This window comes from Nyctibius grandis, chromosome Z, assembly GCF_013368605.1.
Source record: "Nyctibius grandis isolate bNycGra1 chromosome Z, bNycGra1.pri, whole genome shotgun sequence".
In the NCBI taxonomy this organism is placed as follows: domain Eukaryota; kingdom Metazoa; phylum Chordata; class Aves; order Nyctibiiformes; family Nyctibiidae; genus Nyctibius; species Nyctibius grandis.
In genome coordinates this window covers 64,461,005-64,518,652 of record NC_090695.1, presented here as the reverse complement: position 1 = coordinate 64,518,652, position 57,648 = coordinate 64,461,005, and the positions used below count along the sequence as shown (strand labels likewise).

Below are 57,648 nucleotides of genomic sequence, written 5' to 3'. Positions count from 1 at the left end.
AAGTTAGGTTGTCCTCCTCCCAACACCAGTAAACTTTCCACTACTGATCAACTTAGACCACTGCAATCAGGTATCAAGGATCTCTGAGCACATAAAAGCCATCACTCAGACTGTAAATCAGTCCACCACAACTTGAGCAGCCAATTCCTGCTGCTTGTGAGACACCCTCGAAACCTTTTCAAATACCCAACCTCTCCTACAGCCTTATGCTTCACCCAGGGGCTGTGGTCTCAAGGTTGTATGCAGGCTGACATCTAATATAAATCTTGCGTGGGTCTGCACCTCTCTAGAGCAAAAATCAGGTGGGCTTGTACCAGGCAGCCTGTGTGCTGCGAGTGAAGAACGGGGCAATGGAGGGCTCTGGGTGGCCTTTCCAGGGGCCTCCCAGGAGCCTTCCTTCCCTCTCTGGGAGGTGTGGACCCAGCTCACCTGCGTTAGCCGGCAGTGATGGCGATGGAGATGGCACTTTCCCTGATGTCCTGGAGGCAGTGGGCACTCGGAGCCACCCCTCGTGCCTCACGCCTCACTCCCAACTGTGACCTCAGCACCCACATATGTCACAGAGCTCGGGATGCCCACTGCAAGGCGGGGGGGGGACAAGAGGCAGGGACAACCCTGTGCCACCAGAGGTGTGGTGGTCCAAACCCCTTGGCGAGGGTTATTTGTCCTTCAGCCTACTGTGGGACAAAAAAACAAATATCTCACACTCTTCAGCTAACACAGGCATCACACACTGGAAATGGCATCCGTACTGGGACACGTACTCCAAAGCGAAGGGGCGTTTATCCCTATAACCAGTAAATGCAACCAGTCCTTGCTCCTTCTTCCTCAAGGAGCTGATCTGCTGCCAGCGTTTGTGTGCCCTGACTAGGGGATGTGCCCTCACGACTTTGGGGGTCACCAGGAAATCAGTAACTTCAAAAGGCAGGGTGGGATGAGAAGAGCGAGAGACACAACACCCAGTTGTGAAGTTAATACAGAGATTACTCTGAATCACTGTGCCTACGGTCTTTGCTCTTCAATTCTCTCATGGCTACGTGCCAATTTTTTGTCTGCTTTCAACTGCAAGGCTTTCAAAAAGTCAGGCCAAGAGAGTACACAATTTGGTCCCAAGTAACTAGTTAAGCATTTGAAGCTGTTGCCAGCCTTTTATGAGCTCAGTTTAAAATTACATTTAGGGAGGCTTGAAGCATCTTAGATAAGACAGACACTGAAGAAATAGAGGAGGATCATCAGGAAAAAAAAAAAAAGGAAAAAGCAGTATCCTAGTGAAATAATATAAATAACATATATAAACAGACATGCATACACACTATTCCCGTTCCCGAAGCAAATGCACCACTAACAAGAAATTCTTAAATTATGAAAGGATATGCTAAGTTGCTTAAATCTTAAATCTTCAGTTGTAGGGAAGTGATTTATTCCGTATCAGTAAAATGCTTAGCGGCAAAACAGAGAGCAGAATTCAGTGTTCTGTTCAAATACTTACATAAATCTGCAGGAAAGTTGGAAGACAGATTTGTTACCATCTTCATGGAATCAGCATTCTTTATTTAAGGAAAACCACTATTTTGACGAGACTAAAAAGGACAAAAAAAAAGAAGTTAGGGCATCTGTAATACTGAAGCAATGCAAACTAGCTCTGCAGAATAGCAGAAATCCAGGAGAAAAGATCAATGTCTAAAACTCTTTTGTAGGCAAGAAGAATATTAACTTCTGCTGTTATGAATAAATGAATTCTAAATTATTCTTTGTCTGCTAGATTTTATGAACTACTACCATAATCACATAAACCTCCTTTTTTCACATAAAGCTGTGTGTAGTATAAGACTTGCCTTTCAGTGCCATGATCACAGAAACTGTTTGAATGAAGACATTAAAGCAGTGAGATTCCAATTACCGTATGAAACACACTAAATCTGTCAAAACGAGCTTCTTGGATTACTGCTAGGCCCAGAAAACCCCAAACGATGGAGGATGAAGGTGAATCAAAACTCACATGTGGCGCTGTACCCATTCCACAGGCCCCCTGTTTGATCCCAGGGCATGTCCTTTTGCAGGCAAATTGTCCCTTTCCTGGTCTCCAAGTCAACAAAGAACGAAGTTTTATTTAAAATGAGAGTCAAGTAGGAGAATGTAATACATAGCACAAGTTTGAAAGGCAGTGACTTTAGCTGTCTCACTGAATGAGTATAATCTGTCTGATGCAGATGTATGGGGAAAGAGGAGCAAAAAGAGCAACGTGTTGGTGCCTGGGCTTAAAAGAGTTTTAGAGAATAGCTGAAGAAGGACTAGAATCTTGCACTGACAAATTTGAAGCTACTTGTCAGAAATCAACATAATGCTGAAGAGTCCAGGCATTCAGCTGTTCTGTGTAAAAATATTTTATGGGCTTTCTTTTCAATATCTTCAGTTCTTCAGTGCATCTCTTATTTATGTCAGGCACGCACACACACATACACAAGCAGGAAATCTTTTACGGACATGTAGACCAAACTGTTGTTCAAAGGAGTAAATTAGGACAAGTTTAATAATCCTGCACTGAAGTGACTTTCTGTATGCCTCAGTCTAGCCCACGTGAACTCAAGGGTCTCATCCTTGAAAACCACCATGTGGAAAACTATGTTTCTGCATTGTCCTGAGGTCTCTGCTGAGCTGCGGACCCCACAGTGAGCTCACAGAAACAAATCAAGAAAACATCCCCCCTACCCCTGTGCTGAACCACTGATACATCCCTCTAGTAAAGATGGATAATTACAAAAAAACAGATTCTCTCTTTGTCTGTGGGTATCACCTGCCTCTCATTTCAGAGGCCGAGCTCAGGAAGAGTTGATGATTTCTTCTTTGACCTGTGGTCAGTCTGAATCTGCATCTGTCCAGGAAACATGTGCTTTAGGGGGACACCCATGGGATGGTCCTTCTCATGGGAATTTGTCTACGGTGGGTGATGTTTTGTGGTTGTTTCAATGGAAGATGCCCAGTCCTGTCTGAGCCAGGCTCTCTGCATGGCTGGCTGCACTGGTGCAGGACGAAACAAGGTGTCCCCCAGCAATGACAGGGTGGATGATGGGAGGACAGGCACCAAAGCCCACAGCACCGATGCCTAGGAACCATGTGGGAAAATACCAGCCGCATACACAGCCGGGGCATGTTGCCACTGTGGCTGCTGACCCCCGGCTCCCTTGGCTGCCCCAGATGTGACGCTCTGCAGCTCCTGTGGCCACTTTGGCCACAGCAAGGCTGAGGAGGAGGTGAACTGAGCCCGACAGCTGGGCTGCATGGAGCAGCCATGCAGGTGATTACAGTGAGCGTGAAGCAGCACCAGACTGCATTTCTTTCACGTTTCACATCCATTATTATCTCCTTAAGAAACACCACATGCACTCTGCCATCTTTATGTGTTTAGAGGGGGCTGAGGCAGAAATGAAACATTAACCAGTTTTCACTACCCCCCCCCGCTTCAAATACTGAGTACGTAAACATTTTTCAATTTTTCCTCTGTGCTAGTACTACTCTGCCTAGCAGTCATACTGCAGGTCTGACAGCTCATGAAGGCACTAAGCAAGATCGTGCTCAGTGCTTCGTGCAAACGTGTGGTAAATAGAAACTGTGTCACCACTGCCTTTCAGTGCTTTGTACAGTTCCTTATATTGTATAAATGTTATCCTACAGTTTAACTTCAATGTCCTCCTCAAGCTGTATGTAGGAGGACGTGGACTGAAAAAGGTACATAAACAAGTAAACTGAAGGTTAAGACAGTCCTCTTAGCAAGTTGATGTTTGAAGATCTGGTTTTAAAACACTCTCTTATGAGGGTGAGGTCACTCATGAGTAAAGTAAAATTTCTACACTGAGAAAGAAAAGGGACTAAACTGCAGACATAATTTCTGTAATTCCCTGTTCCTGACAGTTCACAGGCAGAAGAGAGCAGATTATAAATGTCTCTCACCTGTACTTCATTGTGCTGAACTCATCCTTCAGCCAAGGAACTCCAGAACACACCATGTTTCTAATGGGGTGGTTTGTGTGTTCCATAGTATTCCTCTGACAGAGAGTAAAGGCAGAGGGATTGTATTTCAACCAGATGTTCAAGTATAGTAAGAATTAGGTAATTTTCTCCCTCCTCAGAGCAGACAGACTGGCCTAGTATCTGGTCCATGCTGTTCGTCCATGACATTACACAAGCCTGTTAAAATGATTACTTTTTACCCCAGTTTCTTTCAAGTGGAATCACTCTATAACATCCACAAGAGAAATGGGGAAGTACTTTTTGTTTTCATTGGTGCTAGGAATTTCTCTATGGCGTAGATATGGAGAGAGAGAACTTGGAGAGGGAGGAAGAAGAGATTAAAAAGAAGTCCTTATGACTACCTGCGTTACAAGGCAGATTTGAAAAGAGCATGTGAATTTACTATCAGCAGAATAAGATTTGTGCATGACCCATTCCAGTGAATTCTCTCAGATCAAATGCTCTGAAATATTTGCAATAACTTTTTATGCTTTAGCAGTGTGTGTTTCTTTTGCCCTGCATATTTACTCAAGCAATAACCTCCAGAATGAAATAAACTTTGTTGGATCCCTGTCTTGCTTTCTGATTCTCACCTATGTGTCTCTTGCAATCATTATGCCATAACCCTTGGGGGAAAAAATGCTTTTGACTTACCTATTCATTGCTAAACATAAAATCTCTATTTGTGTGCTACAGCTCCAGCCAACTATTGGCCACCCACCTGATGAAGCACCTTTTAATCCTTATGTGCTGCAAAGGAAGAGAGGCCTTACAGGAGCAGAAGAAGGTAGGCAGAGTATTTTATGTCATTCATACATTTTCCTTCTTTATGCCGGAGATCTCTCCTCAACCCATATTTCATTTTTCTTGCATACATTTCACACCGTGTTGTGTATTGATATAGCCACTATCATAGCTCAAGCCTGGTAGCTGAAACTGCCAGATGTCACCATCTGTAGTAAGTCATTTAGCAGAAATCCCTTTTTCCATGTGGAAGGGAAAGATTAGTACTTCCTTGACTCTAAAAACAGCATTCTTGCACTTCATAAAAAGAGTTGTGCCCTGTTGCATCCACAGTGCCAAGCTGGTGCTCAGGCTTTCTGTAAAATGCAATTAAAGATGGTGCCTAAGAATGAACTATATATAAGACAGCATTCCAAGTCAAGAATTGTGTGAGGTAACTAATGGGAAGTACTAAGGAGAAGGGCCAGCCTTTAACCCTCCTTCTGTCAAGGAACCTCGTGGTTTCACATTATGCAGATGCTCAATAGTTAGAGCATGTCACCACATGGAGGTCACTCTCTTTTGGGGTGTTCTAAAGTGCCTGTAGCTGGGCTGCATGTGGTTTCTTTGTAATGACCTCATAAGTCAAACATGCTGATGATCCTGAACTCGGAAAGAGTGAATATAGTAGGCGTGGCAACAAAAATGTCTCACATCATGTCTAATTTTTTCATTGATTGAACTGCAGGTGATCAGAGAGAGGCCTTGCCAATGGATACTGAGGTCTATGAAAGTCCATATGCTGATCCAGATGAAATGAAAGCAAAAAATGTCACTCTTGACAGGAAATTGTTAACCTTGGAGGAAGGAGAACTGGGCTCTGGCAACTTTGGTACTGTAAAGAAAGGGTTCTATAAGATGAAAAAGTAAGTGTTTCCTTCTATTTTTGTGGAGTCTAATATGTACAAGCTCTAGTCTTTATTTTTCGGAGCAGCAGTAATCTTTGCATGTCACTTGGGGTGACAGACTCTGTACCTAAGTAATTTGGGCTAACATTCACCCGTTTCTCTCTTCGTACGTACACTCATGCACTCATTTTCTGTACACTCATTTTCTTTTCCTCAATTTGCAGACACCTCTTTGCCTGCAGCATAGTCACACCCCAGCTATTATTTTTGTCTGTAAGGTGGGCAAGTGCCCCTTATGACTATTTTCTCTCCTGTCTCAGGGATAGCAGAGTGGGAAGTCCACAGCCTTCGCCCATAGTTTGTGTGGGCAGTCATGCTACTCAGTATTGCCGATCTGCACAACGTCTCTTTTGAGAAATAGTGTAGAGTGCCATGGACAGCTTACCTGTAGCAAAGAGATTCTCACCTAAAATAAATAGGATAAATACCTGTTTCGTGAAGCTGGAATATTGATTTTCAAGAAGACAGAACATGTTGTGACCTCTTTTATCATGTAATCACAGTAGGAGCAGACTGTTTATACCAGCAGAAGTGGGAGCACCTGACTGTTCTTGCATTTTCGTAGTAGAATGTTATTAGTATGTTGTTTGAGTGCATGGACTGATTGTGTATACACTTTCACCACTTGAAGCTAGAGGCATTTCTTTAACCAAGGTTTTCAGGGCCAGGAAGGATTTTTCTGTTTTCCAGTACAGTCTGAGGGGATTTGAAGGGCTCTGGTCCCAGCTTGTGTATTTGCTAATCTTGTTTCACACCTGAGCTCTGTTGATCTCATCAGTCACTCTTTCACTTACTTGTATGAGCTGAAGGTTGCAGGAGTATGCTTAGTTTCTCAGGATTTCAGAGCACTGCCTTGAGGCCTTGCAATGCTGCATGTTCCAGTCACACCCCCAAAACACCTCAGTGCTTAGAAAGGCCTTTATAGATATTCTTGCCAGAAAAGCTTCATGGCATTGTTGCCAGAGGGGGCAAGAAAATTTTGTCCAGTGTATTTGTTTTCAGGCTTGTTAAGACGATTTTAGGACTATTTATTATTTTCTCAGGTTCTTTCCATTCTCTCTCCTTTGCTTAGCTGTCTTCTGAGCATGTGATAGAGAGATGTTCCTGTTACAGTCGGGTTTTTTCCCCTCTGAATGTCAGTACTGTCTTTTGTCACAGTTTGTACTATGTGCACAGAAACATTACATGAAGATTGTGTGATTTGCACACAGATTTCAGCAACTAATCCCAGAACTGGATTCTTTCTTTGTAGGGGTGCCAAGCCAGTGGCTGTAAAAATTCTTAAGAATGAGAGTAATGATCCAGCCATAAAGGATGAATTACTGAGAGAAGCAAATGTAATGCAGCAACTGGATAACCCATATATTGTCCGAATGATAGGCATATGTGAAGCTGAGGCCTGGATGTTAGTAATGGAAATGGCTGAACTTGGGCCATTGTTAAAGAAAATTGGCAGAGTCCGGGTGTCTAGGTTTGCTGGTTTTATTAACAACTCAGAGTTGGACCACCACCGCAGTGAATGGTACCTGACTCAAATTCACTACCGGTTTATATAGAAACTAATAATCAATTACATCATAAACATTTCATAAGCTTCTGTTAATAATCCACTAACTATTTCAATTTCTCTTTCTTTCTTCATCAAGAGTCCACAAAAGTCCATTCTTTTCCACTGTTTAGCTGATCTTTATGTTCTGGTTCCGCTCCGACTCCGGTCAACACCCCATCCTCGATGTTCTTGCTGTGATCCGCGTCCTTAATGTTCTTGCTGTGATCAGCGTCCCGTCCTGATTCAGGTTGATCAGAGTCCGGTTCCCACCGCCAGTGTCTCCTAAACATTCAACCTTAAAAACAACTAAAGTTATATTTAAAACCTTATCTATACTAATTTTTATTTCAAAGTGTCCTATATTTCTTTTAAGGTAAAGAAGAGGTTAACCATACATCCTCTTTACTAAAATCATCAGAAGGTAATACTTCTAGGCCTACTCTGCTTAGCTACTCATTAAGCTTTGATTGATGATTTGTTCAGTCTTAGGTCAGGATTACAAAAGGAGCTTTGAGAACAATATTCGTGGACTGTGAAAGCCCACCTGTGTTTATTCAGATAGACTTATATTAATTATTCTATTCACTATTCTATTTCACCCCTATTGATTCTTGTTTCTCTAACTCATAAGAACTTTTTCATTAATCGTGTGGAAATTTCTATAACACCATTGAACAAGTTTTTGCAAAAAAATAGGTAAGTGGATCAGTTGCCTAGTATGATGTGGGGAAGTTCATAGTAAAGATTTATATTTGAACTCCATGAAAAGTCATGAAAATGAACTTCTGACCTCTTAAAAATTCAATTATGATTTTCAGACATGTCACAGAGAAGAATATAACAGAGCTGGTACATCAGGTTTCCATGGGGATGAAATACCTGGAGGAGAATAACTTTGTTCATAGGGATCTGGCTGCAAGGAATGTGCTATTAGTCACCCAACATTATGCCAAAATTAGCGACTTTGGACTTTCTAAAGCTCTTAGTGCTGACGAAAATTATTATAAGGTAAGGTTTGCACAAGACAAGAAAGCTGTATAGTAGCATAGCTTAATAAGGTTATTTTCAGTTGAAGTGCAGTTGTTTTTAAAAGTTGAAAATTTGAAATAATATGTGTCATCCATTATTTTATAGCCTGGTAGTTGGTCACTGGTTTTGGAAATGCGTGATCAACATTAAGAGATCTGTAGGGTGGAAAAAGCTAGTCCCTTCTTTTATTTGCTTACTTCTTTCGTTTACTTTTGGTAAACGTGTCATTAGAAGGTTAAAATTTATGGTGGAAATGAGATACCTCCTAATATAAAAGGGGGAGAATGTCTTTGTTGCAGGTGGGAACTTTTAGGCACTTACGGTTTTCACGATGTCCAAGGAAAATTTAGGCTAGCACACTGTATTATTGACTAACAGAACTGAATTTGGGGAGGTTTTTGAAAGAATACCATTGGTAAATAATCATTTGATCTAAGCAGAATTTGTTTAGTTTGAAATTCATTGGATCTCTGTACAGCTAAAGGGACTGAAATAACTGCCACATTTAATAATATAAAAACATCAATGGAAGACAAAGGCTCTAGTTGTGTCTGCATTTTTTTCTGATATATTGCTCTTGCAGTTCAAATTATTTCTTCCTTCTGCCTATTCCCTTTCATCAGCTGTTTAAAACTAATAAGCCAGACCATGAAACACTGTAGAGGAGGAGCAAGTACATACTCCCTTCTGACGACCTTTCTATGGGAGTAGTAACTGCTGCCAGAAAAGGCAGTAACGTCTTAAATCACTGCCACTAGCCTAGCCAGAGCTGCTTGTCAGAGGTTTGAGAATTGGTATCAAAGGCCCATTCCCTTTACAACTCCACAAAATGCAGTGGGGTTCTTTCACTAGATCTAGCAGTGTGCTGGGGTAGCTTGACACTTGCATTGTCATAACACAGTGTTATGGCATAATTTAATCAAACTGCAGTTTGCCACAAGGCGGTTGCTGTGCTTTGAAATGGAACATCAATTTCAAGTAAAAATGAGACTCAGTGTAGCCACGTGTGTTCGCTCTTACCCTCTGTGGAGAGCCTAGATGAAAAATCTTACTCTTAAAGAGCAACTTTAAATTAAATGCCGTTAAAAATGTGACTCCAGGTCATTTAGCTAAGCTTTGCTTTACCATAGATTTCATTTCAATGCATTATTTTGAAGGTGGAAGATTAGGAACAATTTTGTAACAGTTCTGAAGAAGCTGCTACCCGTTCTCTCTAATGCCAGCTGCATCAGAAATGTTATGGTACTTAGTAAAAATGTGTGCAGATCTAAGTTAACTTGGCTTACATGAATTCTGATGTTGTTTACAACTTACCACTGTCTCTAGCCAGATTTTTTTCCTTTCTGTTGTGACTTATTTTAGGCACAAAGTCATGGAAAATGGCCAGTCAAATGGTATGCTCCAGAATGCATGAATTTCTACAAATTTTCTAGCAAAAGTGATGTCTGGAGCTTTGGGGTTTTAATGTGGGAAGCTTTCTCTTGTGGGCAAAAACCATATAAGGTGAGTAGTTCTATTTGGCTTTTTTTTTCTTGAAAAATTCAGAGCAAATTCAAACCAATGCCTTTTCCTACCTAAAAAGGGTTATTGCAGGCCAAACCAGGCCTCAGCGCCTGTCTGTTGCAACAAATGAGTCAAAGGATAGCCCGAAAACCAACTCCAGGCCTCTATTTGTTTTATGCTAGCATGTGTACTGTGATCATTTGCAACTCTCATGACTGTTCTGGTCCCCCTGTTCCAGGGAATGAAAGGTGGCGAAGTTGCACAGATGATTGAAAGAGGAGAACGAATGGAACGTCCTGAAGTCTGTCCAACAGAAATCTATGATCTAATGAAGTTGTGTTGGATGTACAAGTGAGTGTGATGTGATGCTCTCTCTTTTAACAGAAGTATATTTTTATCTACTTAGTTAATAGCCAGGAAGGGGGAGGAGAGGGGAGGGGGTGTATTTCAAAGTACATCATTTCAGCTGGTGTTTAGCTTACAAACAACCTCCAAACTAAGGAGTCAGTTGCACTTTCGAATGAAAATTATTTTGAGTTATTGAGTGTACTACAAGAAGTTGATTTTGCACAGCTGATTTTGCTGGAACAGTTATATACAAAAAAACAGGGTATCGTAAAAAACAAGTCATTCCGCAAAAACGTCAGTCTGATGTATTTTGAAAAGAAAGTTTGAAATTAAGCAAATATTTTTGTTTCATTTTGGGTGGTATTTTGTTTAACTTTATTTTCCAAGACTTTTTCTTTACTGAAATTTCGAAGTCATATTGCCAAATTATTCATTCCATTCCTCAATAACTAATTGTTTTGACCTATTTTTCTCTTCTCTCATTTCTGAATATACACAAATAGGATCCCATATTGACTTCCTATTAGTGAGAAGCAAAACATCTTTTCAGATCATACCTAATACGTTGGAAACATTTTGTCAGATTGATAACAATTCAGAAGTTAGAATTACAAAATATAGAGAAGGAAAAAAAAGAAAGCCTACCTGATATATTTTTTTAATTAATATATTGCAAAACTTTTATTAAAAATGTTTTATGATTGATCATTTGAAATTGTTCTGTTGAAATTACTTTTAGCTGTAGCAAGGTCTCCATAAAGCACGCAAAGTCTACTGTAATGTCACTTATTCTTCCAGTTCACCATTTGGAGAATATGTGTGTCCAACAAAGGTCTCTGGATTCCATTTAAGGAGCTGTGGTACTTCGCTTTTAGGTACCTTGCTCCTTTGTTAGTTTTATTACACCTAGTACTCTAGAAAGAATGTGGGGCCACAAAATAATTTATACCTTTTGGTTTCATTCAAAGAATGCCATAACAGTTCTAGAGGGAAATGGATCATTTTTTGTTATGATTAATAAGCATATCATAAAGCATGCTGCTTTTTATTTGTTTGTACTCAAATATCTTTGAGATTGGAAAGAAAAAAAATAAAAAGAAGGCTCAAGTCAGGCAGTATAACTATCTCAGTATGTAATGTGTTATTGTAAGGGCTTGTTGTCAGTCTAATTGTGTTCTCCCAAACCAACAGAGTTGCAGATATAGAGGAAAGACACAGTACAGCCTTATAGTGTATGCATAGGCTACTCTCAGTGGTGCTAAGCCACCCTGTATGACTGTAGTACCCATGACAAGGCAGATGTTGCACTGTAAATATTACTTTCTCTAGATTATTACTGAAGTAAATGAAGTAGACATGAAATTGAGCTGGCTTACCATTTCTTTCGTGTAGTACCTTTACCAACCACAAAGTAACAGGCATGATAGTAAATCCACTGACTGGATGCTCTGTAGTGACATTTGCCACTTGGTATTCATTTTGTAGCATCATTTGGGTAGTCTTAATATACTGTGAGCAGCTTTAAATGAGCTATCACTGAGATGACGTCCCAAGGGTTACAAGGCTCATGCACCTTTGCAGCTTTCTCCTTCCTACGCAGTGATACTTGTCATCTTTCCACAGTGTTGATGACCGACCAGGATTTGTTGCAGTGGAGCTGAGATTACGGAACTACTATTATGACATTTCCCACTAACAGCATGAAGAACAGCAGCTTCCTTGACTCCAGCCAGCACCCTCTGAGAAGCAGTTCAGTTTCCGAAACCGAGCGACTGATTTTTGTACCACCGCTTTCAACTTGCAAAGCTCAGAGCTAAGCCCTGTGTGTGTAGCGTTGCCTTTTCTTGCCTTCTGCACAATATCCAGCCCCAAAATAGAGTGTTGAAAGTGGAGAGGCCCCAAAGTGAGCAGCAAGGACATCAGAGCAGGTGCTTGTACTTTTGCTACATTCCATTTAATTTTATTTACAGCTTTATTGGCATTACATTTGTGGTCCTGTAAAACCTATTTAATGTCTTTCATCCCTCTTTCTCTCTTGTATTTGAATGCAGATTGGAATTTAGATTCTTGTTATTAATATTCTTAGCCCTCAAATGCATTAAGAGTTGTTCCAGCGTTACCCCTCCCCAAGGAAGAACAGCATAAACATTTCTCACTGTGAAGGAAATTCACTGTGAAAGCGTGTCAGTGGCTTTGACTGACAGCGTGTTTGATTTTACCCCCAACCCCCTTTAAAACCAAATCATATTCTTCTCGGTAGTCATGTAGGCAGAGGGGAACTGGGAGACGTGAATTTCTAACGTCATCATCTCCTTTCAACATGACCAGCTTCTCTCGTTCATCATCTCATGTGGAAGCCCAGCTGTCCCTCAGGGAGTTATTTTTTTCCTGGTGAAACCTGGGAAGTCAGGGCCTTGCTCCCATCTTGGAACAAAATGTATCAGCACCTAGGACAATGATTCTGGGTTCTAACATAAACTGCATCACTGCATTCCTAAAAAGACAGCTGTACAGTGAAAGGTGACGGAGCAGCACCTTTCTTTCTCTGTGCTGTTTCAGCCTTCTCCAGGGATGTCTTTTCCATGTATCTCTTTGTGTATACCAAAGCTCCTTGTGTTGTGTTTTCAGCAGCAATCATTTCTATCTTTTTCAAACCTTTCTTGAAAAGCATTTGTGAGAATTCACCACACCTTATCACCTCTAAAGCTAGATTTCACCCTTAGCTCAAATATTTTAAAACAGGCATATAGACATCAAGTTTACTTTTGTCCACTTCTAAATGTTAATATTTGTCCTGTTATTAATCCCTGTGAGCATGTCAGGAGAAGGTATTTGTCTTACCACTCTTTTGTAATGCACCTGTGCATCTGTGCGAGTGTAGCAAAGGTAATAACAAATAATGTAATCAACTTCTGATTCTATTTTTACCCTTATGCTTTGTTTGTCCAATCTCATTTTAAATATTATAGATATCAAAATTCCTATCACTTATTCCTCACAAGCAGCTACTTTACTGGCATTTACATATATCTCAGGAGCCTACATACATTCCATCTACTAGTTATAGAGATTTTAGAAGAATATAAAGAATAAGATTTAGAGTTAGATGTGTTTATTGGATATGGCTGGTTAGAACATATGTGTTTAATTGTTGTGTGAACAGATTATTCTTAGAGATGCAGTGATATTTTTTTCTCTAGCAAAGAAACTGTGTGAACAATTACAGTGAGAAAGTGTGAAGTAATTTTCATAAAAGAGATGACTATAAACAAATGTAGGAGCTAGTGTAATTTTTTTTTTCTTTTTACTCAGTTTATGGTCTATTTTTCAAAAAATATCTGGTGATTTTTGGTAGTTTAATCTTGGGTGTCCAGTGCACGACACTTCAGAAACCACGTGCTACTGAAAGATACTGAGTGCAATAGACCACGTTTCAAATGTGACCAAATGTGACTTACGTTGAAGACGATTTATTTTACGTTTTGTTTTTAAGAAGCATTTTTCTACAAGAACAGCTTGTGTAGAAGTTAGCGATAGTTACATGTAGGTGTTTTGTCGCTTTGATCCTGTTGCAGAGAAGTGGTTAGCTCTACATGTGCGATTAGTACATTCATGGGGACATTAGTTATAAACAAATTGCACAAAGCTCTACGAGCCAGCGAGTGACAGTACTCAGTTTCCCTGGTCATTCTCTCTCTCTTTCTCTCTCTCTTAAAGAGTGTTATCAGATACAGGAAAACTGGAAGAATATTTCTTCCTCTGTCTTCTGAGTGAATGTCACTTTCTGGTGTTACTTGGTTATTTTTAACTTCACTATTATGTAACAAAAGTTTACAACGAGAATATAAAGTATTGTGAAATAAATGGATTAGGTTTTAAAATTGAAATTAAAGACACTGTTTTACAAAATATGTTGTTTCAACAAGAATTCTTTAATATTTAAGTGCTTTCTAAATCATGCTGATGCTGTGAAGAGCGTGAATACTTACTGAATTACTGTGGTTGTTGTGGAAGATTGAGATTCCACTATTGACACTGAAAGGTACCTGACATGACAGAGAAGCGTACTGAAGCCTGGGCTGCTTTTGGAGCTATTCAGGACTAGCAGGAAGTTATGCATGTTGTTATTACACCTAAGCCTTTCCAAGATCCTACTTTTCAACAATACTGTGCTGGATCTAGAAGGTTAGAGGTGTCAGGAGTTGGAGCAGTGTATCAGCTATCCAGGGATTTCTGCATTACAGGTATTGTCTATGCAGGATTTAAGTCACATCATAACACCTGGAGCCTCCCTCAAAGGTGCAGGCAACTGTTCTAGGTATTCTGAAATAACAACAGAGAGGTCTTAGTCTTTCATTTAGCTTTTGCTGCAAGCTGAAGTCCTCAGGAAAGCGAAGGCTGGATGGGACTGAATGTGACAATGAATAATAAAAAACAAAGGCCAAAAGATAGACAATTCTTCAAGCAGGTGCCTACCTTTGGGGTGGATCAGCCAGTGACTGACTTACACTGTACTGCTGTGGTGGTTTTCCTGCATGGCAAATCTGGCCTAATTGTTCCACTTTCCCACTTGTGTGGCTGCACCATCAACTGATATGAAGAGGCTTTTGTCTTTTGGCTCTCTGGATTTGGTTGTCTTTATTTTTAGATTGACTCATATCAGAAATGCCATTTGGCAGTGTAGCCCCACAAGTAATTGTCACAGCAGAGTTAAGGGGTAGCACACTGCAGCATGGAGGAAGGGAGGCTGGTGTGACTAAATCAGAGAGGAAGGAGCAGGTGAGAACATGTTAAACGGGTTTTTCATTGAAGGAAAACACAGTGAAATTACAGCTTTGGTTAGGGCTCAAATCTACAAAATCATGAAGTTTTTTTGGAGCACAGGAGGCCATGCACCTTTTCCCATATAGATTCCCCCCCAAACTTAAAAACCCTGGCGCAATCTCCACCTGCTTCAAACACTGTGCAAAAAGGGGACTTTTAATCAGACAACAAAAAATACCCGTAATTTTCACATCTGAAACCATCACGGTCGGAAGCAGAGGTTTGATAAAGTGCGCATCTGAGCACGCTGGAGCAGCGTGTGGCCTGGCCCTGCCAGGAGATGGCAATGCCGGAACGCTCTCGGGCTGATGCACTTGTCTGAGCATTCCCAGCACTATCCCTTTTGCCCTGGCTGGTGCTGTGCCTGTGCGGTATGGAGGAGCTCGTTTGTCCATTTGCTGCTTGCTGCGAAGCGAAGTTCCATGTGAGGACAAATCGTCAATGATTTATATTGTGGATGGTTAGCTGTGGATGATTAACGAAGACTTCTGAGACTCTGTGTCCCTCATCTTTTAATTGATACCAGCAGTGGGAGATTGCAGGCAGAAAGATACAGAATATGTCCCACACGTGCGTAGAAGGGACTGAGGGTGGCATCTGGGATAATAGTACAGGGGAACATTAAGCCAGCAATTGTAATTACCAGACCTAAGTTTAGTGAGGATAGAAAGCTGTAAGTCATGCAGAAAAAGAAGAAAAAGAAAAAAAAAGAAGGAGAAAAAAAATCCACCATCCAACTCTTGTCAGTGAAGAAAAACAGCAATGAAGAAAAACAATACCGGACTTAAAGCGGTCCCAGACTCAGAAGGAAAAGCGCCACTTCAAGAGTCAGTACCACCATTCCCCAGCAGCGTGTCCCAGTGCTACACGCCATGGTGCAGTGTGAGACAGTGGCACAACTGCGTGTGAGCCCCAGCTCTCCCTGCCCGATGGTAGCGGGGAGCAGTCCTAGGGCTGATGGGCAAGACTCAACAGCCAGATGCCTCCTGCTGTAACTCCGGGCAGCTGGGGCTGAGACACAAACGCCTTTACTGGGGCAGTCAGGTAACCTGTGAAGGTTTGCAGCTGGAGAAGGAGGAGAGGAATGAGGGTGGAGCATGCAGCGACTATCAGAAAGACAAAGTGTGCAGGGAAAGAAATAAACTCCTATTAGATGGATTGATTGATAGTGCTGGAATAAAGAGGCAAGCCTATGGCATACACATCTTCCTTCAGCCTTTATTACACCGTGGATTCCTGTGAAACAACAGTCAGAGTGATGTAGCACAAACCTGGCTGAAAACAACAGTTCTCCATCTACCCAGAGCTCTCTGAAGCCAGGCTCGCACTCTGCATCAGTCTCCAAATGGGTATTTCTTCTTTTCTGCCGTATATGTGTTAATGGAGGTGAATACCCACTGTGTTCCTTGGCATATAACTAACTCTGCACCGAGTATAACCTCTGCTTCCCTGAAGCAGTGGAGATGTACGTGTTTTTGGATAACCAGAGAAGCAGAGGAAACAGGTAGCAGAACAGGTAGCAGAGGCCTTTTATAGCTCTCTTGCACAGTTTGAAGACTTTGCTTTAAAAACGTTGCACACACATATATGCACACATGTGCGTGTAGTTTCTCATCATTTTTTTCCTACCTGTGTTCGATAACGTGCTGTCCTACTGCCTCAGTTGTTACTGCACAACCACTGTAGCCGTACCTTCAGATCTTGTTCTAGTTTGTGTGCAGATTTCACCAATGTTATCAAGTGATTTCTGTCTGCCTGGTGTATCAGGTCCCACCTCCAGTAGCCTGAAGCAATGACCAGCTGGCAAAGAAATGTTAATGTTGGTCTTGGGTTGTATTTCTAGAAGACAGCAAGGAAACTGCATGGAAGGGAATGGCTGTGGGGAGCAGGGATACATCAAGAGGCACCACAGAAACAAGCTTACTAAGCTTGCCAAAGAGCAGGATTTAGGGCTATTTTTTCCACTCTACTTTGGAGCAGTTGTAAATTGACTGTTTGGCTTATTTTGATGTCTCTTTTCCCAACAGATGTGTAATTTGGAGCCAATGCTTCCCTGTTTTTCCATGGTAATGACACATGTTAGCCACAGCTGGGTATAAACACCTAGATTATCAATGTCATGGTGTTTCAGCAAGACTTCCACTGTTGCCAGTAAATCCCCCAAACCGGACCATTTATATGTGTGCAGCTACATTTCCCTTCTAGCAGCTTCCACAGCCCTCTTTCTTCTGACTACTATGCAAACACTTGCTTAAATTACAATGGGAGCACCAGCAGCCAGCCTTTTCCCAAAGCCCTCACGCTCCCTCTGATGACAGGAGGACAGCACTGAGAAGTTACGCACAATAAGCTTCAGCCACCGCCAAGAGGAAGGCTCCTAACCTCTTTCTCCCAGTATGGCTGGTTTTCTAGGTAACATGTCCTCTTTAAGAGAGCAAATACCAAATGGTACAGATATTTAGCCTCAGATAGCAGTGGTATAACAGGACCCACCCCTCACACCTTGCACTGGGGAGCGCCTCCATTTTCGCAGGCTCCCAATGCACTAGAGCATAAACTCTTTTTCTTTTCTCTTTTGCAAATGTTTTGTTGACTTAGTCGTTGATACATGCATGCTTTTGGCTATTTTAAAATCTTATATCCACTGGTATTACTGCTTCCCCAGGGGCATGCAGTAATCAGGTACTATTTTTAAACTCTTCAGTCAGCCACGACTTCCTTTTTATCTGTCCACTCTGTAGCTGCCATAGGGAATGAGCACGGCATTCCTCATCTGTTTGTGGTTTCTACTTATAAGGAATAGGCAAGACAAGTAGTGGTTCTTGTTGGTGCTGGAGTACTACACAAGTCAGATTACAGGATGAAGTGCAGTTTGAATCACGTCTCAGAAATTCACCCTCCAGTGTCACATTGTACCCGAGTTAATGCAAACCAGAACTCACACTACACAAGCACAAGCACAAAGCTCTCTGTTCCAAAAGCTCACACAGCTTTTTCCATGTCAGCTGTATATAAATATATATATAAAAAAAGAAACTAATAATAAAACACATTCCTGTGTTTGTTTGCAGAACTTTTTGTGGGCAATTTCTTGAGTCATTTAATTACAAGGAAACTGAGGCCTGAAGAAAGAAATACACTCAAGGTTTGCTTGGTTATTGAAGGCAGTCCTTGTCTTCCTTTCCCCCCAGATGAAAAGGTCCCAAGGTGTTTGAAGTACAGCTAGAAGGAGTGGAGACATCAGATGCCACACCAAGCCTGGACACTGATACAGCTGTAAGACTGCTGGTATCTCTTGCTTGAAAACCACATTATTTGGTGATAGTACTCTGCTGGGCCCATGGAACAGGTACGTCTTTCTGCTTGGCCACCAAGCACCAGCAGGAACCTGCTGATACTGCCTATCATGTGTTAATAAGCATTTGGGGGTGAGGGGGCATGGGCAATACTGGGAGAACCTCAAACCTATCTCTTTGATTACACTGTAACACACACTAGCTATGCTCCCCATATACTGCTATGTTGTGGGGAAGAAATCAATCGGCCGTTCATCCTGGGAAGACCAGGGGACTGTGACTTACACACTAAAGCACAGAAAAAAAGTTAAAAAGAGCTGTGTCCAGGTCTGGGGCACCGTCATACAGTCCTGTAGCCTCTCAGCCGTGTTTTGCTGGAGCATCTCAAGGGCAACAGGGTGAGTAGAGTCACTTCAGGAACTAATAAGAGAAAGCGTGAGAAATAGCAATCACAGCTCTGAAATATTAATATTTGTTGCAATCACCTGCTGACAGTATTGAAATAAGGAACGCTATGCCACCAAAAACAGAGCTATGTGAGAATGTTCTGTCATTGTTTTACTGAGTGCATTAGCTTTTCTTTTTTGTGCAACATTCTGTTATCCCTTAATTTACAGGTACTTTGCTTAAATTGTTGTACAGGACGTGACGTACCAAGACAGCATTGATGAGGACAGCCACCTTGAGTATGTGTTTTAAAGATCTGAGTTATACAAAAAATTAAAAGCAAGCATCAGGCCTATTTTTTTTACATATGTTCCAGTGCTATTCTTTCCATTTCACTACATCCCATTCCTGCTGTCGTGGGCAAAGAAGCAGTCTTGAGTCTGAATTTCACAGTTTATTTTATTGCCAACTAACATAAACTTTAAATTATCAATTCTGGTATTGAGAAATAAAGACAAGCAATTAAAAAAAGACATAGGGGCAATAGACTGTCTTCCTGCCCAGACACCCCTCCTGCCCCCTTCCTTGTCTCCCATCCCCTCAGTGCCTTCAAGGAGGCCATAGATTGCGCAGGAGATTGGGGTCAGCTGCTGTGTTCGTCTTCTTTTGCTGGTCCGTGTTTCTCACTGCACTGCTCTGGTGTGGCCTTCTCCACCAGCCGCAGCCCCTCTAGAATCATACCTCCTCTAGTGTCTTCTGTGTGCCTGCTCCTGCTTGGGGCATCTCTTTGCTCCAGTCCTTGCTTGTGGCATCTCTTTGCTCCAGCCTTGCTCAGACTGTGGGCCAGCACAGGGTGGTCTGTGACCTCCTCCTCCTCCCAGGTCGCCCCTGCAGTCCCCGGCTACCAAGACCCTGCCAATTATGCCCAACGCACCTGCTCGTTTTTCTGTAGGACTTTCTGCCACATACCCCAGGGTCACCAAACCACTTTACGCACGTGAGTTACCTAGGGGCACAATGGATTTTTTTGAAGTAGCTTAAAAGGTCATCGGTACGTAAGGACAGCATAAGAGAGGGCAAGTGAGCGGGTGAGATTTGTTAATTTCTAGATCCACCCAACTGCCATGTTATCTGGGGTTAGGGCAGCAAGAAGGACATTTTTGAGTGCTACAGGACAAAGAGCAATATGCTCTGAGCAAGTGTTGTGCCTTAAGCACCCACGTCATGGCCCTTCATGAGGGCTTGTAGGACTGGAACGGCACAGCTAGGTAATTCTGCATAATGTTAGGGGCAACTGTCCCAAAGGTGCTGTTTCAATTATCCCTAAAAGCTCGCTCATACTAAATCCAGGAGACTGAAAGCACTCGGCAGGAAAGGCAGCCCCGGTGGGCTGAGAGTCGATCACACACCCAAGGAGCACTCCCACAGCCCTCTGCTGCCCAGCAGAATATCCTGGATGGGTGCCCACACTAGGCACCCCAAAACTGGCCACACAGCCACAGATCCAGCAGCAGGGACAAGGAACGTGCTAGTCCTACCAGCCTGCCATAATGCCAGGGGGAAAAAACAAGTGCACATGTGATTATAGGTCTTGTCAGCACTAGAGATCTTGTAAGCAACCACAGCGGTGGGGCTGGGAGGCAGAGGGGGAAGGAGAGGGGAGTTGGGGAAAGGATTTTGGTGTAGGCAGAGCTTGCAAACTGTCCTTCCGAGTACAGAGGGCCGGCTGTGCTCTACATAGGCCTTCCCTCCTTCCTGATGCCCCACACCACAGCTCTTTGCTTTCCTCAGGCTCACAAACTCTTCCCCAGCTGCCAGCATCCTGAAACCTGGGGAAACAGTAATGAGTGACCATGCCAAGTGCTAGGAAGGGGTGAGAGGGTTTCACCCTCTCACCAGGAGAGGAACAGGAACTAGTGTTATTGGTAACCATTCCCTCTTCACAGTATCGTACATGTTGCATCCTATGCCCTGTAAGAATAATTGTCAAGGGGTGGTCAGGCACCACTGCTGGGCTGTCTGCCACCAGAAACCATCAACTCAAATGTAACCCAGCATACCTATACAAAAACATGTACACACTGCTCCGCAAGCCAAAAATCACAGCAAAATGTATAGCATGTTGGGAGGGAAGAATAAAAGTAATGAGTGAATATTCAGAGACTGACTTACTGTTCACTCGATTGGAAATGCAAAGGAGTGTGATGGCAGTGGACTAGCTGGCCCATAGAATTTCCTCCAGAAGGCTAGCTTGTGCTTGGATTTAACCCCACCACACAGCAATCAAAGCATGGTCAGATGGGGAACCTGCACCACTCTTCAGAGTCCCCCAGTGCCCATCCCATGCATTCCTACCCTATCAGATTTGAGGTGCACAGACAGAGAAAGCTGGTTGCATAAGATGTTTATTTGCCTCTCCCCCCGTGTTATACGGGAAAGGTCCTTGGTTCCTTAAGCAGTTTCAGTCCTGGTGCGTCTGGTCATAAGTGCCAGCTCCCTTGTAGGCTCCAACGTAGCCACTGTTGTCAGTCAGATCCTGTCGGCCAGCAAGACCCTTCCCTTTGCCACTCTCATCAAAACGTTCTTTGTGGCTGCCGGTGTATTTGCTAGTGTCTGTCAGCCTCTCGACCCCACCAGCCTTGGTGGCTTTCTGCAAGAAAGGAGGCCAGCAAGAGGCAACCAGAGTTAGGAGATAGCTCACAAAAAAGTTCTTCCCTACATGTGAAGACAGCACATGTCCCTACAGCAGGGACGGATGGTCCTGTGGCAGCTCAAGGTGCACAGCACGTGTGGAAACTCATACTCACCGTGGTGCCCACGTTGCCAGGCTCCTTGCCCTCGATGAGGCCATACACAGCCTGCAGTGCTTCCTCTGGCGATTTGCCCTTGAAGCGCTTCCCGCAGAGCTCCTTCATGGCCTGCTGGAACTCAGCAAAGGTGATGGTGCGGGCACCCTTGGTCCTATGGTAAGAGGAGACCAAGAGGAAAGTTACCTCGCCACTGGGAGGCAGCGGGATGGGAAACCTCAGGGCTGCACCTTGCATGTGAGCCTGCCTGCCTCCTGCCATTCCCTCCTCCCGCCCGGCTGTGCTGCCCACTGTGCCTCCCTGTGACACTCACTTGACTTTGTTGAATACGATGTCAACGTCAGTGCTGGTCACAGCTTTCCCATCCATCACCCCACACTCTTTGCACATCTTGGAGAAGTTTTTCCCCGTCATGTCGTTGCCACTGGCAGATGTGTCACCATATATCGCAAATTTACGGAAAGCATTTTCTACCCCCGACATCTTGCTGCTGTGGAGAAAAGAAGTTGGCAAAGGAGGAGCTGATGACCATCTGCAGCTGCTGGACACACACTCATGTCCCATGCGTCTCTTCTCCAGCAGAGCAAGGGGCACCACCCACAAGGACCTCTCCACCACGGCACAACCATGACGACCACACATGTATTGACACAGAACACCTGGGATCCAGGTAGGATCGGGGCAGGGATGGGTTAGGACTTGAGAGAAGGTAGAGGACGGGTGGAGACGGGGCTCTGGGGTGAACTAACAACTGCTGCATGTGAAGGAACGAGGCATCCAAAGCTTGTGAACCTTTTTGAAATACAAGTTTCGGTTAGACTGTCTCAATAACAAATGCCTGCATTTGTAAGCTGATTTATACTTTGCCTCTTATTTAATGATAAAGAGGCCAGATTTGTCTTCCAGGCCCCAGATAAGTGCCTAAATCTCACAGACCTTCTTGCAAGTGGTCACCAAGGAATTGTCCCCATCTTTTCCCATCACACTTCATCCCCTGAATTGCTCCAAGTTAGGTTGTCCTCCTCCCAACACCAGTAAACTTTCCACTACTGATCAACTTAGACCACTGCAATCAGGTATCAAGGATCTCTGAGCACATAAAAGCCATCACTCAGACTGTAAATCAGTCCACCACAACTTGAGCAGCCAATTCCTGCTGCTTGTGAGACACCCTCGAAACCTTTTCAAATACCCAACCTCTCCTACAGCCTTATGCTTCACCCAGGGGCTGTGGTCTCAAGGTTGTATGCAGGCTGACATCTAATATAAATCTTGCGTGGGTCTGCACCTCTCTAGAGCAAAAATCAGGTGGGCTTGTACCAGGCAGCCTGTGTGCTGCGAGTGAAGAACGGGGCAATGGAGGGCTCTGGGTGGCCTTTCCAGGGGCCTCCCAGGAGCCTTCCTTCCCTCTCTGGGAGGTGTGGACCCAGCTCACCTGCGTTAGCCGGCAGTGATGGCGATGGAGATGGCACTTTCCCTGATGTCCTGGAGGCAGTGGGCACTCGGAGCCACCCCTCGTGCCTCACGCCTCACTCCCAACTGTGACCTCAGCACCCACATATGTCACAGAGCTCGGGATGCCCACTGCAAGGCGAGGGGGGGACAAGAGGCAGGGACAACCCTGTGCCACCAGAGGTGTGGTGGTCCAAACCCCTTGGCGAGGGTTATTTGTCCTTCAGCCTACTGTGGGACAAAAAAACAAATATCTCACACTCTTCAGCTAACACAGGCATCACACACTGGAAATGGCATCCGTACTGGGACACGTACTCCAAAGCGAAGGGGCGTTTATCCCTATAACCAGTAAATGCAACCAGTCCTTGCTCCTTCTTCCTCAAGGAGCTGATCTGCTGCCAGCGTTTGTGTGCCCTGACTAGGGGATGTGCCCTCACGACTTTGGGGGTCACCAGGAAATCAGTAACTTCAAAAGGCAGGGTGGGATGAGAAGAGCGAGAGACACAACACCCAGTTGTGAAGTTAATACAGAGATTAATCTGAATCACTGTGCCTACGGTCTTTGCTCTTCAATTCTCTCATGGCTACGTGCCAATTTTTTGTCTGCTTTCAACTGCAAGGCTTTCAAAAAAGTCAGGCCAAGAGAGTACACAATTTGGTCCCAAGTAACTAGTTAAGCATTTGAAGCTGTTGCCAGCCTTTTATGAGCTCAGTTTAAAATTACATTTAGGGAGGCTTGAAGCATCTTAGATAAGACAGACACTGAAGAAATAGAGGAGGATCATCAGGAAAAAAAAAAAAAGGAAAAAGCAGTATCCTAGTGAAATAATATAAATAACATATATAAACAGACATGCATACACACTATTCCCGTTCCCGAAGCAAATGCACCACTAACAAGAAATTCTTAAATTATGAAAGGATATGCTAAGTTGCTTAAATCTTAAATCTTCAGTTGTAGGGAAGTGATTTATTCCGTATCAGTAAAATGCTTAGCGGCAAAACAGAGAGCAGAATTCAGTGTTCTGTTCAAATACTTACATAAATCTGCAGGAAAGTTGGAAGACAGATTTGTTACCATCTTCATGGAATCAGCATTCTTTATTTAAGGAAAACCACTATTTTGACGAGACTAAAAAGGACAAAAGAAAAGAAGTTAGGGCATCTGTAATACTGAAGCAATGCAAACTAGCTCTGCAGAATAGCAGAAATCCAGGAGAAAAGATCAATGTCTAAAACTCTTTTGTAGGCAAGAAGAATATTAACTTCTGCTGTTATGAATAAATGAATTCTAAATTATTCTTTGTCTGCTAGATTTTATGAACTACTACCATAATCACATAAACCTCCTTTTTTCACATAAAGCTGTGTGTAGTATAAGACTTGCCTTTCAGTGCCATGATCACAGAAACTGTTTGAATGAAGACATTAAAGCAGTGAGATTCCAATTACCATATGAAACACACTAAATCTGTCAAAACGAGCTTCTTGGATTACTGCTAGGCCCAGAAAACCCCAAACGATGGAGGATGAAGGTGAATCAAAACTCACATGTGACGCTGTACCCATTCCACAGGCCCCCTGTTTGATCCCAGGGCATGTCCTTTTGCAGGCAAATTGTCCCTTTCCTGGTCTCCAAGTCAACAAAGAACGAAGTTTTATTTAAAATGAGAGTCAAGTAGGAGAATGTAATACATAGCACAAGTTTGAAAGGCAGTGACTTTAGCTGTCTCACTGAATGAGTATAATCTGTCTGATGCAGATGTATGGGGAAAGAGGAGCAAAAAGAGCAACGTGTTGGTGCCTGGGCTTAAAAGAGTTTTAGAGAATAGCTGAAGAAGGACTAGAATCTTGCACTGACAAATTTGAAGCTACTTGTCAGAAATCAACATAATGCTGAAGAGTCCAGGCATTCAGCTGTTCTGTGTAAAAATATTTTATGGGCTTTCTTTTCAATATCTTCAGTTCTTCAGTGCATCTCTTATTTATGTCAGGCACGCACACACACATACACAAGCAGGAAATCTTTTACGGACATGTAGACCAAACTGTTGTTCAAAGGAGTAAATTAGGACAAGTTTAATAATCCTGCACTGAAGTGACTTTCTGTATGCCTCAGTCTAGCCCACGTGAACTCAAGGGTCTCATCCTTGAAAACCACCATGTGGAAAACTATGTTTCTGCATTGTCCTGAGGTCTCTGCTGAGCTGCGGACCCCACAGTGAGCTCACAGAAACAAATCAAGAAAACATCCCCCCTTACCCCTGTGCTGAACCACTGATACATCCCTCTAGTAAAGATGGATAATTACAAAAAAACAGATTCTCTCTTTGTCTGTGGGTATCACCTGCCTCTCATTTCAGAGGCCGAGCTCAGGAAGAGTTGATGATTTCTTCTTTGACCTGTGGTCAGTCTGAATCTGCATCTGTCCAGGAAACATGTGCTTTAGGGGGACACCCATGGGATGGTCCTTCTCATGGGAATTTGTCTACGGTGGGTGATGTTTTGTGGTTGTTTCAATGGAAGATGCCCAGTCCTGTCTGAGCCAGGCTCTCTGCATGGCTGGCTGCACTGGTGCAGGACGAAACAAGGTGTCCCCCAGCAATGACAGGGTGGATGATGGGAGGACAGGCACCAAAGCCCACAGCACCGATGCCTAGGAACCATGTGGGAAAATACCAGCCGCATACACAGCCGGGGCATGTTGCCACTGTGGCTGCTGACCCCCGGCTCCCTTGGCTGCCCCAGATGTGACGCTCTGCAGCTCCTGTGGCCACTTTGGCCACAGCAAGGCTGAGGAGGAGGTGAACTGAGCCCGACAGCTGGGCTGCATGGAGCAGCCATGCAGGTGATTACAGTGAGCGTGAAGCAGCACCAGACTGCATTTCTTTCACGTTTCACATCCATTATTATCTCCTTAAGAAACACCACATGCACTCTGCCATCTTTATGTGTTTAGAGGGGGCTGAGGCAGAAATGAAACATTAACCAGTTTTCACTACCCCCCCCCGCTTCAAATACTGAGTACGTAAACATTTTTCAATTTTTCCTCTGTGCTAGTACTACTCTGCCTAGCAGTCATACTGCAGGTCTGACAGCTCATGAAGGCACTAAGCAAGATCGTGCTCAGTGCTTCGTGCAAACGTGTGGTAAATATAAACTGTGTCACCACTGCCTTTCAGTGCTTTGTACAGTTCCTTATATTGTATAAATGTTATCCTACAGTTTAACTTCAATGTCCCCCTCAAGCTGTATGTAGGAGGACGTGGACTGAAAAAGGTACATAAACAAGTAAACTGAAGGTTAAGACAGTCCTCTTAGCAAGTTGATGTTTGAAGATCTGGTTTTAAAACACTCTCTTATGAGGGTGAGGTCACTCATGAGTAAAGTAAAATTTCTACACTGAGAAAGAAAAGGGACTAAACTGCAGACATAATTTCTGTAATTCCCTGTTCCTGACAGTTCACAGGCAGAAGAGAGCAGATTGTAAATGTCTCTCACCTGTACTTCATTGTGCTGAACTCATCCTTCAGCCAAGGAACTCCAGAACACACCATGTTTCTAATGGGGTGGTTTGTGTGTTCCATAGTATTCCTCTGACAGAGAGTAAAGGCAGAGGGATTGTATTTCAACCAGATGTTCAAGTATAGTAAGAATTAGGTAATTTTCTCCCTCCTCAGAGCAGACAGACTGGCCTAGTATCTGGTCCATGCTGTTCGTCCATGACATTACACAAGCCTGTTAAAATGATTACTTTTTACCCCAGTTTCTTTCAAGTGGAATCACTCTATAACATCCACAAGAGAAATGGGGAAGTACTTTTTGTTTTCATTGGTGCTAGGAATTTCTCTATGGCGTAGATATGGAGAGAGAGAACTTGGAGAGGGAGGAAGAAGAGATTAAAAAGAAGTCCTTATGACTACCTGCGTTACAAGGCAGACTTGAAAAGAGCATGTGAATTTACTATCAGCAGAATAAGATTTGTGCATGACCCATTCCAGTGAATTCTCTCAGATCAAATGCTCTGAAATATTTGCAATAACTTTTTATGCTTTAGCAGTGTGTGTTTCTTTTGCCCTGCATATTTACTCAAGCAATAACCTCCAGAATGAAATAAACTTTGTTGGATCCCTGTCTTGCTTTCTGATTCTCACCTATGTGTCTCTTGCAATCATTATGCCATAACCCTTGGGGGAAAAAATGCTTTTAACTTACCTATTCATTGCTAAACATAAAATCTCTATTTGTGTGCTACAGCTTCAGCCAACTATTGGCCACCCACCTGATGAAGCACCTTTTAATCCTTATATGCTGCAAAGGAAGAGAGGCCTTACAGGAGCAGAAGAAGGTAGGCAGAGTATTTTATGTCATTCATACATTTTCCTTCTTTATGCCGGAGATCTCTCCTCAACCCATATTTCATTTTTCTTGCATACATTTCACACCGTGTTGTGTATTGATATAGCCACTATCATAGCTCAAGCCTGGTAGCTGAAACTGCCAGATGTCACCATCTGTAGTAAGTCATTTAGCAGAAATCCCTTTTCCATGTTGAAGTGAAAGATTAGTACTTCCTTGACTCTAAAAACAGCATTCTTGCACTTCATAAAAAGAGTTGTGCCCTGTTGCATCCACAGTGCCAAGCTGGTGCTCAGGCTTTCTGTAAAATGCAATTAAAGATGGTGCCTAAGAATGAACTATATATAAGACAGCATTCCAAGTCAAGAATTGTGTGAGGTAACTAATGGGAAGTACTAAGGAGAAGGGCCAGCCTTTAACCCTCCTTCTGTCAAGGAACCTCGTGGTTTCACATTATGCAGATGCTCAATAGTTAGAGCATGTCACCACATGGAGGTCACTCTCTTTTGGGGTGTTCTAAAGTGCCTGTAGCTGGGCTGCATGTGGTTTCTTTGTAATGACCTCATAAGTCAAACATGCTGATGATCCTGAACTCGGAAAGAGTGAATATAGTAGGCGTGGCAACAAAAATGTCTCACATCATGTCTAATTTTTTCATTGATTGAACTGCAGGTGATCAGAGAGAGGCCTTGCCAATGGATACTGAGGTCTATGAAAGTCCATATGCTGATCCAGATGAAATGAAAGCAAAAAATGTCACTCTTGACAGGAAATTGTTAACCTTGGAGGAAGGAGAACTGGGCTCTGGCAACTTTGGTACTGTAAACTAGGAGAGGAGCGCTGCTGGATCTGATCCTCACTAACAAGGAGGGTCTGGTGGAAGAGGTGAAGGTTGAGGGCAGCCTTGGTTGTAGCGACCATGAGATGGTAGAGTTCAGGATCTCATGTGGCAGGAACAGAATAGCTAGCAGAATCACAACCCTGAACTTCAGGAGGGCCAACTTTGGCCTTTTCAGGCAATTGCTAGGGGAAATCCCATGGGACAGGGTACTAGAAGGTAAGGGGGCCCAAGATAGTTGGTTAGCGTTCAAGGACTGCTTCTTCCGAGCTCAAGATCAGAGCATCCCAACAGGTAGGAAGTCAAGGAAGGGTACCAGGAGACCTGCATGGTTGAACAGGGAACTGCTGGGCAAACTCAAGTGGAAGAAGAAGGTGTACAGATCGTGGAAGGAGGGGCTGGCCACTTGGGAGGAATATAAGTCTGTTGTCAGAGGATGTAGGGAGGCAACTAGGAAAGCTAAGGCCTCCTTGGAATTAAACCTTGCAAGAGAGGTCAAGGACAACAGAAAGGGCTTCTTCAAATACATTGCAGGTAAAGCCAACACTAGAGGCAATGTAGGCCCACTGATGAATGAGGTGGGGGTCCTGGAGACAGAGGATAAAAAGAAGGCGGAGTTACTGAATGCCTTCTTTGCCTCTGTCTATACTGTTGGAAGCTGTCCTGAGGAGCCCTGGACCCCTGCGGCCTCAGAAGAAGTCAGGATAGAGGAGGAATCTGTCTTGGTAGATGAGGGCTGGGTCAGGGACCAATTAAGCAACCTGGATGTCCATAAATCCATAGGCCCTGATGGGATGCATCCGCGGGTGCTGAGGGAGCTGGCGGAAGTCATTGCTAGGCCACTCTCCATCATCTTTGCTAAGTCATGGGCAACAGGAGAGGTGCCTGAGGACTGGAGGAAAGCGAATGTCACTCCAGTCTTCAAAAAGGGCAAGAAGGAGAACCCGGGTAACTATAGACCGGTCAGCCTCACCTCCATCCCCGGTAAGGTGATGGAACAACTTGTTCTTGGTGCTGTCTCTAGGCACATCAAGGATAGGGGGATCATTAGGGGCAGTCAACATGGCTTCACCAACGGGAAGTCTTGCTCAACCAACTTGATAGCCTTTTATGAGGATGTTACCCGGTGGATAGATGATGGTAAAGCTGTGGATGTGGTCTATCTTGATTTCAGTAAAGCGTTTGACACGGTCTCCCACAGCATCCTCGCAGCTAAACTGAGGAAGTGTGGTCTGGATGATCGGGTAGTGAGGTGGATTGTGAACTGGCTGAAGGAAAGAAGCCAGAGAGTAGTGGTCAGCGGGACAGAGTCCAGTTGGAGGTCTGTGTCTAGCGGAGTTTCGCAAGGGTCGGTTCTGGGACCAGTTCTATTCAATATATTCATTAATGACTTGGATGAGGGATTAGAGTGCGCTGTCAGCAAGTTCGCTGATGACACAAAACTGGGAGGAGTGGCTGAGATGCCGGAAGGCTGCGCAGCCATTCAGAGAGACCTGGACAGGCTGGAGAGTTGGGCGGGGAGAAATTTAATGAAATATAACAAGGGCAAGTGTAGAGTCCTCCATATGGGCAAGAACAACCCCATGTACCAGTACAAGTTGGGGACAGAGCTGTTGGAGAGCAGCGTAGGGGAAAGGGACCTGGGGGTCCTAGTGGACAACAGGATGACCATGAGCCAGCAGTGTGCCCTTGTGGCCAAGAAGGCCAATGGCATCCTGGGGTGTATTAGAAGGGGTGTGGTCAGCAGGTCGAGAGAGGTTCTCCTCCCCCTCTACTCTGCCCTGGTGAGGCCGCATCTGGAATATTGTGTCCAGTTCTGGGCCCCTCAGTTCAAGAAGGACAGGGAACTGCTAGAGAGAGTCCAGTGCAGAGCCACGAAGATGATTAAGGGAGTGGAACATCTCCCTTATGAGGAGAGGCTGAGGGAGCTGGGTCTCTTTAGCTTAGAGAAGAGGAGACTGAGGGGTGACCTCATTAATGTTTATAAATATGTAAAGGGCAAGTGTCATGAGGATGGAGCCAGGCTCTTCTCAGTGACATCCCTTGACAGGACAAGGGGCAATGGGTGCAAGCTGGAGCACAGGAGGTTCCACTTAAATTTGAGGAAAAACTTCTTTACTGTAAGGGTGACTGAACACTGGAACAGGCTGCCCAGAGAGGTTGTGGAGTCTCCTTCTCTGGAGACATTCAAAACCCGCCTGGACGCATTCCTGTGTGATATGGTCTAGGCAATCCTGCCCCGGCAGGGGGATTGGACTAGATGATCTTTCGAGGTCCCTTCCAATCCCTAACATTCTGTGATTCTGTGATTCTGTGATTCTGTGTAAAGAAAGGGTTCTATAAGATGAAAAAGTAAGTGTTTCCTTCTATTTTTGTGGAGTCTAATATGTACAAGCTCTGGTCTTTATTTTTCGGAGCAGCAGTAATCTTTGCATGTCACTTGGGGTGACAGACTCTGTACCTAAGTAATTTGGGCTAACATTCACCCGTTTCTCTCTTCGTACGTACACTCATGCACTCATTTTCTGTACACTCATTTTCTTTTCCTCAATTTGCAGACACCTCTTTGCCTGCAGCGTAGTCACACCCCAGCTATTATTTTTGTCTGTAAGGTGGGCAAGTGCCCCTTATGACTATTTTCTCTCCTGTCTCAGGGATAGCAGAGTGGGAAGTCCACAGCCTTCGCCCATAGTTTGTGTGGGCAGTCATGCTACTCAGTATTGCCGATCTGCACAACGTCTCTTTTGAGAAATAGTGTAGAGTGCCATGGACAGCTTACCTGTAGCAAAGAGATTCTCACCTAAAATAAATAGGATAAATACCTGTTTCGTGAAGCTGGAATATTGATTTTCAAGAAGACAGAACATGTTGTGACCTCTTTTATCACGTAATCACAGTAGGAGCAGACTGTTTATACCAGCAGAAGTGGGAGCACCTGACTGTTCTTGCATTTTCGTAGTAGAATGTTATTAGTATGTTGTTTGAGTGCATGGACTGATTGTGTATACACTTTCACCACTTGAAGCTAGAGGCATTTCTTTAACCAAGGTTTTCAGGGCCAGGAAGGATTTTTCTGTTTTCCAGTACAGTCTGAGGGGATTTGAAGGGCTCTGGTCCCAGCTTGTGTATTTGCTAATCTTGTTTCACACCTGAGCTCTGTTGATCTCATCAGTCACTCTTTCACTTACTTGTATGAGCTGAAGGTTGCAGGAGTATGCTTAGTTTCTCAGGATTTCAGAGCACTGCCTTGGGGCCTTGCAATGCTGCATGTTCCAGTCTCACCCCCAAAACACCTCAGTGCTTAGAAAGGCCTTTATAGATTTTCTTGCCAGAAAAGCTTCATGGCATTGTTGCCAGAGGGGGCAAGAAAATTTTGTCCAGTGTATTTGTTTTCAGGCTTGTTAAGACGATTTTAGGACTATTTATTATTTTCTCAGGTTCTTTCCATTCTCTCTCCTTTGCTTAGCTGTCTTCTGAGCATGTGATAGAGAGATGTTCCTGTTACAGTCGGGTTTTTTCCCCTCTGAATGTCAGTACTGTCTTTTGTCACAGTTTGTACTATGTGCACAGAAACATTACATGAAGATTGTGTGATTTGCACACAGATTTCAGCAACTAATCCCAGAACTGGATTCTTTCTTTGTAGGGGTGCCAAGCCAGTGGCTGTAAAAATTCTTAAGAATGAGAGTAATGATCCAGCCATAAAGGATGAATTACTGAGAGAAGCAAATGTAATGCAGCAACTGGATAACCCATATATTGTCCGAATGATAGGCATATGTGAAGCTGAGGCCTGGATGTTAGTAATGGAAACGGCTGAACTTGGGCCATTGAACAAGTTTTTGCAAAAAAATAGGTATGTAAGCTTTGATTCCATTCCATTTCATAGGATTTATCCAAAGGAGAAAAAAGATACAGGTCCCTTTTTTTTCTCTTTAGGGGCAATTTTAAATTTACATGTTGTTAATGTAATAATTAATAATTGTAGTTACTTTGCACTGGGACATTGATTACCTTGTACATGTCTCCTATCTGTCATATATTTCACAGAATCACAGAATTTCTGGTAAAATAGTGCATTTTGAATAAATGAAAGAATTTTCACGTGTCCTTCAATTGCTCATTTGTTGATACGATCACACATCATCTTGTTCAGGACATTCTTATGCTGCCTGTTCTGATTAAAGCTTAGCTAAACGTAAGTGGATCAGTTGCCTAGTATGATGTGGGGAAGTTCATAGTAAAGATTTATATTTGAACTCCATGAAAAGTCATGAAAATGAACTTCTGACCTCTTAAAAATTCAATTATGATTTTCAGACATGTCACAGAGAAGAATATAACAGAGCTGGTACATCAGGTTTCCATGGGGATGAAATACCTGGAGGAGAATAACTTTGTTCATAGGGATCTGGCTGCAAGGAATGTGCTATTAGTCACCCAACATTATGCCAAAATTAGCGACTTTGGACTTTCTAAAGCTCTTAGTGCTGACGAAAATTATTATAAGGTAAGGTTTGCACAAGACAAGAAAGCTGTATAGTAGCATAGCTTAATAAGGTTATTTTCAGTTGAAGTGCAGTTGTTTTTAAAAGTTGAAAATTTGAAATAATATGTGTCATCCATTATTTTATAGCCTGGTAGTTGGTCACTGGTTTTGGAAATGCGTGATCAACATTAAGAGATCTGTAGGGAGGAAAAAGCTAGTCCCTTCTTTTATTTGCTTACTTCTTTCATTTACTTTTGGTAAACGTGTCATTAGAAGGTTGAAATTTATGGTGGAAATGAGATACCTCCTAATATAAAAGGGGGAGAATGTCTTTGTTGCAGGTGGGAACTTTTAGGCACTTACGGTTTTCACGATGTCCAAGGAAAATTTAGGCTAGCACACTGTATTATTGACTAACAGAACTGAATTTGGGGAGGTTTTTGAAAGAATACCATTGGTAAATAATCATTTGATCTAAGCAGAATTTGTTTAGTTTGAAATTCATTGGATCTCTGTACAGCTAAAGGGACTGAAATAACTGCCACATTTAATAATATAAAAACATCAATGGAAGACAAAGGCTCTAGTTGTGTCTGCATTTTTTTCTGATATATTGCTCTTGCAGTTCAAATTATTTCTTCCTTCTGCCTATTCCCTTTCATCAGCTGTTTAAAACTAATAAGCCAGACCATGAAACGCTGTAGAGGAGGAGCAAGTACATGCTCCCTTCTGACGACCTTTCTATGGGAGTAGTAACTGCTGCCAGAAAAGGCAGTAACGTCTTAAATCACTGCCACTAGCCTAGCCAGAGCTGCTTGTCAGAGGTTTGAGAATTGGTATCAAAGGCCCATTCCCTTTACAACTCCACAAAATGCAGTGGGGTTCTTTCACTAGATCTAGCAGTGTGCTGGGGTAGCTTGACACTTGCATTGTCATAACACAGTGTTATGGCATAATTTAATCAAACTGCAGTTTGCCACAAGGCGGTTGCTGTGCTTTGAAATGGAACATCAATTTCAAGTAAAAATGAGACTCAGTGTAGCCACGTGTGTTCGCTCTTACCCTCTGTGGAGAGCCTAGATGAAAAATCTTACTTTTAAAGAGCAACTTTAAATTAAATGCCGTTAAAAATGTGACTCCAGGTCATTTAGCTAAGCTTTGCTTTACCATAGATTTCATTTCAATGCATTATTTTGAAGGTGGAAGATTAGGAACAATTTTGTAACAGTTCTGAAGAAGCTGCTACCCGTTCTCTCTAATGCCAGCTGCATCAGAAATGTTATGGTACTTAGTAAAAATGTGTGCAGATCTAAGTTAACTTGGCTTACATGAATTCTGATGTTGTTTACAACTTACCACTGTCTCTAGCCAGATTTTTTTCCTTTCTGTTGTGACTTATTTTAGGCACAAAGTCATGGAAAATGGCCAGTCAAATGGTATGCTCCAGAATACATGCATGGAATGCATGGATTTCTACAAATTTTCTAGCAAAAGTGATGTCTGGAGCTTTGGGGTTTTAATGTGGGAAGCTTTCTCTTGTGGGCAAAAACCATATAAGGTGAGTAGTTCTATTTGGCTTTTTTTTTCTTGAAAAATTCAGAGCAAATTCAAACCAATGCCTTTTCCTACCTAAAAAGGGTTATTGCAGGCCAAACCAGGCCTCAGCGCCTGTCTGTTGCAACAAATGAGTCAAAGGATAGCCCGAAAACCAACTCCAGGCCTCTATTTGTTTTATGCTAGCATGTGTACTGTGATCATTTGCAACTCTCATGACTGTTCTGGTCCCCCTGTTCCAGGGAATGAAAGGTGGCGAAGTTGCACAGATGATTGAAAGAGGAGAACGAATGGAACGTCCTGAAGTCTGTCCAACAGAAATCTATGATCTAATGAAGTTGTGTTGGATGTACAAGTGAGTGTGATGTGATGCTCTCTCTTTTAACAGAAGTATATTTTTATCTACTTAGTTAATAGCCAGGAAGGGGGAGGAGAGGGGAGGGGTGTATTTCAAAGTACATCATTTCAGCTGGTGTTTAGCTTACAAACAACCTCCAAACTAAGGAGTCAGTTGCACTTCCGAATGAAAATTATTTTGAGTTATTGAGTATACTACAAGAAGTTGATTTTGCACAGCTGATTTTGCTGGAACAGTTATATACAAAAAAACAGGGTATCATAAAAAACAAGTCATTCCGCAAAAACGTCAGTCTGATGTATTTTGAAAAGAAAGTTTGAAATTAAGCAAATATTTTTGTTTCATTTTGGGTGGTATTTTGTTTAACTTTATTTTCCAAGACTTTTTCTTTACTGAAATTTCGAAGTCATATTGCCAAATTATTCATTCCATTCCTCAATAACTAATTGTTTTGACCTATTTTTCTCTTCTCTCATTTCTGAATATACACAAATAGGATCCCATATTGACTTCCTATTAGTGAGAAGCAAAACATCTTTTCAGATCATACCTAATACGTTGGAAACATTTTGTCAGATTGATAACAATTCAGAAGTTAGAATTACAAAATATAGAGAAGGAAAAAAAAGAAAGCCTACCTGATATATTTTTTTAATTAATATATTGCAAAACTTTTATTAAAAATGTTTTATGATTGATCATTTGAAATTGTTCTGTTGAAATTACTTTTAGCTGTAGCAAGGTCTCCATAAAGCACGCAAAGTCTACTGTAATGTCACTTATTCTTCCAGTTCACCATTTGGAGAATATGTGTGTCCAACAAAGGTCTCTGGATTCCATTTAAGGAGCTGTGGTACTTCGCTTTTAGGTACCTTGCTCCTTTGTTAGTTTTATTACACCTAGTACTCTAGAAAGAATGTGGGGCCACAAAATAATTTATACCTTTTGGTTTCATTCAAAGAATGCCATAACAGTTCTAGAGGGAAATGGATCATTTTTTGTTATGATTAATAAGCATATCATAAAGCATGCTGCTTTTTATTTGTTTGTACTCAAATATCTTTGAGATTGGAAAGAAAAAAAATAAAAAGAAGGCTCAAGTCAGGCAGTATAACTATCTCAGTATGTAACGTATTATTGTAAGGGCTTGTTGTCAGTCTAATTGTGTTCTCCCAAACCAACAGAGTTGCAGATATAGAGGAAAGATACAGTACAGCCTTATAGTGTATGCGTAGGCTACTCTCAGTGGTGCTAAGCCACCCTGTATGACTGTAGTACCCATGACAAGGCAGATGTTGCACTGTAAATATTACTTTCTCTAGATTATTACTGAAGTAAATGAAGTAGACATGAAATTGAGCTGGCTTACCATTTCTTTCGTGTAGTACCTTTACCAACCACAAAGTAACAGGCATGATAGTAAATCCACTGACTGGATGCTCTGTAGTGACATTTGCCACTTGGTATTCATTTTGTAGCATCATTTGGGTAGTCTTAATATACTGTGAGCAGCTTTAAATGAGCTATCACTGAGATGACGTCCCAAGGGTTACAAGGCTCATGCACCTTTGCAGCTTTCTCCTTCCTACGCAGTGATACTTGTCATCTTTCCACAGTGTTGACGACCGACCAGGATTTGTTGCAGTGGAGCTGAGATTACGGAACTACTATTATGACATTTCCCACTAACAGCATGAAGAACAGCAGCTTCCTTGACTCCAGCCAGCACCCTCTGAGAAGCAGTTCAGTTTCCGAAACCGAGCGACTGATTTTTGTACCACCGCTTTCAACTTGCAAAGCTCAGAGCTAAGCCCTGTGTCTGTAAGGTTGCCTTTTCTTGCCTTCTGCACAATATCCAGCCCCAAAATAGAGTGTTGAAAGTGGAGAGGCCCCAAAGTGAGCAGCAAGGACATCAGAGCAGGTGCTTGTACTTTTGCTACATTCCATTTAATTTTATTTACAGCTTTATTGGCATTACATTTGTGGTCCTGTAAAACCTATTTAATGTCTTTCATCCCTCTTTCTCTCTTGTATTTGAATGCAGATTGGAATTTAGATTCTTGTTATTAATATTCTTAGCCCTCAAATGCATTAAGAGTTGTTCCAGCGTTACCCCTCCCCAAGGAAGAACAGCATAAACATTTCTCACTGTGAAGGAAATTCACTGTGAAAGCGTGTCAGTGGCTTTGACTGACAGCGTGTTTGATTTTACCCCCAACCCCCTTTAAAACCAAATCATATTCTTCTCGGTAGTCATGTAGGCAGAGGGGAACTGGGAGATGTGAATTTCTAACGTCATCATCTCCTTTCAACATGACCAGCTTCTCTCGTTCATCATCTCATGTGGAAGCCCAGCTGTCCCTCAGGGAGTTATTTTTTTCCTGGTGAAACCTGGGAAGTCAGGGCCTTGCTCCCATCTTGGAACAAAATGTATCAGCACCTAGGACAATGATTCTGGGTTCTAACATAAACTGCATCACTGCATTCCTAAAAAGACAGCTGTACAGTGAAAGGTGACGGAGCAGCACCTTTCTTTCTCTGTGCTGTTTCAGCCTTCTCCAGGGATGTCTTTTCCATGTATCTCTTTGTGTATACCAAAGCTCCTTGTGTTGTGTTTTCAGCAGCAATCATTTCTATCTTTTTCAAACCTTTCTTGAAAAGCATTTGTGAGAATTCACCACACCTTATCACCTCTAAAGCTAGATTTCACCCTTAGCTCAAATATTTTAAAACAGGCATATAGACATCAAGTTTACTTTTGTCCACTTCTAAATGTTAATATTTGTCCTGTTATTAATCCCTGTGAGCATGTCAGGAGAAGGTATTTGTCTTACCACTCTTTTGTAATGCACCATGCATCTGTGCGAGTGTAGCAAAGGTAATAACAAATAATGTAATCAACTTCTGATTCTATTTTTACCCTTATGCTTTGTTTGTCCAATCTCATTTTAAATATTATAGATATCAAAATTCCTATCACTTATTCCTCACAAGCAGCTACTTTACTGGCATTTACATATATCTCAGGAGCCTACATACATTCCATCTACTAGTTATAGAGATTTTAGAAGAATATAAAGAATAAGATTTAGAGTTAGGTGTGTTTATTGGATATGGCTGGTTAGAACATATGTGTTTAATTGTTGTGTGAACAGATTATTCTTAGAGATGCAGTGATATTTTTTTCTCTAGCAAAGAAACTGTGTGAACAATTACAGTGAGAAAGTGTGAAGTAATTTTCATAAAAGAGATGACTATAAACAAATGTAGGAGCTAGTGTAATTTTTTTTTTCTTTTTACTCAGTTTATGGTCTATTTTTCAAAAAATATCTGGTGATTTTTGGTAGTTTAATCTTGGGTGTCCAGTGCACGACACTTCAGAAACCACGTGCTACTGAAAGATACTGAGTGCAATAGACCACGTTTCAAATGTGACCAAATGTGACTTACGTTGAAGACGATTTATTTTACGTTTTGTTTTTAAGAAGCATTTTTCTACAAGAACAGCTTGTGTAGAAGTTAGCGATAGTTACATGTAGGTGTTTTGTCGCTTTGATCCTGTTGCAGAGAAGTGGTTAGCTCTACATGTGCGATTAGTACATTCATGGGGACATTAGTTATAAACAAATTGCACAAAGCTCTACGAGCCAGCGAGTGACAGTACTCAGTTTCCCTGGTCATTCTCTCTCTCTTTCTCTCTCTCTTAAAGAGTGTTATCAGATACAGGAAAACTGGAAGAATATTTCTTCCTCTGTCTTCTGAGTGAATGTCACTTTCTGGTGTTACTTGGTTATTTTTAACTTCACTATTATGTAACAAAAGTTTACAACGAGAATATAAAGTATTGTGAAATAAATGGATTAGGTTTTAAAATTGAAATTAAAGACACTGTTTTACAAAATATGTTGTTTCAACAAGAATTCTTTAATATTTAAGTGCTTTCTAAATCATGCTGATGCTGTGAAGAGCGTGAATACTTACTGAATTACTGTGGTTGTTGTGGAAGATTGAGATTCCACTATTGACACTGAAAGGTACCTGACATGACAGAGAAGCGTACTGAAGCCTGGGCTGCTTTTGGAGCTATTCAGGACTAGCAGGAAGTTATGCATGTTGTTATTACACCTAAGCCTTTCCAAGATCCTACTTTTCAACAATACTGTGCTGGATCTAGAAGGTTAGAGGTGTCAGGAGTTGGAGCAGTGTATCAGCTATCCAGGGATTTCTGCATTACAGGTATTGTCTATGCAGGATTTAAGTCACATCATAACACCTGGAGCCTCCCTCAAAGGTGCAGGCAACTGTTCTAGGTATTCTGAAATAACAACAGAGAGGTCTTAGTCTTTCATTTAGCTTTTGCTGCAAGCTGAAGTCCTCAGGAAAGCGAAGGCTGGATGGGACTGAATGTGACAATGAATAATAAAAAACAAAGGCCAAAAGATAGACAATTCTTCAAGCAGGTGCCTACCTTTGGGGTGGATCAGCCAGTGACTGACTTACACTGTACTGCTGTGGTGGTTTTCCTGCATGGCAAATCTGGCCTAATTGTTCCACTTTCCCACTTGTGTGGCTGCACCATCAACTGATATGAAGAGGCTTTTGTCTTTTGGCTCTCTGGATTTGGTTGTCTTTATTTTTAGATTGACTCATATCAGAAATGCCATTTGGCAGTGTAGCCCCACAAGTAATTGTCACAGCAGAGTTAAGGGGTAGCACACTGCAGCATGGAGGAAGGGAGGCTGGTGTGACTAAATCAGAGAGGAAGGAGCAGGTGAGAACATGTTAAACGGGTTTTTCATTGAAGGAAAACACAGTGAAATTACAGCTTTGGTTAGGGCTCAAATCTACAAAATCATGAAGTTTTTTTGGAGCACAGGAGGCCATGCACATTTTCCCATATAGATTCCCCCCCAAACTTAAAAACCCTGGCGCAATCTCCACCTGCTTCAAACACTGTGCAAAAAGGGGACTTTTAATCAGACAACAAAAAATACCCGTAATTTTCACATCTGAAACCATCACGGTCGGAAGCAGAGGTTTGATAAAGTGCGCATCTGAGCACGCTGGAGCAGCGTGTGGCCTGGCCCTGCCAGGAGATGGCAATGCCGGAGCGCTCTCGGGCTGATGCACTTGTCTGAGCATTCCCAGCACTATCCCTTTTGCCCTGGCTGGTGCTGTGCCTGTGCGGTATGGAGGAGCTCGTTTGTCCGTTTGCTGCTTGCTGCGAAGCGAAGTTCCATGTGAGGACAAATCGTCAATGATTTATATTGTGGATGGTTAGCTGTGGATGATTAACGAAGACTTCTGAGACTCTGTGTCCCTCATCTTTTAATTGATACCAGCAGTGGGAGATTGCAGGCAGAAAGATACAGAATATGTCCCACACGTGCGTAGAAGGGACTGAGGGTGGCATCTGGGATAATAGTACAGGGGAACATTAAGCCAGCAATTGTAATTACCAGACCTAAGTTTAGTGAGGATAGAAAGCTGTAAGTCATGCAGAAAAAGAAGAAAAAGAAAAAAAAAGAAGGAGAAAAAAAATCCACCATCCAACTCTTGTCAGTGAAGAAAAACAGCAATGAAGAAAAACAATACCGGACTTAAAGCGGTCCCAGACTCAGAAGGAAAAGCACCACTTCAAGAGTCAGTACCACCATTCCCCAGCAGCGTGTCCCAGTGCTACACGCCATGGTGCAGTGTGAGACAGTGGCACAACTGCGTGTGAGCCCCAGCTCTCCCTGCCCGATGGTAGCGGGGAGCAGTCCTAGGGCTGATGGGCAAGACTCAACAGCCAGATGCCTCCTGCTGTAACTCCGGGCAGCTGGGGCTGAGACACAAACGCCTTTACTGGGGCAGTCAGGTAACCTGTGAAGGTTTGCAGCTGGAGAAGGAGGAGAGGAATGAGGGTGGAGCATGCAGCGACTATCAGAAAGACAAAGTGTGCAGGGAAAGAAATAAACTCCTATTAGATGGATTGATTGATAGTGCTGGAATAAAGAGGCAAGCCTATGGCATACACATCTTCCTTCAGCCTTTATTACACCGTGGATTCCTGTGAAACAACAGTCAGAGTGATGTAGCACAAACCTGGCTGAAAACAACAGTTCTCCATCTACCCAGAGCTCTCTGAAGCCAGGCTCGCACTCTGCATCAGTCTCCAAATGGGTATTTCTTCTTTTCTGCCGTATATGTGTTAATGGAGGTGAATACCCACTGTGTTCCTTGGCATATAACTAACTCTGCACCGAGTATAACCTCTGCTTCCCTGAAGCAGTGGAGATGTACGTGTTTTTGGATAACCAGAGAAGCAGAGGAAACAGGTAGCAGAACAGGTAGCAGAGGCCTTTTATAGCTCTCTTGCACAGTTTGAAGACTTTGCTTTAAAAACGTTGCACACACATATATGCACACATGTGCGTGTAGTTTCTCATCATTTTTTTCCTACCTGTGTTCGATAACGTGCTGTCCTACTGCCTCAGTTGTTACTGCACAACCACTGTAGCCGTACCTTCAGATCTTGTTCTAGTTTGTGTGCAGATTTCACCAATGTTATATATAATGTTAGTTATAAACAAATTGCACAAAGCTCTACTAGCCAGCGAGTGACAGTACTCAGTTTCCCTGATCATTCTCTCTCTCTTTCTCTCTCTCTTTGTCCTGGTTTGGCCTAAACCAGGCCGATTTTCCTTTCAGTGATTTTTACTTTCAGCTAAGTCTCCTCTAAGTAACTGCACTTTCTGAAACTAACTGCATGTTTTTGCAGACAGTGTCTGCTTCCAGGACTGATAACGCCCGAAGTTTGTAGTTATCACTGAGGCACCGGTAGGGATGTTGTGCAGAAAGGCTCTTGCTGTACTTATTCTTGAGAGAAACCAAGGTCACTGCTGAATTCCTCATTGCTTACGAGTGAAGAGCCGAAGGGGGGTCGCAGCTGCAGAGGGGAGCGGACAGGGCAGGTGACCCAAAATTGACCAACGAGGGTATTCCATCCCATACACGTCATTCTCGGTATAAAGTGGGGGGATCACGAGGGTCTCGCTCTCTTTCTGCTATGGCCGGTGTCCAGGGAGGACTCCGTCTGTTTTCCTGCTGCCCCCGATCCCGATCCGTGCATTCCTGAATCCAGCTCTCGACCATCGCTAGGCCCAGGCTGGGCCTTCCCGGAGCCTGCCCTGCAGTGCCGGTGGTGACGTGGCTGACTTCAGGGGAGCTCAATCTTGGTTTTATATATATATTTGTATATATTTGATTATTTCTATTATTATTATTATACTTTTTTTTCCATTATTATAGTTTATTAAAACTGTTTTAATTTTCCAACCCAGAAGTCTCTCTCCCTTTTCCCTTTCCCTTTCCCTCTGGGGGGAGGTGGGGGGGATAACAGAGGGCATCTGCCGCAGGTTTAATCGCCAGCCCAGCTTTAAACCGTGACAGATTTATTGGCGCCCAACGTGGGGCTCGAGAGAAGCTCCGACAGGTTGCTCTGATAAGTCGAATCCCAGCTCCAGTGGGAGGAGACCCGGAGAGCTCAGCCAAGAGAGTATCAGATTTCTTCCTTTGAGATTTACGAGGGGTTGGAAATTAAAACAGATAGCTAAGATGGTAATGTTATTTGTGAGCCTTGTGTTACCTCTTTTCTTTATAAAGCTTGTTTTAGAGTTATGTGTAATGATACCTTACTTGCCGTATGCGCTGTGTGTTAGTGCTTTCATGTGGTTTAACAGGGCGTGCTGGTCGAAATGTGTCTTTTTGGTATGGGTTTTGATACTGATTTATGTCATGATAAACTGGGCAGTTATTATTCCGATCTCTTATCTCTATGATACAATGATGGGCAGCTTTAATCGCGAATCCGTAGCTGCGCACACCGGGCGTCTTTTAACTGATTTTGATAGTATCTGCTCCTTTTTTGCCAAGCTGATTCCTGCAAAATTCGAACAGGGCATGTTGTTATTTTTGGGTGTCCTGTATGTGTTACTGGTGTGCTATGTGATTAGATGTCGGTGCAGCAACAGCGGGAGGTATCATGCTGCCCCTGTAACCAGGAGAAAACACCGAAAGAAATCAGCTAGTAAAGTGAAGGATGATGACTCAGAGGCTTCTAAGGCAGAGCCAGCACGGGACCCAGGTGAGGGCCCTTCTCAGTCAGAGTTAGGGCCTGACACAGAGGGGGGTTTCCTTGATCGTCTTTTTAAAGAAGGCCCATTACACAAGAAGGACAAGAAAGGTCCTTCTAAAGCAGAACAATCACAGGAGGACTCGGACTCAGAAGTAGAGATAACCTACCACTCCTTATCCCTGAAAGAACTGCGAAATATAAGAAAAGATTTTAGTCATTATGACGGTGAGCCAATAATTACCTGGTTGCTCCGATGCTGGGATAATGGGGCAGATAGCATAGAACTGGATGGTAGAGAAGCCAGACAGTTGGGATCCCTGTCCAGAGATGGTGGTATTGATAAGATGCTTCCAAGAAGGCTGAACAGTATCAGTCTCTGGAGGCGACTCTTGTCAGCTGTAAAGAGCAGGTATCCCTATAAAGATGATGTTATGAGCCACCTAAGCAAATGGACCACTATAGAAAAAGGTATTAACTACCTTAGAGAACTAGCTGTGCAAGAGATCATTTATAAACACCCTCAGGACATTGTAGATCCTGTAAATCCTGATGAAGTGGAATGCAACCGATCCATGTTCCGGAAGGTTGTGAAGAGTGCTCCACCAACACATGCCCATACATTGTCAATATTAGTCTGGGGAGAAGATGCTATGGCACGACCTAGTGTGGGCGAAATGGCTAACTATATGCGACAGTATGAAGACAGTATTTCTTCCCCACTGCAGCCCCGTGTCTCGGCTGTGGAAAAACTGACTAAGGAGAACAAGGACTCATTGAAACAACTGTCAGACAAACTGTCCAGGATCGAGAATAAACTTGACTCTCTACCTACACAGGCCCGCGTTGCAGCCTTTAGGAGGCAACGCCCTCCTACTGGACCGGCTCAAAGGAAACGGAACACGTCACGAGGTATCCTGTGGTTTACCCTGCGTGATTATGGGGAGGACATGAACAGATGGCATGGACAACCTACCAGTACCCTACAGGCACGAGTACGTGAGTTGCAAGCTAACAGAAATACCAGAGAGAATTTTCCTAGGAGGATGGCTGCTCCAGTTACCAATGAGCAGGACCCCAGTCAGGGTAGATGGGCCTCAAATCACTTTTTTCCAAGAGTGAATAGGGGAAATGAAGGTCCAATCCCCGTGAGCTGCACGAATCCAGTCTTTAATTAGAGGGGCCCTGCCTCTAGCCAGGAGGAGGAGAGGGATAACCGGATTTATTGGACTGTGTGGATTCGATGGCCTGGCACATTAGAACCACAAAAGTATCGAGCCCTGGTAGACACTGGTGCACAGTGCACCCTCATGCCATCGAATCATAAAGGGACAGAATCTGTCAGTATCTCGGGAATAACAGGGGGATCTCAAGAGTTATCTGTATTGGAGGCCGAAGTGAGCCTAACTGAAAATGAATGGAAAAAGCACCCCATTGTGACTGGTCCAGATGCTCCGTGCATCCTTGGCATAGACTACCTTAAGAAAGGGTATTTTAAGGACCCAAAAGGATATAGATGGGCCTTTGGTGTAGCAGCTGTAGAGACTGAGGACATTAAACAGCTGTCTACCTTGCCTGGCCTCTCAGAGGATCCTTCTGTTGTGGGGTTGCTGAAAGTTGAAGAACAACAGGTGCCAATTGCTACGGCCACGGTGCACCGACGACAATATCGCACCAATCGAGACTCCCTGATCCCTATTCATAAACTGATTAGACAATTAGAAAATCAAGGAGTGATTAGCAAGACTCGCTCACCCTTTAATAGTCCTATATGGCCAGTGCAAAAGTCTAATGGAGAATGGAGATTAACTGTGGACTATCGTGGCCTAAATGAAGTTACACCACCTCTGAGTGCTGCTGTGCCAGACATGCTAGAACTTCAATACGAACTGGAATCAAAGGCAGCCAAGTGGTACGCCACTATAGACATTGCTAATGCATTTTTCTCTATTCCCTTGGCACCAAAGTGCAGGCCACAGTTTGCTTTTACCTGGAGAGGTATCCAGTACACCTGGAATCGACTGCCCCAGGGGTGGAAACACAGTCCTACTATTTGCCACGGACTGATCCAGACTGCACTAGAAGAGGGTGGAGCTCCAGAACATTTGCAATACATTGATGACATCATTGTGTGGGGTGATACAGCAGCAGAAGTTTTTGACAAAGGGGAGAAAATAATTCAAATTCTTCTGCAAGATGGTTTTGCCATAAAAAGAGGCAAGGTCAAGGGACCTGCCCGGGAGATCCAGTTTTTAGGGATTAAATGGCAAGATGGGCGTCGCCAGATCCCGATAGAGGTGATCAACAAAATAACAGCTATGTCCCCACCAACTAACAAAAAGGAAACACAAGCCTTCTTAGGCGTTGTGGGTTTCTGGAGAATGCATATTCCAGATTACAGCCAGATTGTACGCCCTCTTTATCAAGTGACCAGAAAGAAGAATGATTTTCAGTGGGGCCCTGAACAACAACAGGCTTTTGAACAGATTAAACAAGAAATTGTGCATGCAGTAGCCCTTGGACCAGTCCGTACGGGACAAGATGTTAAAAATGTGCTCTACACCTCAGCTGGGGACAATGGTCCTACCTGGAGCCTCTGGCAGAAAGTGCCAGGGGAGACTCGAGGTCGACCCCTAGGATTTTGGAGTCGAGGATACAAGGGCTCTGAGGCCAATTACACCCCAACTGAAAAAGAGATACTGGCAGCATATGAAGGAGTTAGAGCTGCCTCAGAGGTAATTGGTACTGAAGCACAACTTCTCCTGGCACCCCGATTACCAGTACTAGGCTGGATGTTCAAGGGTAAGGTTCCTACTACTCATCATGCAACTGATGCTACATGGAGTAAATGGATTGCATTAATTACACAGAGGGCTCGAATAGGAAACCCTAATCGCCCAGGAATCTTAGAAGTGATCATGGACTGGCCAGAAGGCAAAGACTTCGGAATGCCACCAGAAAAGGAGGTGACACGTGCTGAAGAAGCCCCACCGTATAATGAACTACCAGAGGATGAGAAGCAGTATGCCCTGTTCACCGATGGATCCTGCCGTCTTGTAGGAAAGCATCGGAAGTGGAAAGCTGCTGTATGAAGTCCTATACGACGAGTCACAGAAGCCACAGAAGGACAAGGTGAATCAAGTCAATTTGCAGAAGTAAAAGCCATCCAGCTGGCTTTAGACATTGCTGAACGAGAAAAGTGGCCAAGGCTGTATCTTTATACCGACTCATGGATGGTAGCAAATGCCTTGTGGGGGTGGTTAAAGCAGTGGAAGCGAAGCAACTGGCAGCGTAAAGGTAAACCTATTTGGGCTGTTGAACTGTGGCAAGATATTGCTGCTCGGCTAGAGAAACTAGTCGTGAAGGTACGTCATGTAGATGCTCACGTACCTAAAAGTCGGGCAACTGAGGAACATCGAAACAACCAACAAGCAGATCAGGCTGCTAAAGTGTTCCAAATAGATTTGGACTGGGAACATAAAGGTGAACTATTTTTAGCTCGGTGGGCTCATGACACTTCAGGTCATCAAGGGAGAGATGCAACATACAGATGGGCTCGTGACCGAGGGGTGGACTTAACTATGGACTCTATTGCACAGGTTATCCATGATTGTGAAACATGCGCCGCAATTAAGCAAGCCAAACGGTTAAAACCTTTGTGGTATGGGGGGCGGTGGTTGAAATATAAATATGGGGAGGCCTGGCAAATTGACTACATCACACTCCCTCAGACCCGCCAGGGTAAACGTTATGTACTTACCATGGTGGAGGCGACCACCGGATGGCTGGAAACATACTCTGTGCCCCATGCCACTGCCCGGAACACTATCCTGGGCCTCGAAAAGCAAATCTTGTGGCGACACGGCACACCAGAGAGAATTGAGTCGGATAACGGTACTCATTTCAAAAACAGTCTCATAGATAACTGGGCCAAAGAGCATGGCATTGAATGGGTATATCACATCCCCTATCATGCACCAGCCTCTGGGAAAGTTGAACGGTATAATGGGCTGTTAAAAACTACCCTAAAAGCAATGGGGGGTGGAACCTTTAAAAACTGGGATAAGCATTTGGCACAAGCTACCTGGCTAGTTAACACCAGAGGATCTATCAACCGAGCTGGCCCTGCTCAGTCAGACCTTTTACATACAATAGAAGGGGATAAAGTCCCTGTGGTGCATGAAAGGAATCTGTTGGGAAAAACTGTCTGGGTTCTTCCTGCTACGGGCAAAGGTAAACCCATTCATGGGATTGCTTTTGCTCAAGGACCTGGATGTACTTGGTGGGTGATGCTGCAGGATGGTGGAGTCCGATGTGTCCCTGAAGGTGATATGATCTTGGGTGAGAATACTTAATTCTGAACTGCATGATGTTAATTGCTGCATAATACTAACAGTGTTCATAAGTGTCTTTCAGGTTGAAGCAGTGGTGATGAGACTGGAGCTAGCTGCAAGTGGCATCCAGTAACCTCCTCGAGACTGACATCTTTAACCTGCAACCCGTGGGCACGAACTGTGACAAAGCTCATATCATCTCTCCTACCCTGGGAGACTCCTAGCCAGATGGAAACCCACAATCCTGAACTAAATGAACTTGATGAACTTTTTTTTTTTGTATAGAGATGAATCATAAACTAATGTTATCTGTATATATTTTAAAATGAAAAGTTAGTGGTGATCTGAGTATGACGTGAATGGTATGGAATAAGGGGTGGAATGTCCTGGTTTGGCCTAAACCAGGCCGATTTTCCTTTCAGTGATTTTTACTTTCAGCTAAGTCTCCTCTAAGTAACTGCACTTTCTGAAACTAACTGCATGTTTTTGCAGACAGTGTCTGCTTCCAGGACTGATAACGCTCGAAGTTTGTAGTTATCACTGAGGCACCGGTAGGGATGTTGTGCAGAAAGGCTCTTGCTGTACTTATTCTTGAGAGAAACCAAGGTCACTGCTGAATTCCTCATTGCTTACGAGTGAAGAGCCGAAGGGGGGTCGCAGCTGCAGAGGGGAGCGGACAGGGCAGGTGACCCAAAATTGACCAACGAGGGTATTCCATCCCATACACGTCATTCTCGGTATAAAGTGGGGGGATCACGAGGGTCTCGCTCTCTTTCTGCTATGGCCGGTGTCCAGGGAGGACTCCGTCTGTTTTCCTGCTGCCCCCGATCCCGATCCGTGCGTTCCTGAATCCAGCTCTCGACCATCGCTAGGCCCAGGCTGGGCCTTCCCGGAGCCTGCCCTGCAGTGCCGGTGGTGAAGTGGCTGACTTCAGGGGAGCTCAATCTTGGTTTTATATATATATTTGTATATATTTGATTATTTCTATTATTATTATTATACGTTTTTTTTCATTATTATAGTTTATTAAAACTGTTTTAATTTTCCAACCCAGAAGTCTCTCTCCCTTTTCCCTTTCCCTTTCCCTCTGGGGGGAGGTGGGGGGGATAACAGAGGGCATCTGCTGCAGGTTTAATCGCCAGCCCAGCTTTAAACCGTGACACTCTTAAAGAGTGTTATCAGATACAGGAAAACTGGAAGAATATTTCTTCCTCTGTCTTCTGAGTGAATGTCACTTTCTGGTGTTACTTGGTTATTTTTAACTTCACTATTATGTAACAAAAGTTTACAACGAGAATATAAAGTATTGTGAAATAAATGGATTAGGTTTTAAAATTGAAATTAAAGACACTGTTTTACAAAATATGTTGTTTCAACAAGAATTCTTTAATATTTAAGTGCTTTCTAAATCATGCTGATGCTGTGAAGAGCGTGAATACTTACTGAATTACTGTGGTTGTTGTGGAAGATTGAGATTCCACTATTGACACTGAAAGGTACCTGACATGACAGAGAAGCGTACTGAAGCCTGGGCTGCTTTTGGAGCTATTCAGGACTAGCAGGAAGTTATGCATGTTGTTATTACACCTAAGCCTTTCCAAGATCCTACTTTTCAACAATACTGTGCTGGATCTAGAAGGTTAGAGGTGTCAGGAGTTGGAGCAGTGTATCAGCTATCCAGGGATTTCTGCATTACAGGTATTGTCTATGCAGGATTTAAGTCACATCATAACACCTGGAGCCTCCCTCAAAGGTGCAGGCAACTGTTCTAGGTATTCTGAAATAACAACAGAGAGGTCTTAGTCTTTCATTTAGCTTTTGCTGCAAGCTGAAGTCCTCAGGAAAGCGAAGGCTGGATGGGACTGAATGTGACAATGAATAATAAAAAACAAAGGCCAAAAGACAGACAATTCTTCAAGCAGGTGCCTACCTTTGGGGTGGATCAGCCAGTGACTGACTTACACTGTACTGCTGTGGTGGTTTTCCTGCATGGCAAATCCGGCCTAATTGTTCCACTTTCCCACTTGTGTGGCTGCACCATCAACTGATATGAAGAGGCTTTTGTCTTTTGGCTCTCTGGATTTGGTTGTCTTTATTTTTAGATTGACTCATATCAGAAATGCCATTTGGCAGTGTAGCCCCACAAGTAATTGTCACAGCAGAGTAAAGGGGTAGCACACTGCAGCATGGAGGAAGGGAGGCTGGTGTGACTAAATCAGAGAGGAAGAAGCAGGTGAGAACATGTTAAACGGGTTTTTCATTGAAGGAAAACACAGTGAAATTACAGCTTTGGTTAGGGCTCAAATCTACAAAATCATGAAGTTTTTTTGGAGCACAGGAGGCCATGCACCTTTTCCCATATAGATTCCCCCCCAAACTTAAAAACCCTGGCGCAATCTCCACCTGCTTCAAACACTGTGCAAAAAGGGGACTTTTAATCAGACAACAAAAAATACCCGTAATTTTCACATCTGAAACCATCACGGTCGGAAGCAGAGGTTTGATAAAGTGCGCATCTGAGCGCGCTGGAGCAGCGTGTGGCCTGGCCCTGCCAGGAGATGGCAATGCCGGAACGCTCTCGGGCTGATGCACTTGTCTGAGCATTCCCAGCACTATCCCTTTTGCCCTGGCTGGTGCTGTGCCTGTGCGGTATGGAGGAGCTCGTTTGTCCATTTGCTGCTTGCTGCGAAGCGAAGTTCCATGTGAGGACAAATCGTCAATGATTTATATTGTGGATGGTTAGCTGTGGATGATTAACGAAGACTTCTGAGACTCTGTGTCCCTCATCTTTTAATTGATACCAGCAGTGGGAGATTGCAGGCAGAAAGATACAGAATATGTCCCACACGTGCGTAGAAGGGACTGAGGGTGGCATCTGGGATAATAGTACAGGGGAACATTAAGCCAGCAATTGTAATTACCAGACCTAAGTTTAGTGAGGATAGAAAGCTGTAAGTCATGCAGAAAAAGAAGAAAAAGAAAAAAAAAGAAGGAGAAAAAAAATCCACCATCCAACTCTTGTCAGTGAAGAAAAACAGCAACGAAGAAAAACAATACCGGACTTAAAGCGGTCCCAGACTCAGAAGGAAAAGCGCCACTTCAAGAGTCAGTACCACCATTCCCCAGCAGCGTGTCCCAGTGCTACACGCCATGGTGCAGTGTGAGACAGTGGCACAACTGCGTGTGAGCCCCAGCTCTCCCTGCCCGATGGTAGCGGGGAGCAGTCCTAGGGCTGATGGGCAAGACTCAACAGCCAGATGCCTCCTGCTGTAACTCCGGGCAGCTGGGGCTGAGACACAAACGCCTTTACTGGGGCAGTCAGGTAACCTGTGAAGGTTTGCAGCTGGAGAAGGAGGAGAGGAATGAGGGTGGAGCATGCAGCGACTATCAGAAAGACAAAGTGTGCAGGGAAAGAAATAAACTCCTATTAGATGGATTGATTGATAGTGCTGGAATAAAGAGGCAAGCCTATGGCATACACATCTTCCTTCAGCCTTTATTACACCGTGGATTCCTGTGAAACAACAGTCAGAGTGATGTAGCACAAACCTGGCTGAAAACAACAGTTCTCCATCTACCCAGAGCTCTCTGAAGCCAGGCTCGCACTCTGCATCAGTCTCCAAATGGGTATTTCTTCTTTTCTGCCGTATATGTGTTAATGGAGGTGAATACCCACTGTGTTCCTTGGCATATAACTAACTCTGCACCGAGTATAACCTCTGCTTCCCTGAAGCAGTGGAGATGTACGTGTTTTTGGATAACCAGAGAAGCAGAGGAAACAGGTAGCAGAACAGGTAGCAGAGGCCTTTTATAGCTCTCTTGCACAGTTTGAAGACTTTGCTTTAAAAACGTTGCACACACATATATGCACACATGTGCGTGTAGTTTCTCATCATTTTTTTCCTACCTGTGTTCGATAACGTGCTGTCCTACTGCCTCAGTTGTTACTGCACAACCACTGTAGCCGTACCTTCAGATCTTGTTCTAGTTTGTGTGCAGATTTCACCAATGTTATCAAGTGATTTCTGTCTGCCTGGTGTATCAGGTCCCACCTCCAGTAGCCTGAAGCAATGACCAGCTGGCAAAGAAATGTTAATGTTGGTCTTGGGTTGTATTTCTAGAAGACAGCAAGGAAACTGCATGGAAGGGAATGGCTGTGGGGAGCAGGGATACATCATGAGGCACCACAGAAACAAGCTTACTAAGCTTGCCAAAGAGCAGGATTTAGGGCTATTTTTTCCACTCTACTTTGGAGCAGTTGTAAATTGACTGTTTGGCTTATTTTGATGTCTCTTTTCCCAACAGATGTGTAATTTGGAGCCAATGCTTCCCTGTTTTTCCATGGTAATGACACATGTTAGCCACAGCTGGGTATAAACACCTAGATTATCAATGTCATGGTGTTTCAGCAAGACTTCCACTGTTGCCAGTAAATCCCCCAAACCGGGCCATTTATATGTGTGCAGCTACATTTCCCTTCCAGCAGCTTCCACAGGCCTCTTTCTTCTGACTACTATGCAAACACTTGCTTAAATTACAATGGGAGCACCAGCAGCCAGCCTTTTCCCAAAGCCCTCACGCTCCCTCTGATGACAGGAGGACAGCACTGAGAAGTTACGCACAATAAACTTCAGCCACCGCCAAGAGGAAGGCTCCTAACCTCTTTCTCCCAGTATGGCTGGTTTTCTAGGTAACATGTCCTCTTTAAGAGAGCAAATACCAAATGGTACAGATATTTAGCCTCAGATAGCAGTGGTATAACAGGACCCACCCCTCACACCTTGCACTGGGGAGCGCCTCCATTTTCGCAGGCTCCCAATGCACTAGAGCATAAACTCTTTTTCTTTTCTCTTTTGCAAATGTTTTGTTGACTTAGTCGTTGATACATGCATGCTTTTGGCTATTTTAAAATCTTATATCCACTGGTATTACTGCTTCCCCAGGGGCATGCAGTAATCAGGTACTATTTTTAAACTCTTCAGTCAGCCACGACTTCCTTTTTATCTGTCCACTCTGTAGCTGCCATAGGGAATGAGCACGGCATTCCTCATCTGTTTGTGGTTTCTACTTATAAGGAATAGGCAAGACAAGTAGTGGTTCTTGTTGGTGCTGGAGTACTACACAAGTCAGATTACAGGATGAAGTGCAGTTTGAATCACGTCTCAGAAATTCACCCTCCAGCGTCACATTGTACCCGAGTTAATGCAAACCAGAACTCACACTACACAAGCACAAGCACAAAGCTCTCTGCTCCAAAAGCTCACACAGCTTTTTCCATGTCAGCTGTATATAAATATATATATAAAAAAAGAAACTAATAATAAAACACATTCCTGTGTTTGTTTGCAGAACTTTTTGTGGGCAATTTCTTGAGTCACTTAATTACAAGGAAACTGAGGCCTGAAGAAAGAAATACACTCAAGGTTTGCTTGGTTATTGAAGGCAGTCCTTGTCTTCCTTTCCCCCCAGATGAAAAGGTCCCAAGGTGTTTGAAGTACAGCTAGAAGGAGTGGAGACATCAGATGCCACACCAAGCCTGGACACTGATACAGCTGTAAGACTGCTGGTATCTCTTGCTTGAAAACCACATTATTTGGTGATAGTTCTCTGCTGGGCCCATGGAACTGGTGCGTCTTTCTGCTTGGCCACCAAGCACCAGCAGGAACCTGCTGATACTGCCTATCATGTGTTAATAAGCATTTGGGGGTGAGGGGGCATGGGCAATACTGGGAGAACCTCAAACCTATCTCTTTGATTACACTGTAACACACACTAGCTATGCTCCCCATATACTGCTATGTTGTGGGGAAGAAATCAATCGGCCGTTCATCCTGGGAAGACCAGGGGACTGTGACTTACACACCAAAGCACAGAAAAAAAGTTAAAAAGAGCTGTGTCCAGGTCTGGGGCACCGTCATACAGTCCTGTAGCCTCTCAGCCGTGTTTTGCTGGAGCATCTCAAGGGCAACAGGGTGAGTAGAGCCACTTCAGGAACTAATAAGAGAAAGCGTGAGAAATAGCAATCACAGCTCTGAAATATTAATATTTGTTGCAATCACCTGCTGACAGTATTGAAATAAGGAACGCTATGCCACCAAAAACAGAGCTATGTGAGAACGTTCTGTCATTGTTTTACTGAGTGCATTAGCTTTTCTTTTTTGTGCAACATTCTGTTATCCCTTAATTTACAGGTACTTTGCTTAAATTGTTGTACAGGACGTGACGTACCAAGACAGCATTGATGAGGACAGCCACCTTGAGTATGTGTTTTAAAGATCTGAGTTATACAAAAAATTAAAAGCAAGCATCAGGCCTATTTTTTTTTACATATGTTCCAGTGCTATTCTTTCCATTTCACTACATCCCATTCCTGCTGTCGTGGGCAAAGAAGCAGTCTTGAGTCTGAATTTCACAGTTTATTTTATTGCCAACTAACATAAACTTTAAATTATCAATTCTGGTATTGAGAAATAAAGACAAGCAATTAAAAAAAGACATAGGGGCAATAGACTATCTTCCTGCCCAGACACCCCTCCTGCCCCCTTCCTTGTCTCCCATCCCCTCAGTGCCTTCAAGGAGGCCATAGATTGCGCAGGAGATTGGGGTCAGCTGCTGTAGTTCGTCTTCTTTTGCTGGTCCGTGTTTCTCACTGCACTGCTCTGGTGTGGCCTTCTCCACCAGCCGCAGCCCCTCTAGAATCATACCTCCTCTAGTGTCTTCTGTGTGCCTGCTCCTGCTTGGGGCATTTCTTTGCTCCAGTCCTTGCTTGTGGCATCTCTTTGCTCCAGCCTTGCTCAGACTGTGGGCCAGCACAGGCTGGTCTGTGACCTCCTCCTCCTCCCAGGTCGCCCCTGCAGTCCCCGGCTACCAAGACCCTGCCAATTATGCCCAACGCACCTGCTCGTTTTTCTGTAGGACTTTCTGCCACATACCCCAGAGTCACCAAACCACTTTACGCACGTGAGTTACCTAGGGGCACAATGGATATTTTTGAAGTAGCTTAAAGGGTCATCGGTACGTAAGGACAGCATAAGAGAGGGCAAGTGAGCGGGTGAGATTTGTTAATTTCTAGATCCACCCAACTGCCATGTTATCTGGGGTTAGGGCAGCAAGAAGGACATTTTTGAGTGCTACAGGACAAAGAGCAATATGCTCTGAGCAAGTGTTGTGCCTTAAGCACCCACGTCATGGCCCTTCATGAGGGCTTGTAGGACTGGAACGGCACAGCTAGGTAATTCTGCATAATGTTAGGGGCAACTGTCCCAAAGGTGCTGTTTCAATTATCCCTAAAAGCTCGCTCATACTAAATCCAGGAGACTGAAAGCACTCGGCAGGAAAGGCAGCCCCGGTGGGCTGAGAGTCGATCACACACCCAAGGAGCACTCCCACAGCCCTCTGCTGCCCAGCAGAATATCCTGGATGGGTGCCCACACTAGGCACCCCAAAACTGGCCACACAGCCACAGATCCAGCAGCAGGGACAAGGAACGTGCTAGTCCTACCAGCCTGCCATAATGCCAGGGGGAAAAAACAAGTGCACATGTGATTATAGGTCTTGTCAGCACTAGAGATCTTGTAAGCAACCACAGCGGTGGGGCTGGGAGGCAGAGGGGGAAGGAGAGGGGAGTTGGGGAAAGGATTTTGGTGTAGGCAGAGCTTGCAAACTGTCCTTCCGAGTACAGAGGGCCGGCTGTGCTCTACATAGGCCTTCCCTCCTTCCTGATGCCCCCACACCACAGCTCTTTGCTTTCCTCAGGCTCACAAACTCTTCCCCAGCTGCCAGCATCCTGAAACCTGGGGAAACAGTAATGAGTGACCATGCCAAGTGCTAGGAAGGGGTGAGAGGGTTTCACCCTCTCACCAGGAGAGGAACAGGAACTAGTGTTATTGGTAACCATTCCCTCTTCACAGTATCGTACATGTTGCATCCTATGCCCTGTAAGAATAATTGTCAAGGGGTGGTCAGGCACCACTGCTGGGCTGTCTGCCACCAGAAACCATCAACTCAAATGTAACCCAGCATACCTATACAAAAACATGTACACACTGCTCCGCAAGCCAAAAATCACAGCAAAATGTATAGCATGTTGGGAGGGAAGAATAAAAGTAATGAGTGAATATTCAGAGACTGACTTACTGTTCACTCGATTGGAAATGCAAAGGAGTGTGATGGCAGTGGACTAGCTGGCCCATAGAATTTCCTCCAGAAGGCTAGCTTGTGCTTGGATTTAACCCCACCACACAGCAATCAAAGCATGGTCAGATGGGGAACCTGCACCACTCTTCAGAGTCCCCCAGTGCCCATCCCATGCATTCCTACCCTATCAGATTTGAGGTGCACAGACAGAGAAAGCTGGTTGCATAAGATGTTTATTTGCCTCTCCCCCCGTGTTATACGGGAAAGGTCCTTGGTTCCTTAAGCAGTTTCAGTCCTGGTGCGTCTGGTCATAAGTGCCAGCTCCCTTGTAGGCTCCAACGTAGCCACTGTTGTCAGTCAGATCCTGTCGGCCAGCAAGACCCTTCCCTTTGCCACTCTCATCAAAACGTTCCTTGTGGCTGCCGGTGTATTTGCTAGTGTCTGTCAGCCTCTCGACCCCACCAGCCTTGGTGGCTTTCTGCAAGAAAGGAGGCCAGCAAGAGGCAACCAGAGTTAGGAGATAGCTCACAAAAAAGTTCTTCCCTACATGTGAAGACAGCACATGTCCCTACAGCAGGGACGGATGGTCCTGTGGCAGCTCAAGGTGCACAGCACGTGTGGAAACTCATACTCACCGTGGTGCCCACGTTGCCAGGCTCCTTGCCCTCGATGAGGCCATACACAGCCTGCAGTGCTTCCTCTGGCGATTTGCCCTTGAAGCGCTTCCCGCAGAGCTCCTTCATGGCCTGCTGGAACTCAGCAAAGGTGATGGTGCGGGCACCCTTGGTCCTGTGGTAAGAGGAGACCAAGAGGAAAGTTACCTCGCCACTGGGAGGCAGCGGGATGGGAAACCTCAGGGCTGCACCTTGCATGTGAGCCTGCCTGCCTCCTGCCATTCCCTCCTCCCGCCCGGCTGTGCTGCCCACTGTGCCTCCCTGTGACACTCACTTGACTTTGTTGAATACGATGTCAACGTCAGTGCTGGTCACAGCTTTCCCATCCATCACCCCACACTCTTTGCACATCTTGGAGAAGTTTTTCCCCGTCATGTCGTTGCCACTGGCAGATGTGTCACCATATATCGCAAATTTACGGAAAGCATTTTCTACCCCCGACATCTTGCTGCTGTGGAGAAAAGAAGTTGGCAAAGGAGGAGCTGATGACCATCTGCAGCTGCTGGACACACACTCATGTCCCATGCGTCTCTTCTCCAGCAGAGCAAGGGGCACCACCCACAAGGACCTCTCCACCACGGCACAACCATGACGACCACACATATATTGACACAGAACACCTGGGATCCAGGTAGGATCGGGGCAGGGATGGGTTAGGACTTGAGAGAAGGTAGAGGACGGGTGGAGACGGGGCTCTGGGGTGAACTAACAACTGCTGCATGTGAAGGAACGAGGCATCCAAAGCTTGTGAACCTTTTTGAAATACAAGTTTCGGTTAGACTGTCTCAATAACAAATGCCTGCATTTGTAAGCTGATTTATACTTTGCCTCTTATTTAATGATAAAGAGGCCAGATTTGTCTTCCAGGCCCCAGAGAAGTGCCTAAATCTCACAGACCTTCTTGCAAGTGGTCACCAAGGAATTGTCCCCATCTTTTCCCATCACACTTCATCCCCTGAATTGCTCCAAGTTAGGTTGTCCTCCTCCCAACACCAGTAAACTTTCCACTACTGATCAACTTAGACCACTGCAATCAGGTATCAAGGATCTCTGAGCACATAAAAGCCATCACTCAGACTGTAAATCAGTCCACCACAACTTGAGCAGCCAATTCCTGCTGCTTGTGAGACACCCTCGAAACCTTTTCAAATACCCAACCTCTCCTACAGCCTTATGCTTCACCCAGGGGCTGTGGTCTCAAGGTTGTATGCAGGCTGACATCTAATATAAATCTTGCGTGGGTCTGCACCTCTCTAGAGCAAAGATCAGGTGGGCTTGTACCAGGCAGCCTGTGTGCTGCGAGTGAAGAACGGGGCAATGGAGGGCTCTGGGTGGCCTTTCCAGGGGCCTCCCAGGAGCCTTCCTTCCCTCTCTGGGAGGTGTGGACCCAGCTCACCTGCGTTAGCCGGCAGTGATGGCGATGGAGATGGCACTTTCCCTGATGTCCTGGAGGCAGTGGGCACTCGGAGCCACCCCTCGTGCCTCACGCCTCACTCCCAACTGTGACCTCAGCACCCACATATGTCACAGAGCTCGGGATGCCCACTGCAAGGCGGGGGGGGGGGACAAGAGGCAGGGACAACCCTGTGCCACCAGAGGTGTGGTGGTCCAAACCCCTTGGCGAGGGTTATTTGTCCTTCAGCCTACTGTGGGACAAAAAAACAAATATCTCACACTCTTCAGCTAACACAGGCATCACACACTGGAAATGGCATCCGTACTGGGACACGTACTCCAAAGCGAAGGGGCGTTTATCCCTATAACCAGTAAATGCAACCAGTCCTTGCTCCTTCTTCCTCAAGGAGCTGATCTACTGCCAGCGTTTGTGTGCCCTGACTAGGGGATGTGCCCTCACGACTTTGGGGGTCACCAGGAAATCAGTAACTTCAAAAG

At 44.0% G+C, this 57,648-nt stretch overlaps 4 protein-coding genes across 4 annotated transcripts; 2 read left to right on the top strand and 2 right to left on the bottom strand.

The window, feature by feature from the left end:
* Window positions 1-1,970: 1,970 nt before the first annotated feature.
* LOC137676250 (tyrosine-protein kinase SYK-like) lies at window positions 1,971-11,824 on the top strand. The gene is made up of 10 exons (XM_068422947.1): window positions 1,971-2,009; window positions 3,673-3,726; window positions 4,705-4,795; window positions 5,480-5,657; window positions 6,952-7,131; window positions 7,915-7,944; window positions 8,067-8,256; window positions 9,640-9,780; window positions 10,019-10,131; window positions 11,752-11,824. The coding sequence occupies exons 1-10, from the start codon at window positions 1,971-1,973 to the stop codon at window positions 11,822-11,824; spliced, it is 1,089 nt and encodes a 362-aa protein (XP_068279048.1).
* Window positions 11,825-21,096: 9,272 nt separating this feature from the next.
* Window positions 21,097-21,925, bottom strand: LOC137676538 (tubulin polymerization-promoting protein family member 2-like). Its single transcript, XM_068423410.1, has 3 exons — window positions 21,756-21,925; window positions 21,443-21,596; window positions 21,097-21,285 (listed from the first exon to the last, which is right to left on the bottom strand). The coding sequence occupies exons 1-3, from the start codon at window positions 21,923-21,925 to the stop codon at window positions 21,097-21,099; spliced, it is 513 nt and encodes a 170-aa protein (XP_068279511.1).
* Window positions 21,926-24,419: 2,494 nt separating this feature from the next.
* On the top strand, window positions 24,420-36,184 carry LOC137676249 (tyrosine-protein kinase SYK-like). The gene is given in 12 exon segments (XM_068422946.1): window positions 24,420-24,458; window positions 26,123-26,176; window positions 27,155-27,245; window positions 27,929-28,077; window positions 28,142-28,147; window positions 30,424-30,446; window positions 31,741-31,950; window positions 32,415-32,604; window positions 33,988-34,041; window positions 34,043-34,141; window positions 34,380-34,492; window positions 36,112-36,184. Coding segments are annotated over 12 exon segments (1,101 nt in total).
* Window positions 36,185-55,370: 19,186 nt separating this feature from the next.
* Window positions 55,371-56,199, bottom strand: LOC137676542 (tubulin polymerization-promoting protein family member 2-like). Its single transcript, XM_068423417.1, has 3 exons — window positions 56,030-56,199; window positions 55,717-55,870; window positions 55,371-55,559 (listed from the first exon to the last, which is right to left on the bottom strand). Exons 1-3 carry the CDS (start codon window positions 56,197-56,199, stop codon window positions 55,371-55,373), a joined length of 513 nt encoding a protein of 170 aa, XP_068279518.1.
* Window positions 56,200-57,648: the final 1,449 nt, after the last annotated feature.

Excerpts from the sequence above, each read along its gene's own strand:
- LOC137676250 (XM_068422947.1), top strand. The coding sequence starts at position 1,971 with ATGGAGGATGAAGGTGAATCAAAACTCACATGTGGCGCT. Across the intron at positions 4,796-5,479 it reads CCTTACAGGAGCAGAAGAAG|GTGATCAGAGAGAGGCCTTG; the intron begins GTAGGCAGAGTA and ends ATTGAACTGCAG. Across the intron at positions 9,781-10,018 it reads GTGGGCAAAAACCATATAAG|GGAATGAAAGGTGGCGAAGT; the intron begins GTGAGTAGTTCT and ends CCCCTGTTCCAG.
- LOC137676538 (XM_068423410.1), bottom strand. The coding sequence starts at position 21,925 with ATGTCGGGGGTAGAAAATGCTTTCCGTAAATTTGCGATATATGGTGAC. Across the intron at positions 21,597-21,755 it reads ATCGTATTCAACAAAGTCAA|GACCAAGGGTGCCCGCACCA; the intron begins GTGAGTGTCACA and ends CTCTTACCATAG. Across the intron at positions 21,286-21,442 it reads CTGGCAACGTGGGCACCACG|AAAGCCACCAAGGCTGGTGG; the intron begins GTGAGTATGAGT and ends CCTTTCTTGCAG.
- LOC137676542 (XM_068423417.1), bottom strand. The coding sequence starts at position 56,199 with ATGTCGGGGGTAGAAAATGCTTTCCGTAAATTTGCGATATATGGTGAC. Across the intron at positions 55,871-56,029 it reads ATCGTATTCAACAAAGTCAA|GACCAAGGGTGCCCGCACCA; the intron begins GTGAGTGTCACA and ends CTCTTACCACAG. Across the intron at positions 55,560-55,716 it reads CTGGCAACGTGGGCACCACG|AAAGCCACCAAGGCTGGTGG; the intron begins GTGAGTATGAGT and ends CCTTTCTTGCAG.